This window comes from Nelumbo nucifera, chromosome 4, assembly GCF_055504915.1.
Source record: "Nelumbo nucifera cultivar China Antique chromosome 4, China Antique-T2T, whole genome shotgun sequence".
Taxonomy (NCBI): Eukaryota; Viridiplantae; Streptophyta; class Magnoliopsida; order Proteales; family Nelumbonaceae; genus Nelumbo; species Nelumbo nucifera.
The window spans coordinates 90,508,805-90,569,752 of NC_142652.1; the positions used below are offsets into that span (position 1 = coordinate 90,508,805).

Below are 60,948 nucleotides of genomic sequence, written 5' to 3' on the forward strand. Positions count from 1 at the left end.
TATCGAGTAAATCCGAATTCAAACTCATGTATCCAAAGAAGTTAAACAAACGGGGCCTCAGTCCCACCATCATCAGTGGAACCCAGCTCTGGTTTATGAAACTGGCTGTATAGTTGCAGTGATATGATTGGAGGAGATAAACTTGGTGGACCATTTTCAGAAAATGAGTAGTTTCCTAAGTCCACTGCTGACTATCAGAAGAAAACAACTTGAGTAGTAGTCTCCTGAAAAAAAAAATGCTGCATGGTCATGCCATGTCTAGCTAGCTGTTTCAGGCCAAAATGAGGTGTGTATTAAGAGAGAGAGAGAGAACTCTTAGTTTTGTCTTGTTTTGTCGTGGGGTGGGGAATTGGGGTTGGTCGTAGGAACCCATCTGATCTGATCTCAAGTGTTGCCTCCAATCTCCATGTATATGAGTTGGAACACCTTGTCATTTGATGGACTCAGCAAGACGACTCGTTCCTCGATCTCTTCTTCTCTCTCCAAAATTGTTATTGTTGATCCTCTCTCTTCTTCAACCACCCTCCCTCTCTGGCTGCCTTTAAAAAGGACAGCAGAAACTGAGAAAAGCTATAGAGAAGATATAATAGTCTACAGAGAGAAAATAATTATAACAAGCGCCAATAGAAACACAGAATGAATGGTCTTTCACCCGTAGAGCCAAATTACTCTGAGTTTGTTGAAGTTGATCCAACTGGAAGATATTGCCGGGTATTTCTCCTTTTAACTTTCTGATTCTCAGTTCCTATGTTGCCGAGGTTATTTTTCCTTTTTATTTCATAAATCAGTTTGCTGAAGTCTGGTCTGGTTTTCATTTTCACTTTCATTTTCATTTTTGTTTAGTACGACGAAATCCTCGGCAAAGGAGCTTCCAAGACTGTGTATGAATCTCTCTATCCCCAAATTTTCTGTCTTAGCCATTTCAGATGTTTTCAAAAGAGAAACTCTTAATGAAGTCTTCGGAATGGCTCTTTGATCATTCTTCGTTGTGTGCCTGTTTTTTTGGTGGACTTCTTGATGCAGTTACAGAGCCTTTGATGAGTACGAAGGTATCGAAGTTGCCTGGAACCAGGTCAAGCTTTATGATTTCCTGCAGAGCCCAGAAGACCTTGAGAGGCTCTACTGTGAAATCCATTTGCTCAAGACCCTGAAGCACAAAAACATCATGAAGTTCTACACTTCCTGGGTTGATACCGCGAAGAGGAACATAAACTTTATTACCGAGCTGTTCACCTCTGGGACTCTCAGACAGTAAGTGCTCAATGATTTTCTGGTGTCGTTTCATTTTTCTGGGTTGTTTCGGTGGTGGGTCATTGAGATTTGAGATGCGTTCATTTCTTTTCCATGTTATTTTTTTCCCCATCGCTTTTGGTAGGTATAGGCACAAGCACAAGAGGGTTAACATTAGAGCAGTGAAGCATTGGTGTAGACAGATCTTGAGAGGACTTCTCTATCTCCATAGCCATGATCCTCCAGTGATCCACAGAGATCTCAAGTGTGATAATATATTTATCAATGGGAACCAAGGGGAGGTCAAGATCGGTGATCTCGGCCTCGCCGCCATCCTCCGCAAATCCCACGCCGCTCGCTGTGTTGGTAAGTTGACTGTTTAACCCATTTATGAAATACTGTCAATAACCCAAAAAAAAAAAAAAGAGAAATCCCCATTTTATTTTAAGATCTTGTAAGCTGAAAGAGATCGGAACAAACACAATGAGCCATTTCTGATTTCCAGTGCCCCTAATGTTTTGTAACCCATTTATGGAGTTTAATTGATTGAGAGAGTCAGAGAGAAGTAGAGAACAATTCAGTTTGAAGTTTTATATATAGTTTTCTGGGGTATCTTAACTCAGGCACACCAGAGTTCATGGCTCCAGAGGTGTATGAAGAGGAATACAACGAACTAGTTGATATTTATTCTTTTGGGATGTGCGTACTGGAGATGGTCACATTTGAATATCCATACAGTGAATGCACTCATCCTGCTCAGATCTACAAGAAAGTCATCTCTGTAAGAACCATTAATATTGCCTTCCCCTGCTTCTTGATCTCCAGTCTACCACCATTTACATTTTTTCCCGTTTTCTATAGGGGAAGAAACCAGATGTCCTGTACAAAGTGAAGGACCTTGAAGTGAGACAATTCGTAGAGAAATGCTTGGCCACAGTGTCTCGGAGGCTCCCGGCGAGGGAGCTTCTGAAGGACCCTTTTCTCCAAATTGACGATTGTGAGTCTGATTTGAGGCCATTAGAATGCTCAAGGGACGATGTGGGTCCTCTCCTTAGGCAGCCTCTTTTCGATCTCCATAACAGTAATAACTCCTGGATCAATGATTACTCCTATGATATCAGTTACGTTTCAGAGAATGAATGGAGTTACCACCTCGAGGAGATTGAACATGGTGGGATTGAACTGTTCACTTATCAAGAAGATGAGCAATCTGCCAACGTTGACATCACAATCAAGGGGAAGAAGAGAGAGGATGGTAGCATATTTTTGAGGCTCAGAATTGCAGATAAAGAAGGTCAGAAATCCAAGTACTTTGCTTGTTCTTTTCGTTTGTGTTCCTATAATTCCCAGAACCATCACATGGTTTGCAGTACAAAACAATTTTCAGTGTTGCAAATCTATCTGCAGGTCGCATCCGCAACATCTACTTTCCCTTCCACATAGAGACTGATACAGCACTCAGTGTTGCCACGGAAATGGTTGCTGAGTTAGATATTACTGACCAAGACGTGACCAAGATAGCAGATATGATCGATGGGGAGATTGCATCCTTGGTGCCAGAGTGGAAGCCAGGGCCAGGCATAGAAGAAGGCCCCTGTTTTCAAAGTGCAACCTTCTGTCAGCATTGTGCCTCTAATGTTTCCTCCACTGGTTCTCTCCTGGAATATCTCTCCTTGAATAATCCAGGTGCCAACTTGCAAGTACTTCAGTGTTCTCAACATGGGTGTGCTGCTATGCATGGTCGGTTCGAAGAGATCACATACCAGATGGAGGAGTCAGAGCACTGTGTTACAGAAGGTGCACCAGTGGTATCAAGCCCATCAGATGGCCTGCAGAATGCAGATATTTGGGCTCAGCATGAAATCCCTCAGTTAAGTTCACATGGATCTGGAGGCATGCACTTTCATGAGTACGAAAATTTGGATCAGTCGATCTCTGCCAACAGTGAGAGAATAATAGATTTGGAGAATCAAATTGTGTCTGATGCAAGAAACTCAAGGCAACAATCTCCTTCATCTGTTCCTTCTTCTCCTTGTGCCTTATCGGAAAGCCATGACAATGATGTTAGGCAGGAATTGAGATGGATCAAAGCAAAGTATCAGATGGAGCTGAGGGAGCTTAGAGATCATCAATTGGGTCTTAATTCTAAATCTTCAACTTTAGCCCCAGATCTTGAGAGCAAGCAACAAAGAAATGACAATGGAATTACATGTCATTCAGTTTCAACCACGATAGATGGAGACACTAATGAATTTACCTCGAAATCTTTTGCCTCCAGTAAGGATTTTACTTCATATTTCCCCATTCATGTTCAGAAGAGCTGCCCACAGTCGGAAACCCAAAGGGCCCGACATAATGAGGCGACGAACAACAACTCCAGTCCTGATCGAATGGCCGCAACAAAGAGTTTCTACACTGGATCACTGCTTCCATACTCTGTTCACAGGACAAAATCCCTTCCAGTTGATGCCGTTGACGTTTAATTCTGTAAGGCCCTCTTTGATAATTTGGTTGTTTCACCAAGGTCACTCTCCCACACAAGCTGTATATTTTGCTTAATAATTTGTTACTAGGCTTTAACTTACACATCTTCTCTCCATTGTTGGGGAAAGGCCAAATGGAGGCTATGAGTCCCTGTAATTATGAGAAAATATGTAAATTTTTACAGCTTGTAGAATCCCCAATTGTGAATTTGTGATCACTTGGATGAAACGAGTCCTTGTACATTACCCATTTACCTTGAAGGGCAATAAAAAGGTTTTTTTTTTCTTTTTTACTTCACAAACGCAGACAGACAAATAGAGAATTAGAGATAGAGAGATCATAGATGAGGGGAATAAATGTATAAAGAATTACAACTTGAGGTACTCTGAGGAATTGAATTATTTTAACTAGTCAGCCAGTCCTGGACTCGCCAAGGTCAAGAGGTACTATGCCATGAGCCAGTCACCATACTCTGAATTCTGACCTCAGACCAACAGTATGGTGCACCATAACGTCGTACCCTGCTGCCCTAACCCTTAACATAATCTGGATGCTCTAGTTTGATGGATGGACAATGGACCAAACACCACACCCCATAAGAAATTTTCATTACTGGATCAGTTAATAAATGAAGTGAATGTACCACAGGAAGTCTACTGAACCGATCTTTATGCCATAAGTCATCCAAGTATCCATCAGATGGCCTTTCAAAGTCCAGTTGCAGGATCCAGATTGTTCAATGTCTGTTGTTTACGGATGAAGTCTTAAACTAATTAGGCAGAAAAAAAAAAAGGTCATTAGAAGTTTCCACGCACTATAGTATTGAGAGTGACGGATGTGATTGAAGGTGACTGTGAAGGCAAATTTTTAATTGACTAGTCCATGTTTAATGGTAGTCATCAGTTAATTAATAAATCAATGTTGGAGGAAGACGGGGATTGAATATTTGAATAGTGAGTTAGCTGGGTTTGTTAGAATGGAGGACGGAAAGATGATGCTCTCTTTGAATGTTTGTGATTTGTAAACTGAGAAGCTTTTTGTGCTTTATGAAACTTCTCACATCAATAATGTGATCTTGATGATGATTACAATGTGAACCTGCTTTGTCATGCCTGCACGAAACATCTTTAAATAGATGTATCAGAACCTTTATGAAACAATACGATATGCCCACCAATACTCTGGACTAGGGGTGAGGGTGAGCATTTGGTTTTTTTAGTTAGAAACCGAATTAAATAAATCGAAATTTTGAAAATTAAATTAAAAAAATAAAACCAAAACCGAAATAACTGAACCCAAAATTTTTTGTTTGATTTTCGGTTAAAATCGAATTTGAATAATATATACTATATTATATATATTATATATATTATAATATAGAATACATATTATGTATTATGAAATTAAATTCCATTATATTAATATATTAATATATAATATGTTTTATATTATATGTTGCATATTATATATTACAGATTATATACCAAAGTTTGATTTATTTGGTTTATTCGGTTAATCGAATTTTTAATTCTAAAAACCAAAATATTCAAAAACTGAATTAACCGAACCAAACAAACCGAAACCAAAATTTTCGGTTCAATTTTTTGGTTTTAACCAAATAATGCTCACCCCTATGTGCCTATGACAAATGTGATCAACCGTTGGGTCCTGGAGATAAAAAACAAAAAATAAATGAACAAGTAAAAAGTGACCTTTATTCAATATTCATACACGTAAAGCATAGATTCCCACTTTTACTTTTAAAACTAGTATGTCTATGTGCTTTGCACATGACAAATTTTGTGATGATGAAGATAGTATATAATATGTTTCAAAAATCTCTTACAATTTTTTTTTATATTTCTCTGTCTATAAAAAATATTCTTATTTGTCACACTTATTGTGGTACTTTCATATAAAGATATACTTAAATGTTTTCTATGTAATTTATATTTTTGTGTTTTTATTTATTTTATTTTATTATTTAGTTATAATTTCATGAATTGACACTATAGAGTTTTTATCTTGTTTATATTTTTTGTATCTTTTTTATTTTTATTATTTAATTATGAAATCAATGGTTGACAAATATGACCCAAAAGATTGAACTGTTATCTGACACCAAGAAAAAAAATTCAATTTTGGGTTGGTTTTAAATTTCAAATTTTAAACTTTATTTTCAGCATCAATAAAGCATTTATTATTTATCATACTTATTTTTCATTAATATGATTAATATAAAATATTAAATAGTGCCAAAATTTTATTTACAAAATTTTGTATTATTAGATAATGTTTTTGTATTTTTATATTTTCTCATTTTTTATTTATTTATGATATCAAGGGTTGACACATTTGAATTGCTTACTCACCACCATGATAGAAAAACAGTACAATTTTGGGTAAATTTTAAAAATATGCATTTTATATCATTAAAAATATTGGATGTATATCTAATTGATAGAATTTATTTGTTTTTATTGTGAAAATATTATCTTAAATATAGGATTCAATAAAAGAATAGGAGTTAATACCCTAAGATAAGATTTAATGAGAGGGAATTAAATGAAGAGTAATGTAGTACTTCAAATTACATTTTGTGCTCTCACATGGACCAAATTCAAAAATAGAGGTATTTTAGTCAAGAAAAAGATTCAATGAATGTTAATGGGAGTTAATAGTTTAAATATAAGACTCAAAGAAAGGGATTTAAATGAGAAGAAAAGTGGTTTTTCAAATTACATTTCCATGCTTAAAATTAGATAAAGACCAAAGTAAAAAATTCGGGTAATTTAGCCAAAAAAAATTCCACACCATTATTCACACTTTTAATAATACTAGTAAGTGCGTGCATGCTTTGCACATAATAATTCTAGATGATGATAATGATAGTAATAATGTATCCAAAATTTTCTATAAATTTTATGTATTTTTTATTTTTTTATTTTTTGTTTTTATTATTAATCGGATAATCCGCATTGGATTACATAAATACTTTATCAAAAAATGTGATAATTGAATCAAGTTGTGAAGTTTCTTCTTTTTGCAGTATTTTTTTTTTGTGTATCTTTTTTATTCATTTATCAAAAAAAATGTAAGATTTAAATAGAGGGAATTGAATTGGGTGAAAAGTAGTAGTTTAATTTACAATTTAAACCTCATAATGAAATAGGAACTAAATTCAAAATTGAGTATTTTAGTCAAAAGAAAGTTCCACAATATTATTCATATTTTTAATAGTAGTATAAATATAGATTTGTAGATGTGTTTTATTTTTTCTATAACTTTTTTTGTACTTTTGTGTGTAAAAATAATTCTAATATGTCACACTTACTTTTTGTTTAATATAATAAATATATGATAGTATACATGTGCCTAAATGTTTCTTTTGCAAAACTTATGTATTTATTTTATTTGTGTATTTTTATATTTTATTAACTTTTATTATTTATTTTTAATATTAAAGGTTAACATGTTTGACCCAAAACTTGAACTATTGATGTTTGCCAAATAGTAAAATAGTTTCATTTTTTGTCAATTCTAAATTATGTATTTTATTTTAAAAAATAATTCTTGTTTATTACACTTACTTTTTTAATTTGATTAATAAAAATATCATAAGTGTGTCTAATTTTTTCTACATTTTTGTAATTTTTTATATTTATTTCTATTTTAAAATTTTTATTACCTAACTATGACTTCGCGGTTTGATCAATTTGATTTAGATGGTTAAATTGCTTAGCCACCACTTGGATTGAAAATGGTTTTATTTTTTAATCAATTTTAAAATATATGGGTTTATATTGTTAAAAATATTGACACATATCTAATTTAATAAGAGAAAATGGGATTAATAATTTAAATATAAGACTTAATGAAAGGGGTTTAAATGAGGTGGAAAGTAATAATTGAAATTACATTTTCAACACTTACCATTAGAGATGGACTAAGTACACAATTATGGGCATTTTGGTAGTGATGAAGGAGGATTTGGCCCGACCTCCTAGTAGGGGAACACGTGGACGTGATTCCACGTAAGCAACAACTCAACGTAACCAGATCGGCACGTGGAAGTGACTCGACACAAGTGACAACTTAGCATAAGTCAGCTCGCTACAAAGTGAGCTCGGGTATGCCAGTACCCCGAACTGAAGTCACTTCGGGATGAACGCACCTCAGTACAAGATTACACTGGGATCACCTCGGCCCGGGGGCACTTCGGCATTTATGACAAGGGCAGACCTAAGCGTGAGCTCGAGAAGCTCGCTACCAATTAGCTCGCTACCGAGCAGCCCGGTATCCTACAGGTAGCTCACCTACCGTACAGATCTCTGCATGGAAACCTCGAGGAATACACCCCCATCTCTGAACCCCACAGGATCGTACTTATAACGGTAACATTAGTTCACCAACTCCCCGTTCTGACAGGAAGTGACAGTGTTACCGTTTGGCGGTGTTTCAACCACCTAACACGTAACAGGTCCCATCGTAACAGGGATTCAGTGACCGTTCCACCTACCCACCTAAGCCAGTGTATAAAGACCCCACTCTTACCAGGGGCGAAGGTACGTTCTATTATCATTGTTGTGTGTGTAATCTTCACTCTCTAAGCTCTCTCACTGTTATCATCTTCAAGCTCTCTACTATCACTGTGTTCTAACTTAGCCATTGAAGTATCCACACTGGGTGAGCCACCCTGGGATCTCTGGCTCATCTCTTTCAGGAACCCGTTTCCATCGTCGCTGGAAGCCAATTCATATCCAATAGGGAGTAACCAGATTACGCCACATCAATTGGCGCCGTCTGTGGGATTTCTTACAAAAAGCATTTCTATCCTCTTTCAAAGAACCAAAAGAACTCAAAAAACTAGACCAGTTCACCATACCGCTTCCCACGGGTGGGATCCCAACACCAGTTGTGCCTCAACCATTTGAGCCTAAGAACGCCCCACTTCCCCCTGTAGTGGGTGCAACCTTTGTTGAACCGTCCGTAGTTCCCCCTAGAGTAGGACAATACCAACTAAGCGACCTGGTATACTGCATACGGGCTATTCAAGCCCAAATGCAGCAGGTCCAGCAGTTCCAGCAGTACTAACAACAAGTTCTACATCACATGTACCAGTAGCAGTTCCCACTGCTGCAGCAGAACCAACAACCTACCCCACCTCAGTGTCCAATCACCCCAAGCAAGCCTCGCTGCCAAAGCAGCCGTCCTGACCGAGAGGAGACCACCCAGGCTTCGTCTCGCGGTAGAAGAGGAAGACAAGTCCCTCCCACCTCTCATCAAGTAAGCATGTCGAGAGATACTCGACCCGCCAGAATCAGTCCATCGCGACCTGCGCGACCTGAAGGCACTCTTGCAGGAAACCGATTCGAAGTCCTAGCTGAGGACTCCAGGCAGGGCTTCTCAATCCGTAGTAGCCGGCAGTCCGAGTCACTCCCGACCAAAGCACCATCCGACAGTGCGGAGGTCAGCAGCACCGTTGCGGAACCAATCGAGCAACGGCGAAGGAGGCATACCAGAGCACCCATCCGACCGGAGCAGCCTAAAGGTAAAGCGGAGGTAAGCTCGAGAGTCGCAAAAACCGCTCCCCTCCTTTCTGTACCCTTTCCGCTATCACCCGAGCTCCTGGCCTCCCCGATGCCAACGAACTTCAGGGTCCCCCCTCTGGACAAGTATGACGGGTCTTTTGACCCTAATGACCACGTGGATTTCTTTCAAACCCAGATAAACCTCGCTGGGGCTGACAAGGCCTGCATGTGCGTCGCCTTCTCCACGACCTTCAAAGTTGGGCGCAACTCGTACAGTTGTTCACCTCGCACTTCATCGCTAGTAAGAAGTGCCCGAGGTCACAAGAGAGCCTTCTCAGTATAGACCAGAGGGAAGGGGAGTCAATCAGAAGCTACATCAAACGCTTCAACGACACTTGCCAGCTGATCCCGGACTTAGACCCAGCCGTGAGACTTGCGGCAGCCAAAAAGGGGATCATTCACAGAGAATTTAAGTGGCATGTGGTGGTGAACAAACCCAAGGACATCACGGAGTTCCTTAAGCTTGTTGATCAGTTCATCGGGACTGAGGAAGAGATGAACTAGCGAACTGAAGCCCCAGCAGAGAAAAGAAAGAGGGAGGACCACAGCTCGAACAACGGTGGCAGAAAGAGAAAGAAAAGCAAATCCCCCATCAGGGGGAACAGGCCAGATTTCCACCCCCGAGCTTCACACCCCTCAACGTGAAGTGTGGGGAAATTCTCATGGCAATAAAGGACGCTTCCTTTGTGAAGTGGCCACCCAGGTTGAGAAGTGACCCGACCCATAGAAATAAAAATGTATATTGTCATTTTCATAGAAACCACGGTCATAGCACCGAAAACTGTAAAAACCTCCGCGACGAGATTGAAGAGCTCATCCGTCGTGGGTACCTGAGAAACTTTGTACAAAGAAATAATAAAGGACAGACAGATCAGCGAGGGGAGCAAAAGAAAGACGCTCCCGAGTCCAGCAACAAGCCGAATGAACAGAGACAACTGCCTGAAGAGAGACCAGTTCGCGGGGTAATCAATACAATCACCGACAGGTCGGTTGTCGTGGGCTGCTCCACTGCAGCAGGGAAGACTTCAGCCCGCGAGCTAGAACATGAAGAGCAAAACCCTCCAAAGCGGCCGCAGATTGAGGACCCTATATTCTTTACCAAGGACGACGCGCGCGGGATTCAGTACTCCCACGATGACACGCTGGTCATAAGAATAAGATCAACGACTTCGAAGTCAGGTGCATCCTGGTATATTCAGGGAGTTTGGCTAATATCCTATTCAAAAGAACCTTCGACAAGCTATAGCTCCGGGAAAGCAATCTCCAGCCCGCCAGTACTCCTCTAGTGGGCTTCAGTGGAGAAGAAGTTAGGCCCCTTGGGTGAGTTTCCTTACCCATGGAGGTCGGCACGTGGCCCAACATCGTGAGGTTTGAGCATACCTTCCTAGTAGTCGCAACGCCCTCCCCGTACAATGCCATTGTAGGGCGGCCCGTCACCCGCACGCTTCGCGCGGTGGTATCTACTTACTACCTAGCCATGAAGTTCCCCACGGACTTCGGGGTAGCGGTAGCTCGGGGTGATCAGCTCGAGTCCCGGAAGTGTTACGTCACCGCTCTCAAAGGGAAAGGCATGCTGGCGGATGACCTCGAGTTAAAATGACCTGTGGAGTACTTCGAGGAGCGAGCTACGCTACTGAAGGGACGATCCACGTCCCAACCTCAGCAGAAGATCCAGCCAGAACTCTCCAGATCGGAGCCACGATCGAAGAGCCTCTCCGCTCTCGGGTGGTAAGTTTTCTACTTGAGAACTTAGATGTGCTTGCCTAGTCCGCGGCAGAAATGCCCGGCATAGATGCTAAGGTTATAACTCACAGGTTGAACACTGATCCTTTAGCCAGGGCAGTTAGATAGAAAAAACGCAACATAGCCCCGGAGAGCTGGAAGATAGTCGATGAGGAGGTCGGGAAACTCCTCGCAGTCGATTTCATCAGGGAGGCCCACTACCCGAGCTGGGTGGCTAACTCTATTCTGGTAAAAAAGGCCAATGGTAAATGGTGCATGTGCGTCGATTACACCAACCTGAATCGAGCTTGCCCAAAGGATTGTTTCCCTCTCCCCAAGATCGATCGTCTAGTGGTTGCGACCTTAGGGCACGAGTTGCTGAGTTTTCTGGATGCATACTCGAGCTATAACCAGATCAAGATGGACCCCACCAACGAGGAAAAAACAACATTTATAACCGAGCTAGGCCTATACTGTTATAAGGTTATTGCCCTTCAGACTAAAAAATGCCGAGGCAACATTTCAAAGACTTGTCAACAAACTTTTTGAGCCGTTGATCGACGACAAGGTTGAATGTTATGTAGACGACATGGTCATCAAAACCCGATTCTCAAACTATTTAATAAGTGACTTGCAATGTGTTTTTGAAATTCTGCGCAAGTGTAGTACGAAATTGAACCCTAGTAAGTGCGTCTTCGGTGTCACCTCGGGTAAGTTCCAGGGTTACATAGTTAACCGGCGTGGAATCGAGGCAAACCTTGAAAAAATCAAGGCTATCCTAGAAATGAAGTCACCTCGCAAGTTGAAAGAGGTCCAAAGGATGAATGGCCGCATGGAAGTCTTAAGCCGCTTCATGTCCAAATCAACGGATCGCTGCCAACCCTTTTTTAAGGCAATCAAGAAAAGTAAAGACTTCGAGTGGACTAAAGAGTGTCAGCTCACCTTCAACGCTAAATGAATACCTAGTTAGTATCCCGGTTCTAACCCGACCCGAGGAGGGTGATGTTTTAAAACTGTACCTCTCCGCAAGTGACGAGGTAGTCAGCTCGGTACTAATCAACGAAGTAGATCGGGTCCAACGACTTATCTACTATGTGAGTAAAGTTTTGCAAGATGTGGAAACCAGGTATCCAGAGATCGAGAAGCTGGCGTACGCACTGGTCACGGCAGCTCGGAAGCTTCGCCCGTATTTCCAAGCCCACACTGTCGTAGTCCTCACAAACAAGGAGGATTTGGCCCGACCTCCTAGTAGGGGAACACGTGGACGTGATTCCGCGTAAGCAACAACTCAACATAACCAGATCGACACGTGGACGTGACTCGACACAAGTGACAACTCAGCATAAGTCAGTTTGCTACAAAGCGAGCTCGGGTACGCCAGTACCCCAAACTGAAGTCACTTCAGGACGAACACACCTCAGTACAAGATTACACTGGGATCACCTTAGCCCGAGGGCACTTCAGCATTTACGACAAGGGCATACCTAAGCATGAGCTCGAGAAGCTTGCTACCAAGCAGCCCGGTATCCTACAGGTAGCTCGCCTACCGTACAGATCTCTGCATGGCAACCTCGAGGAATACACCCCCATCCTTGAACCCCGCAGGACCGTACTTATAACGGTAACATTAATTCACCAACTCCCCATTTTGACGGGAAGTGACAGTGTTACCGTGTGACGGCGTTTCAACCACCTAACACGTGACAAGTCCCATCGTAACAGGGATTCAGTGACCGTTCCACCTACCCACCTGAGCTAGTGTATAAAGACCCCGCTCTTACCAAGGGCGAAGGTACGTTCTATTATCATTGTTGTGTGTGTAATATTCACTCTCTAAGCTCTCTCACTGTTATCATCTTCAAGCTCTCTACTATCATTGTGTTCTAACTTAGCCATCGGAGTATCCACGCCGGGTGAGTCACCCCAGGATCTCTGACTCATCTCTTTCAGGAACCCGTTCTCATCGTCGCTAGAAGCCAATTCATATCCAGCAGGGAGTAACCGGATTACGCCACATCAGGTAGCCATTAAAGTTGGCAAGAAAGTTGTAATAAAATGGCTTTTATACCCTTTCTCAAACAAAGAAGTAGAGGATAATTTTAGTCTAAAAAATGTTTCACATTAAATTCTCACTTTTATATATAGTATAGATAAACAAGCATTAAATGAAAAATGTAAAATGACATTTTAGTTATATCTTGTTTTCCAATTATTGAATAAAAGTACTTTTGTATCTTTTCATCAAATAAGTACTAAATGAAGATGTAAAATAACAATTTTGTCTTTACTTATTTTCTATTTCAAACTTTAGAAACAGGGGCACTTGTTGTCCAATAAATTTCCAATAACACCTATTCACACTTTTATAGATAGTATAGATAGATTTCATAGGATAAGACTCATTCTTTCATTGTTGAATTTAAAGACGAGAAAAAGCAAAGCAAAGTAGATAGCAAATCAGCTATCTGGTTTTCAAAGTAGACAGAAAATCAGCAATCACCTGCTAATGACATTAATCACCTCTGATGATAGAATCAAAGTGCTCATAATAAAGGGACTTGAGAGATGATGCAAACCAATAGGCAAAGGAACAAGCTCTGTCCAAGAGGTCTACTATGAGACCCAGACCCGACCCAAACCAAATACACTTACTTTTTTCACAATGAAAGAGAGCATGTATAACCGATTCATTCTCTCTCACACACATCTACAACATAAAGGAGATGAAATTAATTTTCTTTTGTATAAATTTTCATTTATGGCAAGACCATTTTTACAACATCTCCAGAGAAAATTTTTAATCTTTGGTTCAATCAAGAGATTCCAAAACCTCTTCCAGAAAGGCTTCTCCTCCCAAGAACTTTTTCCTCTAGGGCTTGGGTTGAACTGATTCTTGGAGGCAATGAAGTAGGCCGATTTAACCGTGAACTGACTTGAAGCAAAGCCAATTCAAATGGGTTTGTCTTCCCTAGAAAACAAAGGCAGCCTGATTATCAGGATCCTTTCCGCTGTGTTTCCAAGAAAAGGTCCTTAACCTTTTGAGGAATCCAAGATCCAGTTTCACTGTTTATGAGATCAAAAACAGATTGGTTCTAACTCGATCTTGGTCTTTAAGATTCCAACTCAAGAATCCAAGGGTTAGACCATATCATGACTTGGCACCCGGACCCAACCTTCCACTGCAGGACTTTTTGAAGGATTTCTCTCCCTCTCAGGATGCATGTCCAACCTCAAGACTGGTTTCTTTTTTCCTCAACTCTTAGGAAGTGCATTTTTGGGAAGTATTTTTCTTTCATTACCTTTGGCCAAAGACTAAGAACCGTAACACAATCTCCAAGCGTGTTTGGCTAGGAGGGCTAAATTAAATAGATGATGATCCCCAAATCCCAACCCACCATTTAGTTTGTTCCTACAAATGATGTCCCAAGATACCCAACTTATTTTCTTTCTCCCCTTACTTTCCCTCCACCAAAATCCCCTCTAAAGTTTGGACAAGTCCTCACAAACATTTTTTGGAAGCAAGAAACTAGACATGCAGTAACACGGAATAATAGTAAGGACTGATTTTATCATAACCTCTTTGCATGCTTGGGATAGAAGTGCCTCCTTCCACCCTGTAGATTTAGAAGCCACAGTTTCTTTTAGGTGATTAAACAGTTGACATTTCTTTCTACCTATCAAAGGGTAAGTCCCTAGATAGATGGAAGGATTGCCCACTTTTTTGAAGTTGAGGTCTTTGGAGATTATCTTCTTAAATTTCTCATGCACATTTGAGCTAAAAAAAAATCTCTAATTTATCATAATTCACCTTTTGCCCATAAGCTTCTTCATAAATAGAGATTGCTTCCAACAGCTTCCCTCCTTCCTTAAGGTTGGAAGATGTGAATATGAAGCTATCATATGCAAAAAAGAAAAAGAAAAAGGTGAGAAACCACTGGAGCTTGCCTGCACACTTTTACACCTACGAGAGGAGTTTTAGACAAGCTCATTCAACAATAAAAAACCACATCAGAGCAAATAAATAATAGGTAAGGAGACAGGGGATCCCCTTGTTTGAGCCCTCTTTGGGGGTAGAACTTTCTTAAGTGAGAATCATTAAGGATAATCTGATACAAAACCGTGATTACACATTTCATTACCCCGCCCACCCATATGGGTCCAAACCCCATCTTCCTTAGAACAACTTGTAGAAAGGGCCATTCCATCCTATCATAAGCTTTGTTCATGTCAAATTTAATTGCCATTACACCCTTCTTTCCCTTTGTATGTTTCATAAAATGTATCACTTCATGGGCTAGAAGAATGTTATCACTTATTTGCCTTCCTGAAAGAAAGGCACTCTAATTAGGGGAAATAATTCTTTGTAGAATTAGCTATAGTCTATTACCCATGATTTTTCCTATTATTTTATATTATGTGTTGCAAAGGCTTACAGGTCTAAAGTTTGATGCAGATTCTGGATTTTTAACCTTGGGAATTAAGGCTATAAATGTGTGATTTAGCTTTTCCCTTAGGTTGTATTTGGTTTGATGGAAAAAGTAGGGAAAGGAAGGGAAATGTAAGGAAACCTTTACAAACATTGTATAGATTTCCCTATATTTCCCTTTATTTCCCTACCTTTTCCTTCAAACCAAACATAGCCTTAAAATCTCATTGTGAAAGAAATTTGTTACCTCTCTACAAAGGTCTTCCTCAATCATTTCCCAAAATTTTTGGAAGAAAAAGTTTGAGAATCCATCCAGACCTGGGGATTTTCTAGGGGGCATTTGAAAAAGGACTAATTTAATTTTCTCTTCTGAAACTGGTTTTTGGATTTCTAAGTTTTCCTTCTCATTTATCAACTAGAACTATTTCTCTAAAAGCATTATCAAACTGAGAAGGATCTAAGGAAGAGAAAATATCGTTAAAATGCTTGATAAAGACCTGCTCAATCCTCTCATTCCCTTAAACCCAAATACCAACTTCATTTCTAATTTTTTGTATTCCATTTCTTGCTCTTTTTCTTATGGTTGTCATATACTAGTATTTCTATCCCCCTCCTTCATTCAATTAATCTTAGATTTTTTAGCCCACATGATTTCCTCCCTCTTTAGCCTTTTTTTTCCCGGTTCAATACTCAGAGCTTCCTTTAATTTGAGTTTTTCCTCATGAACCTTACCAAAAACCTCTTTGTTCCATTTCTTGAGAGTAACAATTAGAGAAGAACATTTACTGGAGAGAGAATTTCTGCTTAGCCCACTCTCCCCAAGGACTCATTGATTACCTTTTCACACATTTCATGTGTTAACCACATCTCCTCAAATCTGAAGGGTCTTCTTCTCCTTTTACTCTTTGGATTTATGTCTAGGCAAATGGGAATATGGTCTGAGCCATGTACTTCTAAGGAACAAACTTTGGCATTTTTGGAAAGCTTCTTGCCATTCCAAATTGCAAAGTCCCTTATCCAATTTGACTTTAATGTTTTCCGTTCCATCCCTCTTATTATTCTAGGTGAACCTAGGACCATAGAAAGGGATTTCCATTAACCCCTAATTTCTAAGTAGATCCCTTGTCTGTCTGATGTAGCTCCATTTATATCTCTTCCCCACTTCTTTCTCATCAAAATTGAAATCCATATTGAAATCTCCCACACAACATGGGCCGTTTACATGATTTGCAAGATTTGAAAGCTTCTCATAAAAGATAGGCCTTCTTTTCTAAGCCTCTCCATAAATAAAGGAGCACCACTAGACTAAACCATCATTCCCAACTATTCTTGTATGGATCACATTCTTATTTGCATGCTTTATTTTAAGATGAAGATCTTTTTTTCCCGAAAAAAGAGCTTAACCACCTAATAGACAAATGGCATCCACACCCCAACAATCCAACTGAGCTAGATTCTTTAACTTCTTCGGACATTTAACCAAGGAGCACTTTGTTTCATTGAAAAACACAATGTTTGGTCTTTCCAACCACAGGGTTTCTTTCAATGCTCGAATTGTCATGGAGGATCCCATACATTGACATTTCCAGCACTAGAGATTCATCTCACAAGAGGGAGTTGTCTTGGGTCAACTCCCGCAAGCCCTTGTTTGCAACTACCATCAACCAGATTGGTTTGTATCATCCTTGGAACCTACGTCTCTTTGAATTCCTTTTTTGTCTATCCTGATCGGTCTTTTTTGTGATTCGGAAAGAGACTTTGATCTTTTTGAGAAGAGACCTCAAAGGGATTTTGTCATTCAGAAGGGATATGTGCTTTGTTAACACAATAAAATAAAAACTCCTAATCTTCTTAGTCATTCGAATTTGGCATTCTTGACGAAACCCAAAACTTCTTCCTTCTATGAAGAAGGAATAATCCAGCCGATTACTTGTTTTTTTTTTTTTTTAATCTGTTTGGCTTGACCACCCTAACCACTGCTTCAAGGATTTGGGCTTTGGGGGATCTCCAATCCTCCTGCAATGATTCTTAGACAAAGTCCGGGGTTTTTTTCCCTTTTTTCCTTTTCTTAAATTTATAGAGGAACCTTAAAGAAAGATTATCCATCTAATCACTAACTCTTGAGCATAAACAAGAACACAAATAGCAAGAGCTAAAGAGATTTTTGCAGATTTGACAAAGATTAAATTGATCAAATTTAACAAAGTCAAGATTTACAAGTAAAAGTTCACAAGGCATATGCACCTCCATTAGGATCGATTGGTGTTCTCTAGTTTCTTTTCCACTCCCCACTAGAGTGTCAAGGTCACTATTGAACAATCTCAAAGCTTCCTTCCTGAACACTTTGACAAAGCACAACTTTTTTTAGGGCGCTTCTCCTAGACTTCTTGGTTCCTCTCTAGCTTCACTCTAGAAATTTGCATGTCTCACCCTTTTCTTTAATTTATCCTCATGCAGCTTCGATGGGCTTTTTTTTCCGAATTTAACTCATCCGTCCTTTCTAGGTTTGGGTCCTCCACTACGCTCTATTCCGAACCCATAGGAGACTTGTTCAACCCAACCGGGTGGCTTAAATCTGGGCTCAATATTAACAGTTCTTCTATTTTTGTTTCTACGCGGCTGGGTGCATGGCCTTTTTCCTTATTTAGCTTAAGGAACAGAGGGCTGAGCACAGCACTGCTAGACTAGGGATTTCTTCAAGCGCAAGCTCGGTTGCTTCTTATTTTGGTGAAGAAACTATATTTGTACTTGGTCAAGCATGTTCCCTTTCACCGGAAAGGTAATGTTAATTTGTTTCAGTCAGGCTTACCCCTCTTTCGAGACAGTGCTTGATGGAAGATTTGGCCCGACCTCGTAACCACTCAACACGTGGCAAAGGCAACAGCTCGACACAACAGCTCACCAAGGCGCGAGCTCCGAAAGGAGGAACCAGCGGTCCGAACTCCCTGCAAGGAGCCTAAACTCCCAGTACAGAGCCCGAGCTCTCCCTTAGGCCCCGAGCCTTATGAACACAAAGGGCAACAACCCGAACTGGCCTGCCCCATGGCGGTTCGGGCCACACCTCTGTCCGAACTCAAGACTTCGCCTCGCACACCACTCCAGCACTTCGCCCCCAAGACACCGAACTGAACAAACCATACCTGACACCGAAGGAGTCCATATCCAGGGGCGGCACACCTGACTGACTTGGGATCTGACGCTTGACAGCCGCATTCCAACGGCCACCTGCCACCGCCACCTGCCACCGCCATCTCCAGTTACAGAGACGGCTCCGACAAGGAGCAGTGGCGGTTCTGTCCCAGCAGAGGTGATGACACACGAACTGGCAGAAGCACAGAAGTAATCATACCTGACCTGACAGAAGCCTCGGAGTGAGTGCGCGAAGTGGTTATAAAAGGCTCTCTACCCCCCGAGGGCAAGGTATGTGAACTTTGCGCCATCTGGTTTTATCTTGCCTTTGAGAGAATACTAACTTGAGCTTCGGAGTGATCTCGCCGGGTTCCTCCCCGGAGATTCCCCACTTTCTTCTCCGTTTCAGGCCCCCCTGTTGCTCCAGTTAGAGGCAAGGTCGTTGATAGCTAGGACCGGCCGGATTGCGCACCATCAATTGGCACCGTCTGTGGGAAACGCTTCTAAAAGCCTCCCTCTAAAACTCTCATAACCTCTTTTCTCCAAAAACCCCAACACTCATGACTTCTTCCGGCAATGCCGGACGTGGCACGGAGATGAACACCACCGGGGAACAACTTCAAATCCCCGTGGTGTGCGTCGGACAGTTCACCATCCCCCTTCCAGTGGATGGGATCCCTAGCTTGAATGCGCCACAAACAGTGGCGCCCGTAAACCTTCCTGCCATGAGCATCCCCTTTCCTCTCCCTATCAAAACAACCTTTACTGAACCAACTACTGTCCCCCTGGCGACCAGCCAGAACCAATTGGACGACCTGATGCAATGCATGCGGGCAATGCAAGCCCAAATGCAACAATTCCAGCAACATCAGCTCCAACAGCACCAAGTACTGCACCACATCTCCCAGTATCACTATCAGCAGCAGTTCCCCCAACTGCCTCTGAACCAACCACTGCTTCCACCTCGGCACCCTGCTCCAAAGCCAGTTAAGCCCTCCCCTCAGGGTGGACGCCGTCACCGAGGAGAAGCCTCCCAACCTCAGAACCCCCACAAGAGTCAGGCCTCATCCCCGGGCCGAGGGCAAAGAAAGATCACCCCCGCCTCGCAGCTCGCCGGCGGGTCGGGCACCTCGCCCGCCAAGTCAATATCCCGACACTCCAAGTCTGAGCTCCCGCTGACAGAGAATCGGTTCAGTGTCCTGGCGGCAGACTACCAACAGCCCGGGCCCATCAAGCTCGGCAACACAGAGGACAGCAGCGCTAGCACCAGGCCCACTCAGCAACGAAGGTGCCGGCGAAGTTTCCGAACTGCCACCCGTGTGCTGCCCGAGCTCAGAGGTAAAGAAGAGACGAGCTCGGACGAGGTAAAAGCTGCCCCAATTCTCTCAGTTCCTTCCCCCCTCGCATCAGAACTCCTGGCAGTTCCCATGCCTAGAGACTTCAAGCTCCCACCTTTGGTCAAGTATGATGGGTCCTTTGACCCCAACGACCACGTCGATGCTTTCCAATAACAAATGCACCTCGCTAGGGCCAGTGAATCGTGCATGTGCGTGGCCTTCACCACCACCTTCAGGGGGGTAGCCCGCACTTGGTACAGGAACCTGGCCCCCGGGTCGATAAGATGATGGGCCCAATTCGTGTAGGTCTTCACCGCACACTTTGTCACCAGCAAGCGGTGCCCCAGAACCGAGGAAAGCATCTTCAGAGTAGTCCAGAGAGAAGGAGAATCCATCTAGGGCTACATCAAGCAGTTCAATGAAGCGTGCTTGCAGATACCGCGATTAGACCCCGCGGTGCAGCTCGCGGCGGCCAAGAGAGGAGTAACGCACAAGGAGTTCAAATGGCACATGGTAGCTAACCAGCCCGCAACCGTGGCCGAATTCCCCAAGCTCGCGGATAAGTTCATGAGAACAGAGGAAGAAATCAACCAAAGGATCGAAAGCGGGAACGAGAAAAGAAAGAGGGAAGGCGAGCCCTCCAACCCAGTCGACAGAAAAAACCGGGCCCGGGAGCCGAAGCCGAACCAGCCGTTTCGAGCTCCTTTAACAGTTCGGACGGATTACACACCATTAAACACGAGGTGGACCGAGATCTTGATGATGATCAAAGACGCCCCATACGTAAAGTGGCCACCTCGCCTAAAGGGGAATCCAAACGAGAGAAATAGAAATTTGTACTGTAGTTTCCATAGAGACCACGGTCATAGTACCGAACAGTGTAATAATCTCCGGGATGAGATAGAGGGACTCATCCATCGCGGATACTTGAGGAATTTTGTATAGCATGATAATAATAATAACAATAAGGCAGGTCGGCAAGGGGAGCACGGAAAGGATGCCCCCGAATCTAGCAGCAGGCTAGCCGAACCATTGCAGCGACTGCCTCCGGAAGAGAGGCCAGTTCGGGGAACCATCCATGTAATAGTGGGAGGTTCGGTGGTAGCAAGGTGTACTTCAGCAGCGGCTTGGACGTCAGTTCGCGAAGCAGCCCGAGAAGAACAGAACCCTCCAAAGAGGCCGAAGACTGAAGAACCGATCTTCTTCACGGAAGACGATGCGCGAGGGGTCCACTACCCCCACGATGACGTGCTTGTCATAAAACTAAGGATCAGCGACTTCGAGGTCAGGCGCGTACTCGTGGATTCGGGCAGCTCGGCAGACATCCTCTTCAAGTCAGCATTTGACCAGCTACAGTTGCAGAGAAGCGAGTTGAAGCCCGCAAATACTCCTCTGGTGGGCTTCAGCGGAGAGGAAGTCAGGCCCCTCGGGAAAATAACAGTACCTGTGGAAGTCGGCACATGGCCTTGTGCGGTCAGACTCAACCACAATTTCCTGGTGATTGCGACCCCCTCCCCATACAATGCCATAATAGGGCGACCAATTACGCATATCCTGCGGGCAGTGGTCTCCACATACTATTTGGCAATGAAGTTCCCTACAGACTTCGGTGTGGGGGTAGCACGGGGCGACCATATTGAGTCCCGCAAGTGTTATGTTGTCACCCTAAAGGGAAAAACCAAGGTGGCCGACGACCTTGAACTGGAGCGGCCTACGGAGCAAGGCGAGGAACGAGATTCGCCCACAGAGGAAACGGTCGCAATCCCGACTTCGGCTACAGACCCAGCTCGCACGCTACAGATCAGTGCTTCCGTCAAGGAACCTCTACGAACTGAACTGGTGAGTTTTTTACTTCAAAATTTAGATATTTTTGTCTGGTTCGCGGCCGATATGCCCGGTATTGACCCCAGCCTTATAACTCACAAACTTAATACTAACCCTGTAGTCAGACCCATTAGACAGAAGAAACGCAACTTAGCCCCAGAGCGCTGGAGGGCGGTCAACGAGGAGGTCGAGAAGCTCCTCGCAGCAGACTTCATAAGTGAAGTTCATTACCCGAGCTGGGTAGCCAACCCAGTGCTGGTGAAAAAGGCAAACGGCAAGTGGCGCATGTGCGTCGACCACACCGACCTAAACCGAGCTTGCCCGAAAGATTGCTTCCCCCTCCTCAGAGTTGACCGCCTAGTGGACGCGACCTCGGGACATGAGTTGATAAGCTTCTTGGACGCCTACTCGGGCTACAACCAAATCAGGATGGACTAGTCCGATGAGGAAAAAACCAGCTTCATAACCGAGTTCGGCTTGTACTGCTACAAGGTCATGCCCTTCGGATTGAAAAATGCTGGGGCGACCTTCCAAAGACTTGTAAATAGGCTGTTTCGGCCCTTAATTGGCACGAAAATAGAATGTTATGTAGACGACATGGTCGTTAAGACGCAGTTTTTACAGGAATTAATACAAGACTTAGATTTTGTCTTCCAAATTCTGCGTCAATTTAGCATGAAACTAAACCCAAACAAGTGTGTTTTCGGTGTCACCTCGGGTAAGTTCCTAGGGTACATTGTCAACCGGCGCGGTATTGAAGCCAACTCGGACAAAATAAAGGCCATCCTAGATATGAGACCACCCAGAAAAGTAAAAGAGGTTCAGAGGCTAAACGGTCGCATAGCCGCTCTGAGCCGCTTCATGTCCAAATCAGCAGACCGCTGCCTGCCTTTCTTCAAAGTAATCAAAGGTAAAGGGTTAGAATGGACGCGAGACTGCCAGCTCGTGTTCGACGAGCTGAAAAACTACCTCGCTAGTGTGCCAATCTTAGCCCGGCCCGAGGAGGGCGAGGTCTTGGAACTGTACCTCTCGGCAAGCGACGAGGTGGTCAGTTCGGTACTAATAAAAGAAGTAGATCGGGTTCAACGACCCATCTATTATGTTAGTAAAATTTTGCAGGGAGTAGAGACAAGGTACCCGCAGATAGAAAAGCTAGCATACGCACTAGTGATAGCAGCTCAGAAACTCTGCCCATACTTCCAAGCTCACACTGTCATCGTCTTGACTGACAAACCTCTACGGCAAGTCTTACTCAAGCCCGAGGTTTCCGGTCAACTGACGAAATGGGCCATCGAACTCAGCGAGTACGACCTCCAGTACAAGCCACGAACTGCTATTAAGGCCCAAGCCTTAGCAGATTTTATCGCCGAATGCACGTTCAGCCTCGAAGTCCCCAGGCCGGTCGAGCCTGAGATCCCCAGTTCGAGTGAGCATGGAGCTCCCAAGCCAACAGAGTCTGAACCCCGTGAAGTAGCAGCCAGTGTGGCATCTCTCCTGGTTAGGACAAACGCGAACTGGGATGAGGAGCCCTAGATCCTTCACATAGATGGCTCCTCGAACCAACGGGGCAGTGGGGCGGGAATAGTACTACCCGGCCCAGGTGGCACAAAACTGGAATACGCACTACGCTTTGAATTCGCGGCATCCAACAACGAGGCGGAGTATGAGGCACTGATAGCCGGACTGAACCTAGCGCAAAGAGTAAGGGCAAAACACATAGTTATCTGTAGCGATTCCCAGCTTGTAGTCAACCAAGTTACGGGCGAATACGAAGCACGCGAGCTGACTATGATCGCCTACTTGGCAAAAGTAAAGGAGGCTCTGCTCAACTTCCAGTCACACTTCATCAGGCAAATATCGAGGTCAGAGAACACTGAGGCCGACGCCCTGTCCCGGTTAGCCATCACGAGTCACAACACCATGAGAACCGTGTACATAGAGGACTTACCTCGGCCTAGCATTCTCGGTGGGGCAGAGGAGGTCGCTCCCGTCCTTGAAGCAGAGCCGAGCTGGATCGACCCACTCGTGAGTTTCTTGCTAGATGGAACCCTCCCTGCGGACCGCAATACAGCCAAGAGGGTGCAGTGCCAGGTAGCCAAATACGTCATAATAGATGAACGGTTGTACAGACGGTCCTACACGCTGCCCTACCTGCACTGCTTGCAACCTACCGAAGCCGAGCTCGTGCTCCGCGACACTCATGAAGGTCTATGCGGCGGACACTTGGGAGGCAGAGCCCTCGCTCAAAAGGCACTTCGACAAGGATACTATTGGCCAATCGTCAGAAAATGTGACAAGTGTCAGAAGCATGCCAATATCCACCATCAGCCTGCTGCCGACCTCAAGTACCTCACCAGTCCATGGCCCTTTGCGCAATGGGGCATCGACCTCCTGGGGCCATTCCCGCCAGCAACAGGTGGGAGAAAGTTCCTAGTGGTGATGGTAGATTACTTCACAAAGTGGATAGAAGTTGAACCTCTGGCAACAGTTACAGCCCGAAACATACAGAACTTCTTCTGGATGAACATAGTATGTCGCTTCGGGCTACCTCGGGTACTGATCTCCGACAACGGCAAGCAGTTCAAGGATATCAAGTTCCAAGAATGGTGCCAAGATATGGGAATTCGTCAGAACTTCACATCGGTCGCACACCCGCAAGCAAACGGTCAGACAGAAGTAATGAACAGAGCCATCCTCCATGAACTGAAAGCACGACTAGACCGAGCTAAAGGGTTGTGGGCGGACGAGCTACCAAGTGTTCTATGGGCTCACCAAACAACGGAAAAAACCGCCACGGGAGAAACCCTCTTTAACCTCACCTATGGCACTAAAGCGGTAATCCCGACGGAGATCGAAATACCTACACTGTGACTAGAAGCATATGACGATCAGACAAACGGAGACGAGTTACGTACCAACCTCGACCTACTGAATGAGGTAAGAGACCTCGCGCACATCCGGACAGCAGCCTACCAGCAAAAAGTAGCTCGATACTACAATGCCAGAGTAAAGAAGCGGAGCTTCCGCGTCGGCGACCTGGTTCTCCGTAAGATCATGGTACCCGAACCCGGCGTGGGCAAACTTGGACCAAAATGGGAAAGGCCCTACAGAGTAAAGAGAGCGCTCGGGGGGGCATACGAGCTCGAAACCTTAGAGGGCAAACAAGTACCCCGAGCGTGGAACATCGTCAACTTAAGGCAATACTACCTATAGACCACCAAGCGAAGTGGACAAAATCGCTATCAGAGCCTAAGGGCTAGGATGTCGAGCTAACAAAGTGGTGACAACGAACTAATAGGGACATCGGCATCTCAGAGACTAAGTATTAACACCAAAACAGGCCACGCGTGTGCGATAACCCAAGCAAGAAATAGATCAGGCATATGGTCAGTCCGGCAAATACGGTCAGTTCGGGAGAAAAAGCAACCAACACTTAACCAAAAGAGATTCCATTTCAAAATAAGGGAGTGTACATTTCGAACAAAAATAAAAAAATAAAAAAATACATATCGAGCTCACAGGCCCAGAGGTGCGTATTCTTCATTAGAAGGCACTACACCCGAAGGTCCTGCCTCGCCCTCGGAATCCGGCTCACCATCAGCGGCGTCGGCCATCTCCTGAGTAATGCGCGAGGTGGATATCGCACTAATATCAAGCTCGGGGTATGTATTCTGGATCATCCACCAACTTAGTTTAAAGCCCTTTCTGTACGAGTCCACCATCAGGTCATTAAAGCGCGGCAAAGCGATGTACTCATCAACAGCCTTCTTCTTGGCGTCCTCAATGCCTTGGGAAAAAATCTGCGTCCTCTCCCTGATATCCTCTTGAAGATATTCAACCTGATGCTGCAATTCCAGCCTTAGGTCCGCCATATGCTTCACCACAACTCCCATGGCCTCAGCATCTCTCTGAGACCTCGCCTGCCTGGCCTGTGCAGCACGAGCAGCCGCCTCAGCAGCTCGGGAAGCCTCCTCGGTAGCACGGAAAGCCTCTTCGGCAGCTCGCGCCTGCCTCGAGCTCCTTTCCACCTGGGCCGCCAAGGCATGAATTGAAGATTTCACCTACCAAAAGGGGAAGAACAAAATGATCAAAGGAACGACAGCAAGAAGGATAAAAGCAAAGAGCCGGACAAGAAATCTAACTTACCACCATGGCATGAGTAGCAGCACGACAAGCTACCTGGTTCAAAGGAAGCTCGGACCATGCCGCGACCTCCTCAGGATAGATGGCCTCCCTACTCTTCTGCAGAGCGTGGTTCGGTGACAACACGCTCCTGAACTCGCCTTGGGCCCCCGAGCCTGAGGGCCTAGCTCGCGTGTAAGCGAACTCAGAGTAAGCAGGAGCCCCCATATAAGTAGCTTCGGCATAAGGAGCCCCTGCCGCCTCATGGACTGGAGGGGCCATCTCGGGCTCCCTAGGCGGATCCATAGACGGGTAGTCTAGTACTTCGGGCTCCGCATCTCGGGGCACCTTGGCACGAGTTCGTTTGGCGACCCGCTTCCTCCTCTTCATGTCGTGAAACAGGTGCCCACCGCGAGTCCTCTCTAAGTCCATCACACCTGCAAAATGAGCTCGGCATCAGGAAAAAGCGAAAGAACAAAGCAAAACAAAAGACAAACCTGAGTAAGAAACCTACCCGAACTCAAACCGGCCTCAATGAGCATGGCCTTCGACAGATAATGATGGCATTTTAGCCCAAGCCATGCCCATTGCCGGAGGCCCTTCGCCGCCTCTTTATCGAGCGTAACACCAGAGTCAGGGGCGGCCATCCCCCACCCGGTTTGAAATGGCCACCCCAATACACTTCGCACCCCGAAGTAGTCCTGCTTCCATGCCGGGACCTTGTTGGGAAGTTCATGTAAAAGCTTAAAACCCGGGCGGGGAGACAGGTAATACGCCCGCCTATGCTCGGGAAGGGGACCCGCTTGCTTCTTAAGCATTAAGATGGAAGAGAAGATCTCCAAGTCTAAAGGAAAGCCCTATTCGCAAAATAGGGAGATTGTCCCCACCAAGTTACGAATGGAGTTCGAGTGAAGCTGGCCGACAGTAACGCCGAAGTGGTTCATGACCTCGACAAGGAGGGGGTGGAAATGCAGTCGCAGCCCCACAGCGAGCTGCTCCCGGAATATCATGATCTCTTCAGGACCGTGTTCCCAAGGAAAGCTACCCGAAGGTATGAAGTAGGCGTACTCCCCAGGCAAGTTGTAATAGGTAATAAGGGATTGGAGCCCCTCAGGCGTCATGGTCGAGGGACCAAACTTGCCTAACGTCCGACCTCGATGAGAGGTGGACGCCAAGCTACCCGAGGAAACTCGGCCTAGGGGTTCGAACTCTTCCTCGAGCTCTACCTCCGATTCGCTAGGACCACCAGGGGATGCAACTCGGTTCGTAGAACCTGCATCCGACCCCCTTGAAGAAGCCTCGGAGTGAGTGCGCGAAGTGGTTATAAAAGGCTCTCTACCCCCCGAGGGCAAGGTATGTGAACTTTGCGCCATCTGGTTTTATCTTGCCTTTGAGAGAATACTAACTTGAGCTTCGGAGTGATCTCGCTAGGTTCCTCCCCGGAGATTCCCCACTTTCTTCTCCGTTTCAGGCCCCCTTGTTGCTCCTGTCAGAGACAAGGTCGTTGACAGGTAGGACCGGCCGAATTGCGCACCATCAGTGCCCATTGGAGAAAAAGCTTGAGTGTCGTTGGCAGCCCTTCACCGGCGATAGTTTGATGTTGAGACCACCAACAAATCTTCTAGTGCTTCCATCCTCCTTCGTTTCGCTACAGCTTCCTTCGATTATCACATGGCTTTTCTTCTCTAGAGTGTTCTCCCCTCCTAGCTTTTCTCCTTCTTTCAGCTCAGAATGCTTCGCCACCACCAACTGAGATTTTTCGATATTTGGCTCCATACATAATCCTTCCCGGGTAGGTTCCTTTTCCACCAGTTTGGCATCAGCCCTCTTCTTGTTTAGGAAACAACCCTCATCCTTATCTTCCTCAGCCATTAACCAGGGACCATAGCCAGTGGGTCCTCTGTAGTCTTTCATTAGATTCATACCCAGTTGATGTGATATTTCATGTACTACTTTCTGCTAGTCTTCTTTATTTTCACAGTATTTTTCACTATGTCCAAGCCGTCCACAGCTAAAGCAAAAAATGGGGAGTTTTTCATATTTGAATGCAAACCATTCCTCCTTTTCACCATCCAATAGGCCCTAAGCCCCCCTTTGCTAGAGGTTCACTAACATCCACTCGCATCCAAACACAAAAACTTTGCTTCCCTTCCAACCAATTTCTTCCTCTTCTCCTTAGCGCCATCTCACCTTCCTTGATCCATAGGGCGTCTCCTTCTACCAATTCAACTTTATAATCCTCCGCAGTCCACCACCACATCCTGTGTATCTATTGTAAAACCCCTTCGATATTGAGTGGTTTATTAGACAAAATTTTCCCATATAGTTTACAAGTAGCTAGATTTTGCAGCGATTCAGATTTCCTCAAGATGTTCATCTTCTTAGTCTTTCCTTCTCCATCTATGAAGAATATGGATCTCTGGTCTTAGATGTTAACACTGTCGGCTCTCCTCTCGCACTCCCACTCCCTAACCAACCATTGCACTCCCACTAGGTTTTCTTAGCCACTAACATGATACATGACATAGTCTAGGCAGATCTATTTAGGCCAAAATTTCATAACTTGGGATTTGGAATTTGTATCATTTATTTCACATGAAATTTCAGAATATTATTAAAAAGTAACATAAACAAATGTACTATACACCACTAGAATTATTAATAGTATAATTAAAATTTATCAAAAAATCACCTGAAACCATAAATAAATATTCATCACAAAGGGTGACAGTGACAATTTAAAACCTTGGCTGTGAATTATACACCTTATTTTATTATATAATATAAAAATAAATAATAAAAAAGACAAATACTCTTTAATCATTCACATCAATTTTGAATTTTCATTTGGTTATAAGCACGCTCTGTAAGATTGTTAAGGTTGTGTAATTTGTGTTTGGTAGAATTGTTGCTTTTAACTGAAACGTTTTCAGTTGATCCATACAAATTGATGAAAAATGTGTCATGACATCATACATTCAGACTCATTTCAACTAGAAAATGCAAACAGCAATTTGTATTCAACCCCAAAACATTATGCTCGGTTTGAAAGGAATACAAATAACTATGTAGAAGGTAAAATTTTGTATTTTTTCTGTATTTGTATGTACCGCACATATTTGTATGCGTAATTGCGTACTCTTTCCAAACTGAGCCTTCGATAAAAAAACAATAAAATCTGGCACAAATTAGGGGAAACCTACATCTTGGTATGGCTGTAATCAGGTCAGGTTCAGATGGGACCCAGTAACACCCAGATCTTGGATTCAAACCTTCATGGATTTGGATTTTACCAGAGTCCACGCTATATTTCATTAAGATGAACTATTTCTTAAGAATAATTACTTTTAACTTACATATAACTACATGAATAAATATGTTCAGACGGGGTTAAATCCACATGCAATATGATTACTAACCAGACCCAAAATGAAGATTAGAGACTGGAACCATGATACCTTAAAACAATAATCAGCGTTACCACTTCTGCCCAACCAAGTTCCCCTACCTGCCTACCATATGAAACCGCAAATAATTACCAAACAAGCTTCAAGTGATCCGCTCATTACTACGTTCCAGTGTAGCAACAACTCAAGAACACTTTAATCAATTTACAGGGTGCGAAATGAAACGAGCCTTCTTAAGTTCTTATAGCTCCAGTGAGAGTGATTTTAACACTGCAAATAGGCTGCAACCCTGCAAAGACAACAATCAACAAAACCAACAGAAGACATGTAGTGTTACACTAAACCATTGGATCTGACCTCTCTATAAAAGCTAATTAATTCCTGCAGCTGCAAATTGCTAGTTCTTGAGCTGCTGGTACTGGGTGGTCATATCGTTCCTGCAAGCAGGTAGCATACGTAACTGGCATTGGATATCAAGCTAGAAGATTGATCTCCAGAGGAAAGACAGGTGGCGAGGCACTAGAAATTAGCCCTTGTTTTTTTATTTTGATAGAATGCATCCTTGATAATTTTAGATATCCTGTACAACAGCTTGGTCGTGTAATTAATCATATATGGAAATAATTTGTCTAATTTTATAGACATCTACTTTCTAAATATACCAGTCAGATCCTACATCAGTTCTTATTTTTAAACCAGTTCTTCAATGTTACAGGGGCCTCAAAAGTGGATAATCTTCAAGCAGTTCCCTCTCTGATAATGTATCATTTTCGTTCTGAGGAGTCCATAATACCTCAACTGCCTGCATAGAAATCGAAATAAGTTTCAGAAAAGGCCTAGAAAAAGCATGATGTTTATAATTTACATAATTAATTATAATATTACCAGAGTTTTGCGGGAGGGGATAGAACCCAGCTTTTGTAAGGCCTCCTTTAAGTCTGCACTCCCATTGATGGCAGGTAATTTGTGTACTCCTTCAGCTGCAACCAAGATTGTAATCTGAAAAGGAAAAGAGGTGTATTAAGGAACAATTTCAATTGCAAAGTTAAGATCTTACTAAATCAACAAAGAAAGGGAGATTCACAGCATGCTACTTTCTGGTGCAATTATGTTAGATCCTCCTTTTCCCTTTTTCTTTTGGTAGAGGGGAGGATAGAGGAGTATTTCCCTTGTCTTGTGTTGGTATCATGTTCATAACATCACATTAAATCATCCCTGTCAGATGCTTCCAATCCATTTAATGAAAACAGCTAAAGTTTCCAGTCGAAGTTTTGGCAGCAAGAGACAAGATTACAAATTACTAACTTTTATCCTTGTTTGTCAATATGAACCCAGCACCAAAAGAGGAGCATAAATGTTTTTAAATTTCCCTTTTCAACTTTTTAGATTTTAGTCTTCCCTTTCACTTTTTTTTATCTTAACAAGTTCATAAAAATGCTAATCACCACCATTTTCTTATATATATATATATATATATATATATATATATATATATATATATATATCTTTTGAAGGGCTACACAACAGGGGGTAGCCCAGCCCCCAACCCAGGTGCAGGCGGGATTCAATCCCAAGTCTCTGCTATGACCAGCAGGAGACCTTACCAACTAGCTGGTTGGCACCTTGCCTAATTACCACCATTTTCTAGCTTCCATAATCCACATAAACCACAAAAAAAGTAGAGACCAACTTTGTCCATGCAGATCAAAATCATTTGTCTTTATCCAAACAAATTTAGAAGTTACAGTTAACTACATAACAATGTTTTAAAACGCGGAGGCATTGACGCGAGGCATTCTACTACATAGAGGCGTGAGGCATAGTTCAGAACATAAGAGGCGTAAGCCTCCCAAACACGATATAAGCCTCCTTAAGAGGGGGGGATGAGGAAGAAAGAGGATGGGGAAGAAGAAGAGGAAGGAGGATCTCATTTTTCTTCATTTTTAATAAAAATCTTTTATATTAAGAAGAATGAAGATGCATAGCACTAGTTGAAAGGGTGTCTTTTCCCTTATCTTTTCTTCCTTACCTTTTCTTTTTCTGTTTTTTTCTTCTCTTTCTTTTTCTTTCCCTTCCCTTTCTTTTCCTTTCCTTTCTTTTTATTCTTTTTCTTTGTTCTTTTTACACGAGGTGTACACCTCTAGCACACCTCATGAAAAAGCATATGAAGCGTATGCCTTAGAGGTGTCAGCGCCTCTGGCCTATGCCTCGGCATTTTGGGGGTGCCTCACCTGGAGGCGTGCCTCCCACGCCTTTTAAAACACTGCCACATAATTGAAGCTTCCCCATCCAAAAATTAAAAAAAAAAAAAAGCATTTGCATCACATTAATCATTTCCCATTACTGGAACCTAAATAATCAAATCCTTCTACCTTAAGAGTGCTTATGGCTATTAGCAAACCAGTTAAATACGATCTCTATAAACTTGCAAAAGGTTACATGGCAACCAAAGCAATCCCCTAGAAGGCAAAGCTACTTCTCTCCCCCATATGGACTTATATATACACGTTGAGTAAGTAACTCAGAATTGCCACAAAAGATAAATAGTAAATACATTATTTATTATATGCAAAACCCATGAAAGAAATTTCGCATTTTAGGTAATAAAACAAGTATTAACCCTGGTCATGTCACTCAAAAAACATCCAGATGACCAAATCAAGCAGAAAGTTTCAAAAGATTAAATATGATCAATAGTGATATACCTAATCATCAAAACAAATGATATATATAAATAATTGGGTGAAGATTTTAAGCCTTTTTAGGTCATTCTCCACTGATGATATTATTAAGAATTGGGGAATGATAGCAACCTCTTCCATTACCAGAGTGCCTGTTCAACCTAGTTGAGAACCCCCTACAGACATGCAGATTAAGCTCAACTTTGATGGTTGCAGTAGAGGCAATCCCAGACCTTCCGGTATGGGAGGAGTTTTCAGAATTGCTGATGGGATCATGGGAGCATCCTTGGTCTTCTTTTCTGGTCCAGCTGATCATGGAGGTGGAATGGGTTAGGAAAGCAGAGAGGAGCCCTTGCAGTACAGACACATTCTGAGAGAGAATGTTGAGCTCAAATGAAAGAGTGGTAGCTGTTCAATGGATTTACAGATCTGCAAATGGGTTGGCAGATGGCTTGGCTAGACAAGGGGTGGAAAGAGAAAATCTATTCTGGGGAGATCGACTGTTTCCTGATATGTAATACCTCCTACTATAAGGTGTGACTTGTAATTACTGTTTGGAGGGATGGCCTTTCTTTATTTCTCTCTAGTTCTTTTGGGCCATGGTTATCTCAATATCTGGAATGACTGATATGTTGTACTCTTTTCAGTTTATTTAATAAATTACATCATTATTCATCAAAAAAATACCAATATATATAAAAGAGAGAGAATACAAAAGCATGTAAAATAAGTAACCAAAAATAACAAAAAAAAAAAAAACTGGCAGTCGATCATCATTAGTAAACCAGTTTCTCATCATCCAACAACCCATTGATTTACCAGAACTAAAATATTAATCTGGGAACCGGCCATGTAAGAGATGATCTTACCACTATGTACTCGTTGCTGAATCCATTGGCCCTCTGGGTGGTTGTGCTTTGCCTTCTAATGTTGTTGACATTAACAAGGGTCTCCTCATCAAATTTCCCCCTCTCTTCAATGGAAAGTTGATTGAACCGTTTCTCCCCATCCTCCATGCTTCGCTTCACATCCACCTGCAAAGGAAGATACAAATACTTTTTATGGCTTTTAAGATCTAATAAAGAAATTTTGAATGCAAGTGCAAACTGAAAAAGGCCTAACATTAGATTCTGCACAGCACCTTTTATGGTAAAAACTGCAATAATCTTGTTGGGCAAGGTAAAACCAATACAAAAGTTTGGGCTAAACAAAAATGATCACTAAAAAGTCAAGCTACCAACCAAAAGGTTAAGGGTCCTCCTATAATCTTGTAAAAAGGCAAGACACGTATGAATTACCTAAGTCAATAACACTACAAACTATAAACATTCAAGGGTCTTTAGTTAAATCAGGAACTCCTTGCTTCTTCACTTTACAGTCATATACGACATCTCATTGCTCCTTATTTTCCAAGCTAGACAGAGAAAGAAACAAGAATTCTATGGTAATTTAGATACTGAAAATTCAGTTTTTTATTGAAAAAGGTAAATTTTTGTATTAAAGATAAAGCAAAATGATTACATCAAGTGCCCATGTACACCAAGCCACTGTACACTGGGATTGTACATAAAGTATGAGTCAGAATATTTTCAAATTTCAACATGAAACAAAAATGTCCTTGTCAAAATATCTGTTGCAGGACATTTCCCTGGAAACTTTGGGATAGTCAGCCACAAACACAACATGCCTTTAATTCTTTTTTGCAGCCCTGCCTGTGCATTTGATTTGTTCTTAAATACAGGAATTTCTCTAAGACCAAACACACCAGAATATGGCAAAAGGTGTTAATCCCCGTACAGCCTTTTGTTTTCCTTGCTTAAACTTTCCAGGTCCCATCCTTGAAGAAAAAAGTTAAAGAATCTGAAAAGCAACCTCTCCATCCAAAGGTATCTAGGGCTGCTTTCCATAAGTTAGTTTGTAGATAAGATTGCAGAAATAGATGATTTGCCATCTCAACCTCAGCCAAAAAGAGGGTACAGTTGATACTTGATGCTATCCTACCATTCCCCTACTCAACAGTCTATCTACTTTTAGGTGTTTCTCTAGACCCGAAGTCCACACTAAAAATGCCACTTTAAGCGGTGTTACTGGGTGCCATATTTGAAGCTTGGGAAGTCATTTGAGGATTGAGGATCCAATTTCTTGAAGAAATTAGAAATATTTGACAGAGAAAGAATCTGACCTATCACAAGCTAAGTTCCTCTCTCTTTGAAATTAAACTTTTCAAACACCAATGCCAAAGAAAGGAAAAGTAAAACCATCTTCCATATCTGGATAAACAAGCATATTAAGTAGTGCTCAACAGCAAGATTCAATGAGGTCATATTAAACTTACAGATGAATAACCGGAGATGCAACAATCTGGATGCCGAAGCAAGGCTAACGTGGTTTCTGCAACCATAACCAGAAATAGGAGACTTCAATGTAAGAAAACCTTTATGTTTCATTAACCAGTAACCAACATCATAGACAATCAGACTCCACAATAAACAAGAATATCGGAACAAAAGCACAACATCATAAGCATAACTCAAAGTTTTCTGTGACATGAGATGTATTTTGTCAGGAAGAAAAGATAATTCTTGAAACTTCAATGTAAAGAGGGTCGGGGGAGAGAGGAAGAGACATCGATACAAGCAACATTCAGCGGCATGACTAAACTTTAGACAAGAACTTGACTAATGCAAACTTGTGAAATGTCTTGCTGTCTATGAAGAATAACCCAAATCGATGTCCTTTGTACTACCACATCTTCTAAATGTATTGCCATAACTCATAAGCCACTGTAATTATGGTCAAAACAAAATCTGTTGAATTTCCATTTGGACCTTTCGTCCATCAATTTTTACAAGGATTCAGTACTCAAGATAATCTGGAAGCTCCTCTTTGAAATGATAATGCCAAACTATCAACATAGCTCATTTGTCCTTATGTTGATCGCTAGAGGCCTTTTTAATCTTCTTTTTCCCTATTTATCTTTATTTGTTTTGTAATTTATTTGTGTATAATATGGACTTACCATTGCTTTGTTTGCTATTGATAGGAAGTCTCAGGTTGCTATGATTCAGTATATATATGACGGAGACATGGAATTCCCCACCACAAATCTATTTAAGAGGATTCACCGATTCACTCCTTGTATAAAACCCAAGGACTCATAGAATGCTAAAAAAAAGAACCACTAACTGCATTTAAGGAAACAAAAAGAACAGTTCAATTTAAAGAGGGGCAAAATCCTCTTTGGAAAGAAATTTCACCATGCCCCAACCAACTTCCTCCCAAGGAAACCCCTAAAAGAAGCTGTTGCAAAAAGAAAAGAAAATAGATATTATTGAGAAAATTAATAAACCGGCTAAAGAGGTCTCCAGGAATGGAATGTGGCCGGAGGAAAGGAAGAAAGACTTGCAGGGAACTGTATCAGATACAACTCAGAAGGTTGACCAACAACTACCTCAGTTGGAATGCACATGCCAAGACCTGCAATAATTGCCAGACATCCATGTGGCTTCCAACAAGGAACGGGTGCCTCAAAAACAGAAATCCTTTATTGTTCTGAATCCGGGGACTGATGAAGGTGACTCGAGGCTGGCTTTGAAGAATCTTATTAAAGATTGCTTAATAGAGTTAGGTGTGGGGCCTAACCAGGGTCCAGATGTCACTAAAACACCTTCTCCAAGGAAAACCTTCCCAGAAGATGAGGCTAAAAACTTATCCGATCGAGGCTCCATTTATGTCCAAAAACCTCATAAGATGGGCAGGCGGATCGGGGCTCCTAACCCAAGCCCGGGTGTGTCATGTCAAATGGCAAGCATGTCGCATGAGGTGGGCCTCGAAGGAAAAAGGGATGGGCCGTACATTTTGGATGGACCAAACTGGGTTACTCAACCCAACACTCTGCCAGATGAACCAGCAGTTGTTCCAAGGAAGGAGATCGTTTTGGAGTCAATGTTAATGCCTAGGACATCGACACCTAAAGCAAGAAGGGGCAAAACAGAGTTGGAGGATTGCATAGGGCGAGGGGAGAGCCCGTTGAATCATTCGGAAAAGGACTCAGGATCTATGCCAAAGGGAACCGGAGGGGAGTGATCAGAGGAGAGGGAGAGAAGTGAGCAGAGAGAGGAGAGCGTTTCTACATTGGAGAAAAACAGATGAGTAGAGTATTCTTCTATCTGGGTAATGTCGAAGTTATTGGGTTTGGGTAAGTTCTTGGGTGTATTGATAAGGTCTGGAACTCGAAACCATAGAGTTCCAGGAGGGGATAGAACGTAGGAGGAGGTCAGGGAAAGAAGAGTAAGATGACTCATTGTCTCTCATGGGGGTTGGTCGAAGGAGGAAGAAGAGGAAAGGAAGGGATGAGGCAGTAAGAGTTTTTTTCTTTGTTCTAAAATTAAATGGATTGTAAGTTTCTTTCATGGAATGTGAGAGGGTTAGGGTCGGGTCGAAGGAAAGTGGTGGTGAGTGAGGCCCTGAAAAGATGGAAAGCAGGGGTGGTGCTTATTCAAGAATCAAAATTTGAAAGAATTAGTGTGCAAATTGTTCGAAGTGTATGGGGGGAGGGGCAAGTGAGATGAGTGGGTAAGCCTGCAATGGGGAGTGCTGGAGGAATTCTTACAATGTGGGATTCCCTCAAGTTTACAAAGATCTCTCATAAAGTGGGAGAATTCTCAGTTACAGTAATCCTGGAATTGCAAGGGGGTGTTTGCTGCCAAGTTAAGAACGTCTACAGCACTGATAGGGAAAGACATCTTTTCTGGGAGGAGATGGTTGAGATGAGGGGTAATTCGATATTGCCATGGATAATTGGGGGTAACTTCAAGTATACTTGGTAATTGGTATAATAATCAGGAAGACCCAATCCTGGTGAAGCTGGATAGGTTCTTGGTTTCAGCTGATTGGGAAGATAGTTTTCCAGGCATTAAGCAAGAAGCTCTACCGCAGCCAATTTCAGACCATTGCCCTATTCAGTTGGTCGTGGGTAGACAAATCAAGAAACCTGCACCGTTCAGACTTGACAATAGCTGGCTTGAAGAGGAGGAGCTGAAGACTCTAATTGCAGAAAAATGGGATGATATCCAGGTGGAGGGCACGACACAAGTTATTATGTGCTGGCTAAGAAATTAGGGGCAATCAAGTCTGTCATAAGAAATTGGAAGAAAGGTAAAGCTTCTTCAACCAAGCAAAAGAAGTTGGAGTGCCTGGAGCTGATTAAGGAACTGGACAGATTAGAAGAACAAAGACAACTATCTAAAGAGGAGAGAAGAAATAGAGAGGAGGCGAGGATCAACTTTGAAAAACTAGCATACAAAGATGAAATTAGTTGGCATCAGAAGGCAAAAGTGAAATGGTTGAAGGCAGGAGATAAGAACCCAAATTCTTTCATAAGATGGCAAATGCACGCTTCAGAATTAATAATATTGACAGGCTGGAATGTGATGGTAGGATTGGGGAGCAACCAACTAAGATTCAGGCCATCACTACAAACTTCTATAAATCTCTGTTCTTGGAGCCGTGGAAGAACCGTCCTCTGCCTAAAGGTGTGCATTTTAAATCTTCAAGTGAATCACAAAAGGAGGATCTGGTTAAACCTTTCTCAGAAGAAGAAATTTGGGCTGCAGTTCAGAAAATAGAGTTGGATAAATCTCCGGGTCATGATGGCTTAAGCAGTCTATTCTATAAGAAGTGCTGGATTGTTATCAAAAACGATATTCTAAAGGCATTTCAAGATTTTCATGCTTCTGCCTCTTTGGTTAGAAGCTTGAACGCCACATTCATTACCTTAATCCCAAAAGTAGGAGTAACAAATATCAAAGATTTAAGGCCGATAAGCCTGCTGAATAGCTTTTACAAACTCCTTGCATAAGTGCTGGCCGAGAGATTAAATAAGCAGTTAGGAAGTGTAATTTCAGATAATCAATGTGCTTTTATTGGAGGAAGGCAAATCCTGGACAGTGCTCTTATTGATAATTATGTGATCGACTCAATGATAAGGGCGGGAAAACCAGGAATCCTTTGTAAAGTGGACCTTGAAAAAGCTTATGATCATGTTAACTGGAGATGCCTAAATTTTATTTTGGAAAAGATGAACTTCAGTCAGAAATGGAGAAATTGGAAGAATGTATGCTTCTCATCACCAAAATTTCCAGTTATAATTAATGGAAACTCATCTGGCTTCTTTAAAAGCTCCAGAGGCATTCGCCAAGGAGACCCCCTGTCTCCTTTACTCTTCCTATGTGTAACAGAGGTTCTAACCCAATCCATCATCAATCGGGCAGGACAGGCGTCACGGGCGGACCTCTGGGAGGGTTTTGAAACAACTCCAGGGGGTGAAAAGGTCAATGTGCTTCATTTCGCGGATGATACACTGTGCTTCATAGATGCTTCTTTCCCCCAAATAGAGACTCTTGTGGGAATCTTTGCTTGGTTTGAAGTAGTAACAGGTCTAAAATTATTTATCAAAAAAAAAACAGGTCTAAAATTGAATCTTGGAAAATCATCCCTGATTCCAGTGGGAAATGTGGTGGATCTTGCCATGTGGGCCGGAATGTCAGTTGTAAAATGGATAAGCTCCCCACCACCTATCGTGGCCTTCCATTGGGTTAAATGTTCTTCTTCAACAATTTGGGAACCAGTATTAGAAAGACTAGAAAAGAAACTTGCCTAGTGGAAAGCAAAGCATCTATCAAAAGGTGGAAGGGTTAACATTGATCAAAAGTACTCTGGAAAATCTGCCTACCTACAACCTGTCTCTCTTCCCTATTCCTAGTTCAATAGCTAAGAGAATAGAAAGGCTGCAAAGGGACTTCTTGTGGAGAGGGTGGGAAGAAAGATGAAAAAAAGATACATGTGATTGCTTGGGATCAGATCAGCAGTCCAAGGTTTTCAGGTGGTTTAGGCTTGAAAAGAATAAAAAGTTTCAATACTGCTTTATTGGGAAAGTGAATCTGGAGATTTGGAGTAGAAGAAAATGGTTCGTGGAGAAAGCTCATTGCATCTAAATATGGTCTGCAGCCAGGGGAATGGATAACTGACAAGTTGCCTTCTTATGGATGTTCCTTGTGGAAAGCTATAATGAGGACTCTTCCTCATGTCCTAAAAGGAGTATGCTCCAAAGTAGGTGTTGGAGAAAGAATTTGGTTTTGGAAGGACAGATGGCTCGATGAGACATCTTTGGAAGATAAATTTCCTCGTCATTTCTCTGCAGCTGTTGATAAAGAGGCAAGGTTGGCTGATTCTTTTGAAATTATCCATGGGAAAGTGGTACGGAAACCTAAATTCAGAAGGGATTTCCCTGATTGGGAAGTTGAGGAGGTTGTAAATCTGTTGAACTGCCTCAGTACATTTTCTTTCCATCCCCATTCAGCTGACAAATGGGTCTAGATTTGGTCTGCTGATGGAAAATTCACAGTGAGATCTTTGGTTGATAAAATGAATGTTAGAAGAACTACTGATTTCCCTCATAAACAGATCTGGATTCCCCAAGTTCCACCCAAAGTCAACTTCTTGATATTGGCCTCGGCATTAAGGAAATGCCTAACAAAAAGCAATCTGGCAAAAAGAGGTTTGAGTTTAAATGATATTTGGTGTGGAATCTGTGGCCTTGAAGAAGAATCTATGGAGCATCTCTGTATGCATTGCACAATTGTCTGGAGAATCTGGTCTCATTTTTTCAATGCTGTTGGTATTAATTGGGTAATGCCAGGTACATTGAAGAGTCTGCTACATGGCTGGTACCTGCCGGGTTTATCAAAGAAAGGAAAATACATTTGGAATGCCATCCCAGCTGCAGTGGTCAGCTCTATATAGTCTGAGAGAACTGACAGAATATTCAGAAATGAGAGAAAAGAGCCAGAGGTGTTGATCTAGTGTATTGTAGCCAAACTTGCATCGTGGCTTTCTGTTACCCCTGTGTATTGTAACCAGAACATGTTTATGATGCTTAATACTGTCAATCTATGGGAGCTTTGACCAGTCCCTTCGGGGCTTTTTGTATCAAGAGCTTTCCTTTTATTGTATGTTTCCTTCATCATCAATAAATTTACCTTACCTTTTTTTCAAAAAAAAAAAGTTATAAATTTAGTTCATGAACTAATTTATAATAAAACAAATATTGAGAATCTAATTGTTATTGAGTTCTAAGAAAAGAAATGACTGTACCAAGATCACAGAGGTCAAAGTTGCAGAATGTTGTAGACCAGAAATTGACTCAAACCCATTATCCTAAGTTGGTTTAATTGGTGAAACTCTTCTGAGAGCAACAAACCAGCAACTATAGCCAACAAAACAAATTGATTTTACAATCATACATGTGAACCTAGTGCACAGAATGGTTATGAGTTGGTTTAATTGGTGAAACTCTTCTGAGAGCAACAAACCAGCAATATAGCCAACAGAACAAATTGATTTTACAATCATACATGTGAACCTAGTGCACAGAAAGGTTATGAGTTGAAAATTAACCATGCCAGTTTCATATTTAGGCTTGAAACCTTCCTGATTCATTAATATTCCATGCATATCATAGAGTATCAATTCATGGATTGTATGGATAAATTATAAGGTTTGATTTGCTTGACTCTATATACCAAAAAAATTGCTTCATAGTTCAATTATTTTTCACTGGTTTAAAGCATTCTAAATCTAACTATGAAATCAGCTAAATCTTAAGAAAGAAAAAAAGAAAAATTAAAGGGAAAAAATATATTTTGAACTGAACCGTTAATTGTTTTCCAATATTTAGTAATGAGCAAATCACACATCTTTCACTAAGATTTTTTTTCTTTTTGATGGGTTTCCTTTCACTAAGATTTCTTACAACTACAAGAACACAGCATGGCAGCAAAGAAACCTTGGATTTTCATAGGTGTTGGATAAGAAGCCAGAGGAACAGTTGTCGGCCACATGTTCAAGAGACAGAAGACTTTTTATTGACACTATGGACTCCAATATGGAGAAAGCTTGTTTATCCCCATTTGACTTTAATGCTAAGGAGCTTCATCTCCCCAAATCTATCATTCATCAAATGCCATTGAAAGGAGCAAAGGTGAGTAGTTGGGGTCATGAAAACCTTCTCATCATAAAGCAATCAACCACCTAGCACTTTCAAAGAATCATTTTAGTTTTTTTTTTCGTTATTAAAGCATTATTTTAGCTAGTGCATAGAAAAGCAAACCAGATGAAGCCAGGATGATGAGAGAGCACATTTACTAATCTCATGTCCCTTTGTGTTCTTTATTTGGTCTTGGTTCTCTTCTCTCTTTGGCTACAGGTGGACTCCCTCCTCAAGCGTGGTGAACCTCTTTGATCCAACTTTTTACAGGCAACCAACGGTTCGTGGAAGGATTATGTGGAGAGCCACTAGAGCTATTGTATTGTGGTCAGTGTGGGAGGAAAGAAACAATAGGATCTTTAAAGGCGGATGTAGATCCAAGGAAGAGGTTGTGGAAGGAATAACTACTAAGGTTATCCATTGGTTGAAATCCTGTGATCTTTTTAAGGATTTCTCAGTTGAAGACATTTATAGAAGTTGGGGTATTGTGGCATCTACTACTACTTCCAAAGCTATAATACAGGAAGTTTGGTCCCCAACAGCACAACAAAGGGTGAAACTGAACTTTGATGGAAGCTCTATAAGTAATCCAGGCCCATTTGGTATAAGAAGTATTCTCAGAGATAATGAAGGCAAGATAATGGTTTTGTTTTCAGGTCCAATAGGAGTTGGAGATTCCTTAAGAGCGGAAATCTTGGCACTACATCAAGGTGTAAAACTGGCCAAACAGTTGGGGCTACAGCAGATTGAGATAGAGGGAGACTCCAAGTTGGTAATTGGGTGGATGCAATCAGGGAAGCTGGGAATTTGGTAATATAGACAGCTGATAAGGGAAATTCTTAGCATAACAAGGGAGGTGGGTGTTTGGTTCAAGTGGGTAAGGAGATCAGCAAATGGTTTTGCTGATGCCCTAGCAAAACAAGGAACTGCAAGGGAGAGTCTTTTTTGGGCAGTGCTGTAATGTTTGATGTTTATTGGATCAACCACTTCTAATAAGGGTTGAATTCTGTATTTCAGGTTAATTTATCTCTAATGAAAGTTATCATTTCTGATAAAAAAAAATGATGAGAGAGCTCATTTTTTAGGTTTTTCCCATGCATTGTAATTGTTGATCAAGAATGATTCTTCTCTACCTCTGTACTTCTAAGTTTCTTACTCCCTTCATAATAAAACATCCACAGTTATCAAAGGAAAGGAGATGCACATCAGTAACTATGAAAAAAATGAGAAAAAGTGAAGCCCTAATCAACTGCCAAACAGTAAAAAAAAAAAAAGACAACAACAACAACAATGACCCAAACGGATGAGAATGATAATCAAAATGGTATCCCAAGCAAGGGTGGAGGGATAAAGGCAATATGGTGATAGTAACTGTAAAGGACATAGACACCCTGATGTGAAATCAGCTATGACATCTCAATACTTGGCATTGGCAATGTACTAGTTTGGGAAGTTGCATTAGATGGAGCTTCAGTTTCATTAGTCGTTAAGAATGAGATCTAACTCCTTGAGCTTTATATACTTCTACATAATAAGGTAGCAAAGACATCAGAAAGATTTTCACTTTATTAATTTATTAAAGGTAAATGTTCAACTTAGCATTTTAGCCCAACATTAGTTTTATACATAGACACGCACGTAGAGAGAAGAAGCTTAAGATAATTAATGTTGCAAGATTATTTTGCTCCAAACTCTAAAATATGAATACTTAGTTAAAAAAATCATTAACTTCAATTAACAAAAGGTGACAATCAAAAAATGCAAGTCACGGAAGCAAAACAAAATTGAAAGATTCAAACAAGAAAAACACATAATTAGTAGCTTCACCTGTCAATACATAACTCAAACCCTCCGAGGTAGACGTGTCTGCATTTTGGGCAATCCGATCAAGATCTCTTTGAAGTGACCTTGCCATGCCCAGTAACCCAACCTAATGATAATAAATTATCGTTAGCACCAAACAGGTAGAGAGTGAAAGTGAAAGTGAAAAGAGAAACCAAAACCATAACTCTGAAGCTTAAGAAAAATTGGCATATTAATTTAGGAACAAAAAATCTTCTAACCTCTCTGATCTCTACCTTCAAGTAATGAACTAAGGAACTTAAGTGTACAATTTTGAAAGCAAAAGCTCTTGTTTTAACTAAGCGCCAATCAACAATTTAACACTTCAATTATTCTATTAATTATTATACCTGAAGCTTGAGAACACTTGTCTTCTGTGTATCCGTGAGAACGCTTCCCTCTGACCTATCCGAAAGGAAACCCGACACCAAAATGAATGCTGCAAAACCCGCCATAATCAACAAGAAACTCGATCCCGCACCCACGCCCACTCCAAACGCCGGGCCTACATAAAACCCGCCGCCACCGCTAAATCCAAACGGGGACGGTGCGTAATACGGCATCGAATACGAAAAACTAGGGCTCGCTGTCCGAGACGAATAGCTCCTCGACGAATACGACGACGATGAATGCGATGAGAACGCCCGTCCACCCATCCTTCCCCCTGAAGCCGCTAACGCCGAATGAGGATCGTATGTAAGCAGAAAACCTAATAAAACAGCAGCAATTGCCGGTTTCTGCAACGTCTTTAGGGCCTTCAATATTGCCTCTACCACTCCTTCGAACAGATTCCGATTTCTCTCGTTATCCGCGGACCCTGTGGTGCATTTCTTCGAGTCCAAGAAACATCTTGCGCTAAATCTAGAGGTTCTGCCAAATCTGGCGGTACTGATAAGATGCTTGCTATTCTTCGTCGACCGAAGAGGAATCTGTGATGGGAATCCCTGCAACAATGGATTCCATTTTAGAGACGGCAGCTTCGAATCTCGGACTAATGAAATCGCTTCGAGTAGCGAAGCGGTCGCCATGGAGTCGTTTGGTTCTCAGCTCGACGATTGATCTTACGAGAAATTAAAATCTGGTTCTATTTGGGCATCGGATATTTGTGTGCGTCGTCTGGTGCCTTCGAGTTGCAGAGGATTGGCTCTGAATCAGGAGAATAAAATCTGGTTATGGCCCAATGGATTCGAATATGGTGGGCAGATTGCCAAGTTAGAACCGCGCAGCCGGCGAAAATTTTGAACCTCATCTGTAATCCCCCTGGGGCCCATCCATCCATGACGACATGAGATTTTTAAAAGGGCTAGTTATTTAACCCGGTTTTCAAGAAAAACAAAAGGGTAAATTATAAAAAACCCCCGTAATATGCGGTCTGTCACAAAAGCCCCCTGTAGTTTGTTTTGCGACAAAGTTCCCTTGTACTATAATCGTGAGATGAAAAAATTACTGTTCATCTTTCTCGAGTTCACGATACACGAACAGCAACGCGGAAAAATACACATACACGAATAGCAACGGCGATAATCCCTTTTACTTCACATTCCTTCATATTTCTCTTTCTCTCTCCCCCGATCTTTCTTCTTCCCCTTTCCCTTTCTCTCCTCCGCTTTCTTCTTCCCGCTTTCCCTTATTTTTCTGTTCCTCTCGGCCATAGCCACCTCCTCCTCTCGCTTCTTCTCTCTGTCTGTTCCTTCTTCTTCCTCATTCTTTTTTTTCTTCATTTTCTTCCTCCCCTTGTTCTTGCCCGTGACATTAGTCATCGACTACCCCTGAGAAGCGGGGAAGTTTACGTTAAGTGGCATTCTATGTAAATAGTAACAGAAACCAACAATAGAGTTTCTTCTTCTTCTGAGTTCTGACTCTGAGTCCGCGTGTACTATAATATAGTCTCAAAGAAAAAAGGCCAGCAGTTTTGTTTTGTCTACTTATTTTCTTTCTTCCCACCTCTTGCCGTAGAATCCAAGTTCAAAAGAAAAGACCGAACCTTCCCCTCTCGACTCTCGAGTCTCGACTACTGCAAATGACTTCCTTCTCCTCTCTCCTCTCTCACCCGACGGATGCGAAGGTAACTGCACTCTGCTCTCTGCAATTTGTACAACTAGTTGTTCGACTTCCAGATCTTCAATGGCATTATTTTTTGAGTAGAAATTTGCAATACTTGGAGCTACATTTGTTGTTTTTTGGTTTCTTTTTCGATTCATTCTCCTCCTCGTTAGTTAACTACTTAACAAAAGCGATTTGAGTTTAGTATTGCTGAATTGTTAGTATGGTGCATTTGGATCTGCGTTTTGACCTTTGCCTGTTATTTTTGCCGTACTTGTTGAGTCTACATTTTTGTTTTCAAGATTTCTTCGTTTTGTGGAGCTGGAGTAGCTTGAAGGATTTTGTGGAACAAGTGGTTTCAAAACTGCTTCGTTATCAGTCGATTTTATTTTTACCGATTAAAACTATTTTATTTTATTTTTCCTTTTGTTAGTTTCTGATGGTTTGTTTTATAAGTGGGCTTTCTTCTAGGTCAACTCAACCTAGAAAGATATCTTACTTGAGTAAATATAAGTGACTGAGCCGATGAATTCTCAAATTGAGTGAATTTGAGAATTCACTCAAAGTATAGGCCGAGAGGAACGGAAAACGAAGGAAATCTGGAAGAAGAAAGGGGATGGAGAAGAAGAGAAATCAGGGGGAGAGAGAGATGTGTGAAGGAATTTGAGGTATAAGGGATTATCACCGCTACTGTTCGTATATCTTAAGGCCGGGGAAGATGAACAGTATTTTTCTCACAATGGCGGACTTCAATAGAAGGGGGGGTCTTTGTCTCACGGTCAGGTCTTTATCGCAAAACAAAATACAGGAGTCTTTGTCACAGATCCATAGTATAGGGGGTCTTCGTAATTTACACAAAAAAAAATTATTTAAACCGAGTTATAACTTATAAGTCCAATAGAATCTACCTTGAACCGACCTTAAACCAACCCTACTTAATTTCATCCAGATCTGTTTTGGCTTTGTCCTTGTAATCAGCCTAGAACCACCAAGACCAAGGTTAGAAATGACCCTGAAATCAATATTGATAGAGTAGTGGGTGTTTGTCACCAATGCGATTTTCTAGTGATTCGTTTTTGCTGAGGTGGCAGCAATAACATATCAGCAAATAAACAGAATCAGTGTGAAAATCGTATTTGGGAGCGTCTGTTTGGCATTGTTGCCGTTGTTCTAGAAAACGGTGTCATGTCGGAAAAAACGATGCTCCAAGAAATGAATGTTTGTTTGGAACCGTTTTTTCATAAAAAATGGTGCTCCAGCCACACCTTGGAAATCAAAAAGGCATGGCTTGGAGTAACGTCAAATTTGGTGTTTTCTGGAGTTGCAGCTCATTGTTGCCAACAATGATGTGAGGTGGTAGTAATGTGGCACCGGATAATGGGTGCCTGTGCTGAAAACGTTGTTGTTGCTCCAAGAAACTTCCTACCTTATAGCAACGATTCCAAACAAAAAAAATACACTGTTTTCTCGAAAAACTGTGCTTCCAACCCACACATCAGCAGAGAAAATGATGTTATATCTGCAGCATCGATGCCAAGAATATACTTAAGAAACAGTCAAAAATGTTATTGCATCGAAATGCCCAATTTCACCTTTTTAGCGGAAACACCTTTTTGACGTTTCTTGAATCCGCCCACCGATTCAGAAATGCAATCCAATGTGCTTCCAAGTGTAATCCAATGTGGCAACTTGCCATGTAGGATAACAATTGATTCATTGCTTCGCACAACCATGATAATGGAAGACACACCCACAGTAAAAAATCCCTTATTTCAGTTGTTCAGTTTCCTCTTCCACATTTCTTGCCGCTATTGAGGGCTCCTCTTCATCGACATTCATTTTGGTGAGGCTGCTGTTCAAACACCATTTTCTTCTTCTCATTATCGACACTAGTTTTTTTTCCTAACCTCGAATGCATCCCATTACAAACAATTGTCAAACGGGATTTCTTCTTACTCTTGCCTTTGTCGAATAGGGTTCTCGCAAGGTAAATGATGAACAAATAAACCCCTATTAAAGTGTTTTCTAGCTTGTGTTAAACTTACCATTTACAATAGGTAAATGAACCCCTATTATTGGTTACCGTTTCTACCTTCTGTCCTTGGAAAGTAGAAAAGTTTTTCCTAGTACTTCTCTCAATAATAACATTCAATCCATATTATTGCTATTAAAGCCATTTGCTTTACATCCAGTCCCAACTCCTTCGAATTAACATTTCAAGCTTATCACAAACAGATCCCTTTTACTTTCCACTATTTCATAAAAATGGAAGCCACCATGATTTCAATCGCTCATTCGAGTGTTTGAACAAGTGAAGCCTTTATATGTATAGTTTCATAAAAACAATACATGTTGGTTTCCAAGTGGCAACATGAGTGTTTTGGTGAAGTTTTAATGACTAGAAACTATCCTAGGTGTCAGATCCATTGGCTCTACTTCAATCTCATTCAGTTAATATTCTTACTCAAGATTCCAGATATTGGGTACGTTCTAAATCTGGTCCATTCTCTATCAAGTCTTATTACCATGGTCTAGATATAGTAGTTATCTCTGAGTTTCTAGTAAAGCCATATGGAGGATAGTTGAATATTTGTGGAGTTCTCTGAGAATCTCATTTACAATCACCTTTATTTGGTTATATTTATTAATATTCCACCCTTTTTTTGTGTTAAGGAATATGGAGGGGGAAGTGGCATTAGTAAATCCTTTTTCTATTTTAATTTCTCTATCTATCTAAAAAACTAATGCAATTTTTCATATCCCTAAGAACAAAGTCCGAAAACAAATAACCAACTACTTAAATCTAAGCATAGGTGTTACTAAACCTATTTTGAGTTGTACAAGAAGTTAAGAACCCCGGGGGCTCCATGAAATATCTATTCCTATAATTGCCCCAATTCTCTGTTTTGGCATCATTCTTTTGTAACCATGGTAAACCTACTTCATCAGATGGGGTCCTACTAATTGGCCTATGAATTTAATTATAAATCGTTAGTCCAACATCAATTCTTAGTTGGAAGGAAAGCCACTTGGAGTGTATGAGACAAAGTTCAACTTTGATGGGTGCTCCCTTGGCTCCTAGTCTATTTCATGCCTCTTATTTTTCTTAATGAGTTAGTTTTTATTGTCAATTACAAGGAAAAAGAAAGAAGGTTATTGAAGAATCAACTTATGGATGAATCCATTTGTCGTTACCAAGGTAACATTTATGGTTTGGGATAATCCATTGGTGATGGGTTGGAGTAGAAATTTTGGGAAAAATTGTTGATGCTGAGAGAAATTATCTAAATGTTTTGTTAAATACAACTTTGTTAATGGACTCATTAAAGCTTTGCTCTCTATTTCTTTATTTCTTCCTATTTTTAGTATTTCTCTTTTTCCTTGGATTGACTAATGCAGCTCAGTTTTGAATATCTAGTATTGTTTATAATAATGAACATATTTATACAAATTACATATATCCAATGATTTAAAAGGCATGCCTGAGGTGCACAGGTGAGGTGCATTTTAGGGTATGCGTCTCGTCCAGGTCCTTAGTCAGGCGTGCGCCTTTTGAAAATTTGTCGCTTTTTCCTTTTTTTGAGTCTAGCGGCTGGGTCGGGGGCTCTGCCCCCGGACCCCTGTGCCACACCCCTCGAGGCCAACCCAAACAAGTCCAAAGCAAAGAGAACCCCCCTATTTCATAATGTTGTCAATTCATTCATCCTAATGAAATATCTTCTTAAATGCAATTAAAACTATACAATCATTATTTTTTGTGTGAAAACTAAGAATTTAAGACCCTAACATGGACTTGTTTGGGCTGGCCTCGAGGGGCATGGCACAAAGGTGGCTCGTAGAATTAGGAATGTAATATGTCACATTAGCTACTCGATGCAATTGAGAAAAAAAAAAAGATTGTGGATTTTATATGCTTGAAAATGTTTTATATATTGTTAGGTGAAACTCTTACACAAACATTGTTGAGTCAAACTCTTATTCAAACATCTAGATTATTGATTGAATCATAACTTGTTTGGATTTTACAATCTTGGTGACTATATTTGTAGTGAACATATCTATTCACTAGTTTGAAATTAGATTTTCTTTTTTCTATGTAGTTGTCTAGATGTTATTGGTTAGAAATTAGATTATGATGGATCATTATTATTAGTATCAATGAAGTATTAGATGGTCTCTCATGTGTAACTGTATGGCTATATGGGGTGGGGGTAGGCATACCAAGTTAATCAGCCATATTTGGTAGGATGTTAGTATCAACTACGATTGATGTTGAGGGCAAGATGAATGTAGAAAGTGCACTTTGAACTGATGCAGAAAAGAAGACTCTCATTGACTTAATGGTCAAAATGGTCAAGGCCAACAATAGGCCAACTTCAAACTTCAACAATGAGGGATGGAAGTATATTCGAAAAAACATCAATAGGATTCATAACAAGAACTATGTGCATTCTTAATTCAAGAATAAATACAATGCACTAAGGAAGACGAGGACCAATATAATACCCTACTTTCAAATACGTGGTTTGCCATTGACCCAGAGACTAAGAAGCCCACGACAAATGAAGATGTATGGGCCACTATGTATGTTGTAAGTATATAGGCATTAGTGTATATTTGGTGTAAAAAATGATTACACAAGTGAAGTTAATTTAATTTTAAATTAATTATGCAAACTTACACTTCGGCCCGGAAGTTTAGGACCATGAATTATGGTTTTTGGGAAGAGTTGGAGTATATATTCTCTGGAACTCAAGCCACTGATGAACATGGTTATAGCGCCACACAAATACCATCTGATGATGATGACAAGATTCTTGAAACACAACCATCTCTTCATGTTAATATTCCCAGAACTCCCCTAACATTTGAATCTGATGCAGATGTAGAAGAGTTAGATGCTCAAGATGGATCATCTTTTCATGTGTTTAATGAAAATGATACTTTTCATGGAATGTGTGATAAAAAGTATGTATTGAATGTGTATGTGTTTCTATCATTTGTGTGAATATGTACAGGTGAAGCATGCCTTCTAAATCTTTAGATTCATCAGAAGACATTGTAGTACTTTTTCGTTCAACCCAACATCCCAATATTTGATGAGGCTTGTCGACGTAGGTGTATGACATCTACATTGAGAGGGCATGACTATGTATAGGGAGAGATTCTGAATGACTTAGAACATCCTAATCGATGTTATAATTCTTTCAGAATGAAACGTCACATTTTTAAAAACTTTGCAAATATACTAAAATGTATTGGATTATTTAAAAATACACATGAGATAATGGTTGAGGAGTCATTGGCTTACTTCTTGTTGACCGTTGGCCATAATGAAAAGAATTGGATCATGGCCGAGCGTTTTTAGCATTCTTCATAGACTACAAATACACATTTTAGGAAGGTTGTTAAGGCTACATGTAGGTTGGGAGTGGTGCTCTTAACTCCGCCATCATTCACTGAAACACCTACATATATCAAATAATCATAGAGATACTTCCCGTTCTTTAAAGTAAAAGTAGAACAATGTTAGCAAATTATCTGTTTGATTCTTCATCATACTTATGCTTACATTAGTAATTTTTTTCCTCTAGAATTGTATTGGTGCAATAGATAGCACACATTTTAGTACATCTGCACCCGATGAGGACCAAGTCCCATATAGAGGAAGGAAAAGGGTTTGCACATCAAATGTACTAGTTGCATGTTCATATGACATGCAATTTACATTTGTCCTCACCGGATGGGAAGGTTCAAGTCATGATTCAAAGACACTTGTAGAAGTTGTTGCCAATCTTGACTTGAAGTTCCCAATGCCTCCACCAAGTATACTTTAGGGTTAATGTATAATTAGTTCAAATAAATTAAACCCTTCACATTATTATTGACTATTTATGTAAATGTAGGGAAATATTACCTTGTAGATTCTGGCTTTGCTAATAGTCCTGGATTTCTCACTCCTTACCCCCCCCCCCCTCCCCCCCCACCCCACATGATATCATTTGAGTGAACACCAAGTTGATAGATTTAGGAAAAAGGAAGATTTGTTCAACTACATCCATTCTTCATTAAGGAATGTCATTGAGTGATGCTTTGGGAGATTGAAGGGAAAGTTTCCCATCTTAAAGAGCATACCACCTTATGATTTGTGATTTCAACGGTATATAGTGGCAGCTTGCTTTATTACTTGCAATTTCATCAATAGAGAAGCATGACATGATTCAAAGTTAGAAGAATGGGAAGTTGAGAACCTGCTATGTAGCTCAGATGAAGATAGCTCTCATGATGAAACAAATGAAGTGGTTCTGTAGACCATACGAAGATGTTTGACCTCAGAGATATTATTGACAATGCCTTGTGCCTGGATTACTAGCATCGCCGTCGCCACTAGTGTTACATATGTTTTATGCTTTGCTACTGTGTTTCCTTTTCTTGAACCAAAGTTGTAATGACTTTTATTATCAGTGACGTTACATATTTGTGGACCAATGGGGTTTAAATGCACTTAAATTTCATCTAAAACTTCATTATATTATTAAAATATATGTGTATATTCTCATATACATGATTTTTAAACAGCAGCAAGAAGCTTCCGGATGATTCAATCACAACTCCTGTGTTATTGTGGAAGAGGTCACATGACCTTGCACATGGCAAGGACTGAGGCCAATTAATTATTGCAGGTGGTTTTTTCATTGCCCACTAAGAGCAAACCACAATGGTTCATTTATATGGGCTGATCAATAGGTAGGCGAGCTAGCACCTATAAGACACAGAGCAAAATGAAGTATCAACTAATGTCACCAATGGGCATGAAAAGAACCTAGTTGTATTGGTTTGTTATGAGTGCAATGTGTTATGCTTCATATTTTGGATACTACTTCGACTTGTCCTCTTCATCTCTAAGTTATCCAAGTAGATAATTATTTAGCACTTACAAAACCACTTTCACCATGGGTTAAAGGGGTTTTCTGGTTAGTAGTCATACAACTATTAGTATGTACTATCGGATCACCTATGTAAACATATACACATTGGAACCCATGTGCAAAATAGTTTGTATGTATTATCAGAATTATGTTTTATTTTTTATGAATTACTTGAGTGCTACACTTTCCCATGTTAAATTTAAGGATGTTGCTTAGAATTATTAAAAATTTTTAAGTTTTTAAACATTTTTTTTCTAATTTTCTATTCTTTAAACTATTAATTTAGTTATTTATTTGAAAATTCGTATATATTTAATGTGGTTATTTGAACCCATGTAGGAATGGCAACAGGGTGGGTTCTAGGCGGGGATTATATTTCTCATCCCCGTCCCCGATCCCCGTCAGGGAAAGGAATCCTCCTCCATCCCCGACCCCAATGGGGATGAATTCCCTGTCGGGGACCCGAATCCCCGAGAGTCACTGCAAAATCTAGACTCTTAGCCCTAGAACAATTGGAGCAAATGCAAAGAATTAATAGACTCCAAAATATACGAATAGCCACCACAGAGCTTCAAAAGATACGAATAGCCACCAACTCCTGCACTAGAAAAAAAGGAAAATAGGAAAAAAACAAAGAATTAACAAAAACCCAAAGCACTACCGTTCAAATCTTTAGATTATCTGCCGAGAAACCCATTCAGATCTGTCGAGATTATCTGCTGAAAAACCCATTCAGATCTTCTCTCCTTCTACTTCTCCTCCACCTCCTCCTCATCGAGTGGTAGACTGGTGGTCGGGGACAATAGAGGTTCGACGACGTCCGATGTTCAATAGGCGAGTAGCAACAGCCATGGCAGTCGGCGAATCGATGACAAAAACGAAGGAAGAAGAAGACTAGGTTCTGGCCCTTCTGGGTTCAGAGTTCTCTCTTTGTTGTCAGTCTCTCTGTCGAAGTCTCGAAGACTGGACACTTCGAGTGCTTTTTAAGTTTTAATAAAAAATGAATAATAATACTATATTATATTATTATAATATAAATATTATATAAAATATTATAAATAATATATAGTATTATATATAATTATATATATATAGACTAATCGGGGCCGGGTCGGGGCGGGGTTTGCATTCCCCATCCCCGCCCCCACCCCCGCCCCCGCCCCCGATCGAGGATTCAAGGATAGCCCCATCCCCGACCTCAACCCCGCCAAAATACCCCCCATACCCGACCCCGTCGGGTCAGGGAGCCTGAGTACCCGTCGGTGACAGGGAAAATTGTCACCCCTAAACCCATGTGCAAATTATTTTTAATAAAATAATTTGTCCTTTGAATAAACTTTTTGTATGTATTTATAACTTACCTCTTTATTTATACTTTTTAATGAAAGTAATTTTTATGTGTTTATTGCAAATAGAAGTAATTTTTTATGTGCTTATTGGAAAAGGTGTATGCTTGTTACTTTTAGTATTATTTTAATAAAATACATTTTTTAATTATTTTAAGCATTCTTTTAGTTTAATTAAATTTATGTTTAATTTGCTTACAACGTTCTTTAAACATTACTATTTATTTGCAAATATCTATTAAATTTGTTATTTAGATTCTGAAATAAGCTATGTTATATATATGCCATTGGATTATAATAAAATTATGCTTTTTTTATTCAGATGTTCTAAGTAAATTTATATGTATTAAGTTATGCCTTTTTTGTAATTTTCTATGCCTTAAATCTATGTTGTTAGATTGGAATAATATTGTGCATCATATGCCCACGCATTGCATGGGATCATGTCAGAGACAAGAAATTGCTAAAGAGAAACACCATGCTGCCAAATGCGTTTCTGGGAAAAAACATTTTTTCGTGCTGATGTGGATTAAAACAGAACCAAATGCATTTTTACATGAAACTATCATAAAACATTTCGACAGTTAGGTGATTTTTTGAGAAACGAATCGCACTAGTGCCAAACACCTATTAGGCTCGTTCGAACAGCCTTTATGAATTTGCATTGGGAATATCTCCCCTTGAAATAAAGAACATACAGAGATATTCCCAATGCAAGGTTGTAAAGGTTGTTTGAACAGGCCTTGCATCAACTGAAGCCGATCCCTCCTAGTATCAATTCCAATGAGATAGGTTATAGCATGGTCTTTAAAAACGAATTGGTGATCAAACCGGTCAGGGGTCCGGTTACTAGTTCGAATGGTCCGACCATTCGACTCGAACGACCGACCCGTTCTGACGAAAAAATAAAATAAAATAAAAAATTAGAAAATGATCAAAACGGTTTGAACGGTTAACCAGTCGGTTCAGCGATTTTCTGAACAAAATCAACAGTTTTAGAGGAAAAAGCGGTTTTGGAGGAAAACAGAACCGATCAGGTGACCGGTTCCCAGTTTTCCGGTCCCGTTAGGTTTTGAAAACAGTGGGTTATAGGTTCTATCTTAGAACCAAACCTACTCGACCCATGCCTAGTGATCACCCCAAATCGGGATCACCTGCCAACAAAACAAGTTCCAACACCCTACTAGCTTGATACACCATAAATCTCGCTATAAAACTAGGGGCCCACCATAAAAGTGGGACCCACCATGTATGAGATGTGCGGTGGCAGATGTTTGTTGTAGGGTGTTGGAACGCACCTTCTTGGCAGGTGATCCAGACTTGACCACCCCTATTAAAAACCCATAGAGCTTTGGAGTCCAGATCTAACCCCAACACACAATCTCAACAATGTCCCAACAATCCATTGCAGCCATACATTAAGTACATCTTTCCATGAAGATGACAAGTGTGATGTTCCCAATACATGGCTGTGATGGCTTGTTGAGGTTATAGGTGTGATGTTCCATGAAGATGGCAAGTGTGATGTTCCCAAGTGTGATCTAACCCAACACACAATCTCAACAATGTTTTATTGGGACTAGATCTGACTATGTCTTTATTGGCTAATACATCCGTAGAGTTTTCAATAGAACGAATTGCTGAAACCTCCCCTGAAGTTTTTGGCCATTTCTGAAACATCCTCTAAAGTTTAGTAATTGCAATCACCTCCCCTGAATTTTCTGACATATTTGCAAGTAAACCCCTATATTAGAATCTTTTAAAAATAAGCACAAAATATCCAAAATACCCATGCAATTACTATTGAGGTTGGTTTTCCAGAAAAAAAAAAAAAAAAAAAGAAAAGAAAAAGAAACAACACAAATTTTATGAATAACAAAAAGAGAGATTAAAGTTGTAGCTTTACCTTTGAGTGATAGATATGAAGGGCAGTTTTGAAAAATAAATCAATTTTGGAAAAGAGATTGAAAGAGTTGGGGTAACAATTGATATGAAGAGAAATTTTCTAAAGAAAAAACATTTTGGTCAAAAGTAACTACATGGATATCTGGGCATTTTCATGCTTATTGTTAGAGAATTCCAATAGAGAGGATCTACTTCCAACTATGCTAAAAAAAAGTTCAGGGGAGGTAATTGTATTTACCATATTTCAAGTGAGGTTTCAGCAATGGTCATTAGGGGAAGTTTTAGCAATTTACCCATTTTCAATATTACATGGTTTCTCACTTGAGGGGAGTTGTTACATGGGGAACACCATATGTTAGACCTAGTGCCCTAGTCCCCATTTGAGTGGGCTTTGAATCCATGGTTTTACAAGGTGAGGATCATGACAAAAAAGGAGTCTTGGATTTGCTGATCACTACACAGTGCTAGCCATGTTCACCTAGCCGCACATCAGGAATATCAACAATGTAAATTACATCCAATGTTCCAAATTTGGTGGGATTCCAATCAGTGTCTTCACAAGGTGAGGATCATAACAAAAAACGAGTCTTGATCTACTTACCACAATACATTGTTGGCCACGTTCACCCAACATCAAGAATATCAGCTATGTAAAGTATAACCAATGTTCCAAATTTGGGTGAACTTTCACATCATGGATTTGCAAAGTAAGGACCATGACAAAAAAAAGGGGTCTAGATCTGTTGACTACAACACATTGCTGGCCACGTTCACCCAGTTGCACATCAGGAATATCAACAATATAGAGTACAACCAATGTTCCAAATTTGGTCAAGATTTCACATCGTGGCTTTGCAAGGAGAGATCATTACAAAAAAGGAGTTCAAATCTGCTGACCATGTTCACCCAGCCACACATCAGGAATATCAGCGATGTAAAGTACAACCAATGTTCCAAAATTTGGTGAGCTTTTGTACCGTGGCTTTGCAAGGTGAGGATCGATCATGACAAAAAAGGAGTCTGGATGCCGCACATTTGGAGTACAAGTGATGCAAAGTACAACCAATGTTCTCAATGTATGGCAAACTGTGGCCAGCAATGTGTTGTGATCAACATATCCAAACTCAACAAAAAAAAAAAAGCCTATAAGTAATGCTTGACTGAATTTGATTATTGTATAATCATTCGTGTTAATCTCCTTCATGCACTTGTAATTGGTTACGCAGCAAGTGATGCACAACAGTGTGAGCAGTAGATTTGGCTCTTGAGATTTGCTACAAAAACAATAAATCAAAGAGTAGAAATAAAACATAATTTTTGCTCCAGTATACAAGGACAATGTTCCCCCAATGCAGAGCTGAAAGGGCAGGGACTGCTACCAACAAAATTCTCCCAAGTCCCAGCACTGTCCTAGCATGCCACTGCAACCGGTCATTGAGAATATCTCTCTTACCATTCATGTAGAGATGTTTTCCCATATACAGCTGCAGTGAAAGGTTGGGACATTGTTGAGACATGTGTTGGCAGTTAATCCAAACTCTATCTCAAAGTGTTGTAAGGTTGGTGTAAGGAACACTATATGATGAATAAATCCATCGAAGTGTTGAACGACCAATGACCAACGCCATCAAAGTATCGAACTACAACATTTACGCGACAATTTGGAGGAAAAAAGTAGATAGAAAGTTCAAAAGAAGGTAAATTACAAAGACCCCTCTTTTTTATTGGGTTAGTGACAAATATTCCTTGAATTGTCATTTGGAACAAAAATATTCCTTCAGTTGTCATTTGGGACAAATACAAGTCTAAATCTTCTGTCCACGAAAACTCAGCCCATGTTTATCTCAGCCAAATATAGAGAATATCTCATCTTCTGCATAGTATTATGTAGGAGTAGATGTTCCCAATTCACGGGGACTAGTGTATTGTGGGTAGGCGTGGGCAAGAGATCGGAGTCAACAAATACCCCCCAACTCTTAGATCAGGTGACAGAATGCATTAAATTACTAAAATGGCCACCTAAATTTTCTTGGTCTCAAACCATAATTGACAAAAAAAATGAAAAATACCTCGGTTTTCTCCAATGAAGCCAACTAAAATAACAAGAACCATTTCTCTAAAATAGAAGATTTTTTTTTACACGAATGTCAATCTACATCTTAAAATATAAAAAATGCCCGCTCCTTTTTCCAGAAAATCCAAAAAAAAAAAACAAATGAAACCATAAATTTATTTCTATCAAAAAAAAATCTACCATTTTTATTTAAATATTAAATCTAAAAATCTACAAGAATTTATTAGATCAATTGGGAGGAGTTTAATATTATATTTAATAAATAAGAAAAGGGTAGCCTGGGGATTAAAAAGATTTGAAATCAGCTGAATGATAATTTAAAAAAGATTTGAAAAGGGGGGGTCTTTGTAGTTACCGAAAAAACAGATGATTTCGTCGGCATCGGTTGGCTTCATTTTTATTACTCTTCTTGGATGAAGTCTCTATATCTAAATTCGCCTTCTCTGTTCTTCAGGGTGTAACTTCATGCTGATGTAGGTAGGAGACGATTTTAGGATAACTACTGGTGTTTTTTCTTGGATTTTGATCCTGGATTCGAGGGGTTCTTTCATTGATTAGGAAAGGAACTTGCTGAATTCCGGGTTTTCTGCAGTTTTTAAATGAAATGAAGGAGACCGGAAGAATGGAAAAAACAGGGTGGGTATTATGAGCCATGGTGGTTCTTCAGGAAAGCATATAATCTTTGATTCGAAGAAAGAGTAGAAGATACACATTGAGTGATTCTGATTCCGACAAGGAAATTGTAGTTTCTCCTCGCAGAAAGGTATTTTGTGGAAGCAGTCGAGAAAACAATGGTTCTGCTGCACCTAAAAAGAGTAGTGCAAGTTATACAAATGGGAGGAAATTGAAACTGATAGGAACAAGGATAAGTACATTACATATCTGCTAGTGCTAAACATAGAGAAGATACTAAAATTGGTAGGACTTTTTTCTCTCTTTCCTGAGGATGAAATCGAGAAAAATAGGATGTAAGTTTCTGAATACAGTGGTGATAGTGATGATGAAATTGATATAGAAACAAGGGGATACTTGTCTTGGTTTTGGTGTAGATAAAAGGCGTGCCTAAGCACACAGGCGAGGCTTATGCGTCTTGCCCAGGTCCACTTTCGATGTGCCTTAACTTAGGCGTGCCACTTTTGAAAATCTTACTGTTTTTTTGAATCTAGCAGTTGGGCCCCAACCACACCCCTCGAGGTAAGTTCAAATAAGTTCATGTTAGGGTATTAAATTCTTACTTTTAATACAAAAAATTAACAATTCGCTCCAAAAACCCCTAGTAATGTTGTTCATTCATTCATCTTAATAAAATATCTTCTCAGCACATCTCTTAAACTACCTCTGTTTACAAAATTGGCAAACTATATCCTTGTTGTTTAGAAATTGTCTTCCCTTAAGATTTTTAACAATTGACATTACCATTAAATGCTAACAGAAGGAAACAAAATGTAGAATTTGCCCTTCACTATTCACCAAATTTTCAAAATAAAACTCAATTGATGAAAAACCCATGATTTCCAATTTTTTTCAAAGGGCTCTTTGTTTTGGAGCGATTGTTCATCCTACACCTCGCCCAAGTATGCAGCTGCCACCAAACCCTCAGTAGCAATAGCGTTGAGTTCCGATACCTCCACCAGCTCCTCCGCCACCGAGTTTCAATACCTCCCAGAGCCTGAAATTTGGAAAATAAAACAGAAGAACAAATCGTCAATGGATTAAAAAACCAGAAGAACAACTAAAGCCCCATATTCAGATTTCACGGAAAAGCTCAAAATTTGAAGCTCACGAAGAAACGCTCATATTCAGATGAGCATTCAGATTTTCAAAGCTCATATTTAGAAGAAAAGCTCAAAAAAAAAAAAAAAAAAAAACAACGGAAACCCCATATTCAGATTTCAAAGCTTTCTAATTTCTAAGTCATTGCATCAATCAATGGGTTAAAAAAATAAATAAACAGAAGAACAACGGATGATTAAGAAAAAAATAAAAAAGCTTTCTAATTTCAAAGCTTTCTCTATCTTGATGATTAAAATTATAAAGCAAATCATAAAAATAATGGTAGGAGATTGTAGGCTAAGTTCCCAGCCAAAGCTTGATTCTGACCTTAATTCCCCTATTGCTCACCATAATGGTAAGAGATTGTGTACCCTCCATCCTTATAGTTATTTTGTTTCCTACAGTTCCCTATTTCTTATCTTTTGGTGCTTTATCAATTCCTTGTCCACTATGTTTGTACCTAATAAGCAAGGCTCAAAGTATCGACACGTATCGACTGATACGGATCGATACATATCATTTCGGGACCCCTCCGAAATGTCTCTACAGTGGGTGTATCGGGGGTCTGACCAGTTCAGGGGGTAGAGGAGACTTAAACCGACCCCCTTGGACCAGTTGTGAAAAAAATTAAAAAAAAAAAGTATAAAAATGCAGTATCAATTCGCCCGATACACCCCTACTGGCATATCAGGTGTATCGATATTTTGAACCTTGCTAATAAGTATGTTCAAGAGGCTTTATTTGGCTTTGGTTGAAGGAACAGGTTGTTAGGATGTAAGCTACTATCTACACCTATGGATCCAAATACTAAACTAATTGCTTTTGATTAGGGGAGCTTGTGGAAAATCCAAGACAATACAAGCGACTAATTGGAAAGCTGGATTATTAAACCATCATGCATCCCGGTATGTCTTTTGCTGTTAATGTTGTCATCCATGGACTTGCACAAAGTGTCTCATCTTTATGGAGTGCTCACAATCCTTTTATATCTAAAAGGATCCTGGGCTAAGGAGGTGGTATAAGAATCATGGATATTTATCCATATCCAATTTCGCCAATGCAGATTGGGTAGGTTCACCAACAGATTAAAGATCTACAATAGGGTGTTGTACTTAGGGGGTGTTCTTTTTTCAGATTTTGAGAGAGAGGCCCATGTTCTTTTTTCAGATTTATGTGGGGACCAGGGAAAGTTTATTTTTCTAGGTAAGCGATACCCCATCTCTTAGGTGGGTAAATAACCTTCCCACCTTGGGGGAAGTTGCCAAAACTTGAATGGGACAAAAATGCCCCTTTTAATAATGGATTTTTATGACTAAAATGGTCATTGACTTATTTACATGAGAAATAAAAGAACATGGGTAAATGCACTTAGCCGGGTAAGTGTTTCCCAGGTATGCATTTACCCGGGTAAATAACTTACGGAAAAGCGAACGGGGCCTTTGTGGTAAATTGTTTACTTGAAAGAGCAAGTAGCAGGGTGTTGTTAGTGTGGAAGCTGAATACCATGCAATGATTCATGCAATAGGAGAACTGACATGGATTAAGAGTTTATTGTAAGAGATGGGAATTACATTTAACTACCTATGCACCTAGATTTTAGACTGTGATAGTTAGACAATTATACATATATATATTGCATCAAATCTGGTGTTTCATGGGAGGACAAAGCATATTGAGGAGGACTGGCATTTTGTTTGTGAGAAGATTCAAGGTGGTATCATAGAGACCCCTTTGTTAGATTAAAAACTAAACTAATAGACCTGTTCACTAAAGCTTTACATCTTCCACGGATTGACTTCATTATTAGGAAGCTAGATCTATGTAGTATATATACTCTAGCTTGAGGGGAGTGTTGAAGTGTTTAGGTAGTGTAGTGAGGAGCAGGGTAGTTTAAACATTCTCTTGGATTATTAAGGACTCTAGTCCTTAATTTTTATTTAACAGGGATAATGATGCAATTGGACATTCATTAGCAATCTACTTATGCCCATCCACAATTCAGGAGAAATTTAAATGATTGGGAAGTGGCTTCTTTGG

At 40.8% G+C, this 60,948-nt stretch overlaps 2 protein-coding genes across 2 annotated transcripts; one reads left to right on the forward strand and one right to left on the reverse strand.

Moving 5' to 3' along the window:
- Positions 1-363: 363 nt before the first annotated feature.
- Positions 364-4,006, forward strand: LOC104611809 (putative serine/threonine-protein kinase WNK9). The gene is made up of 7 exons (XM_010279038.3): positions 364-711; positions 844-881; positions 1,024-1,251; positions 1,376-1,596; positions 1,854-2,011; positions 2,092-2,524; positions 2,638-4,006. Exons 1-7 carry the CDS (start codon positions 637-639, stop codon positions 3,711-3,713), a joined length of 2,229 nt encoding a protein of 742 aa, XP_010277340.1. The 5' UTR covers positions 364-636; the 3' UTR covers positions 3,714-4,006.
- A 25,781-nt stretch (positions 4,007-29,787) lies between these two features.
- Positions 29,788-44,121, reverse strand: LOC104611801 (myelin-associated oligodendrocyte basic protein). The gene is made up of 6 exons (XM_010279027.3): positions 43,192-44,121; positions 42,827-42,929; positions 34,289-34,344; positions 32,823-32,987; positions 30,158-30,271; positions 29,788-30,074 (listed from the first exon to the last, which is right to left on the reverse strand). The coding sequence occupies exons 1-6, from the start codon at positions 43,867-43,869 to the stop codon at positions 29,982-29,984; spliced, it is 1,209 nt and encodes a 402-aa protein (XP_010277329.1). The 5' UTR covers positions 43,870-44,121; the 3' UTR covers positions 29,788-29,981.
- Between the last annotated feature and the right edge of the window lie 16,827 nt (positions 44,122-60,948).

Coding starts and splice junctions, on each gene's coding strand:
- LOC104611809 (XM_010279038.3), top strand. CDS start 637: ATGAATGGTCTTTCACCCGTAGAGCCAAATTACTCTGAGTTTGTTGAA. Junction 712..843: donor CAACTGGAAGATATTGCCGG/GTATTTCTCCTT, acceptor ATTTTTGTTTAG/TACGACGAAATCCTCGGCAA. Junction 1,252..1,375: donor ACCTCTGGGACTCTCAGACA/GTAAGTGCTCAA, acceptor CGCTTTTGGTAG/GTATAGGCACAAGCACAAGA.
- LOC104611801 (XM_010279027.3), bottom strand. CDS start 43,869: ATGGCGACCGCTTCGCTACTCGAAGCGATTTCATTAGTCCGAGATTCG. Junction 42,930..43,191: donor CAAGTGTTCTCAAGCTTCAG/GTATAATAATTA, acceptor TATTATCATTAG/GTTGGGTTACTGGGCATGGC. Junction 30,272..32,822: donor TCAGCAACGAGTACATAGTG/GTAAGATCATCT, acceptor TTTCCTTTTCAG/ATTACAATCTTGGTTGCAGC.